This window comes from Sciurus carolinensis, chromosome X, assembly GCF_902686445.1.
Source record: "Sciurus carolinensis chromosome X, mSciCar1.2, whole genome shotgun sequence".
In the NCBI taxonomy this organism is placed as follows: domain Eukaryota; kingdom Metazoa; phylum Chordata; class Mammalia; order Rodentia; family Sciuridae; genus Sciurus; species Sciurus carolinensis.
Window position 1 is genome coordinate 118,140,985 of NC_062232.1, and position 72,089 is coordinate 118,213,073.

A 72,089-nucleotide genomic window follows, 5' to 3' on the forward strand; every position below is an offset into this window, starting at 1 on the left:
TTTCACTATTCAGGTCTCTCTTTGAAAAGGTCTTTGACTACCCTAACCTAGCTGGTCCTACCACATTTCATCACTGTCCCTGCACTTACTTCACTTCACTTTCTTTCATAACACAACTCCTTAACCTCTTATGTATCTATTTTTTGGTCACTTGTTCATAGTCTGAGTACCCAATACAAGTTCCATGAAGTCAAGAGCTTTTTCATGTATGAAGTTTTCCAGCACCCATAACTGTGCCTAGCACATAGAAGGCATTCAGTATATTTAGTAAGTATTTTCTAAATTTTTAATTACTTTTACTATTACTTTTAATTTTGCTATCAATTAGGCTGAAAGGAAGATAACAAGGTATTGGAAGTCACAATGAAGTTCTCCCTATCACTTTTGACTGCCATCCCATCGCTGAGGACAATGAAGGGGAAAAAAGCAAAAACAAAAATTTGAGCCCCATATGGTAGCTTTAGACTGTCACATGCAGGCCAAAGTAGAATTTTTAGTGTTGTGGGACTCCGTCATTCACCATGGGACCCACTAAATTACTGTCTCCTCAAATTGTGAACAAGTTAATTCTACCATGCTTCAGTCACCCCTTCAAACCATTTCCTGTTTAAACAATTCACCTATAGAATGAACCATTTCATAAAATGATCTTTTCAAGACTTAGCCCTTAAGTAAAACCTGTTTCATCACTGAAGAGACCATCGCCCCAGATGCTTCTTGAACTGGCTGCAGCTCATGTTCCCATGCTTCATGGTACAGCGGAACCAGTTTCTTCCTCACTCTCCAAAGCTACTTTCAGCTTCTCCATCCTCTTGTTAAAAAACAAAGCCCAAACAAACCAGGTGTGCTGGAACACTCCTGTAATCCCAGTGACTTAGGAAGCTGAGGCAGGAGGAGCGACAGTTTGAGGACTGCTTGGGTAATTTAGCAAGATGGTCTCAAATAAATTTTCTTTTCAGAACTAGGGATCAAACCCAGGACCTTGGGCATACCAGGCAAGCACTTTACCACTGAACTACATGCCCAGCCCTTCCAAATGAAATTTTAAAATGGGCTTGGGGTGTAGCTTAGTGGTAGAGTGCTTGCCTAGCACATACAGGCCCTGAGTTTGATTCCCAATACCACAAACAAAACAAAAAATCTTGCTCTTTAGCAAGTTCAACTGCTCTTTAACCTTCCCTGTCACTGTCATCTTTTGACCTCTTGGATTTACCTCTGTATTGACCAAAGACTTTGACAGTAGGCCCGTTCTTTCCCCCACCTCACGTCTTACCATACATTCTGGACAAAGCCAACAGCTATGTGAAAAACCCATTCAGCACCTTGATCTTGAAACTCCTTGACCTCACCTCAACGAACCACATCTCCCATCTCACTCTGGAACTTTTCATGACCCAAAACTTGTTACACCTTTAAGATCACAACTCCAGACATTCTCTCTGGTCACAACTTCTAGCCTTTTATTTGACTCAGACAGTATGCCCCACTGCCTCATACCTCCACTTTCTCCTATTTTTTACTTTTCTCTCCTTCCATATTACATAACATGGCTCCTTACTAGAATTGCTGTCTTGTCAATAGTCTTCATGACCAGAGAGCTTCCCTGTAACCTCCTCTTCCCTCTGCACGAAATATAAGGGAGCACTGACTCTCCGGTTCCAAACCCACTGGTATGACCCTGAGAGTGAAGATACAATAACCATCTTAAATCCTTTCCATTTTCCTGAATCCTCTGACTCTACTATACCCCACCTCCATCCCCACTTCCCTAGATGACTCAGATCTCTTCTCATGGAAAATAGAAGCCATCAAACACAACTGTCTTCAAATATCCTGCACCACACTTATAATCTTACCTGCATCCTTTTCTTGTGTTAGGATAAGGTGTCATCTTCCTGTATGATCTGTCTTCCCCTCTTGCCCATTTTGGCATCTTGCCTGATTGATTGCTTTACTTTCTTGCTCTATCTAATATCTCTTTCCCTCTCTCAACTTCTTCCCATCAGTATTTAAAATGTGCACTCATCTTTAAAATATATCTTTGGTCTCTTGTCTCCCTGCCAGACTACTGCCCTATCTCTTGACCTTCACAGCCAAACATCTTTTAAAACATTTCCCACATTTTCTCATTCACACTCATCCATCTCCATCTGCCAGAAACTTGTTTCTGCCTCCTCATCCCTGGCACATGAAACTGCTGTGGCCAATGATCTGTTTGTAGCTAAAGCTAATTACCTAACTTTTTTGCAGTATTCAACATACTGACCGCATCCTCCTCAGAATTTTCTTATCTTCTAGAGCAACACATAATCCTGGAATTTCTCATTTTTATCAGAATGTTTCTTATTTTGTCTTTTTATTAGCTTTTTCTCCTTCTGCCCCAAATATTTTCTCTGATCCAGTCCTCTAATGGATATTTCATCTTGGATGTCTTATACGTATCTCCAACTCAGTATGTTCAAAAGTGAACTCATCACACACACACACACACACACACACACACACACACACACCTCAGCTGCTCTGCAGTGTTCTCTACTTAAGTTAATATCACCAAGTAGCCGATCTAGAAGCCTCAGATAGCTTTTCAACCTTGACTCTACTTTTTATAACTGTTCAATCTGTTGTCATATTGCTATGGCCAAAACCAATATTACCAATCTGTTTTTTTCCCAACAGCACACCCATCAGAAACTAGTCATTTCTAATCAGCTGCATGGATCCCTGAAAAGGTTGCTTCTGGAAAGAGGTGACCAGTCCAAGTATTCTGAATATGCCCAGTCACCCCAGGACCAATGATACCAATAACTCCACCATACACATAACTGATACATAAGGTAAGAAAGCTACTCAGTATGTGGTCCATGGACTAACAACAACTACAGCACTCAGGAACTTGTTAGAAATGCAGAATCTCAGTCCATTGCCACTTCCCACCACCAACCATATCAGAATCTGCACTTTAGCAAGATTTTAAAGTTATTTTTATCACATTATGGTCTTAGAAGTACTGGTTTAGACTAATGGTTCTCAACTTTGCTTAAAAAAATTCCAGTACCCAGTCCAATAAAATAGGAACTTTAAGGAGTGGGGTGATCTGGGGATCTGTAGGCTTTAAAGCTCCCCAAGTGATTCAGTGTGCAGCCGAACGTAAGAGTGGCTAGTTCTGCTTCTAAACATTTCTCAAGTCTACACATTTCTCTATTACTATTAGCATCTCTCACCTGGACAGCTGCCACAGCCTCCCAACTTTCTTCTCACACCAATCCATTCTGTACCAAGTAGCATCCAGTTTCACATTGTAGGGTGATCCATAAGAGAGGCTGGATTGTGGTTAAGCACACGAACACTGGTTTGCTTACAAGCTCAGGATTTGGTTACAAGCTCTGTTGTGTGACTTTGTGCAAGTTACTTAACTCCCCCGTGTGTCTCATTTTCCTCATTTGCAAGAAAGGGAAAATAGTAGTATCTACTACATAGGGTTATGGTGAGATTAAGTGAGTTTATATTGCATGTAAAGTGTTGCCTGGCAGATCATAAAGACTCAGTGAATGTCAGCTTTTACTAAAATGCAAAGCTGATCATGCCACTCTCCTTTTGAACATCTTTAGGGTACCTTCCAAAACTTTCACATTTCCTTCCAAGCCCTCGCCAGCCTCTACAGCCTCAACTCTCTATGCAGGACTTCCCCTCTGGTGCCATGTTTTCCTTTGACATGGCTTGTTCAATGTCAGTCTTCTCTCTTAGACTTGGAGCTCCATGAATAGGAAGGACATGGGGGACTGTATCCCAATGTACTTGTACAGGTCCTACTATGTGGGAGACACTTCGGGTTTGTGTGATAAATGAAGGAATAAGCGAATTGGTAGAAAAAAGAACAAGGCTTGGAAGACTAGGGGATTGAATGAAAGCAATATCCTAACACTTGAAAATGGGACTCACCTATAGAACTTGTGAAATACACCTTCCCATCTGTACCTACCTACCTTCACAGGTCAGCAGCAGAGCCTGGGAGTGTTTGGGAAATGCTAGGGAAAAGCATTCAATTTTGATATAGTTATCCATCTGCAAAATTTGCATTTTAAAAGATGACAATGGAAGGATCCTAGTAGTTAACCTTTAATTACATAAAGTTCGTTCCTGTGGCTGCAGTTAGAGAATCTAGTCTAGGCAGGAGATGCCTTTACTGTACAAGGAGCCAAATACTCAGGTAGACATTGAAGTATTTACTATTATAAGTTAAGGTGAAATAAAATTGATGTTTCAATGCAGTTTTTAAAATAATTGAGCCAATTTCCCTTTAGGTGGCTGTAACCCTGCATGGTGCTTAATAATTTGCAGTGTGTCAAACTTAGTGGTTCCACAAAAGGTCCTTAAGATGTGTACTTAAAGTTTAATTAGCTGCTTTCACAAGGAAGAAACTGAATCTTTGAGAGTTCTTTGAAATGTATTTTACTAATTATTGCCTGGTCTCTCAGAACCTGAGACTGGGATCTAATGATCCATTCTTTCCAACCAACATCCATCACAAGATTGTTGTCACTGGGGATGTTATCATATTTACTGTTAGCTCTAGGGTTGTGTTGCAAATGGGTGTTACTTCATTAAAATGCTCCAGAAAAGTTGTGGTTCCACTCAGTCAAATAGGGGTAATAATAGGCTTAGACTCTCCTCTTAGACACCAGAAGGATGTAAAGCTTGTCAACATCAACCTTGCATTCTCTGTGGGGTGATACAATCCCCAAAGAGGAGAGAACATTAGTTCTTGGATGACAAAAATTTTTTACTCTACATAAGGCAAGATATACATGTAGTACATGAACAGGCATATAGTATATCCGTGCTACTAGCAAAATTTCATGAGGGGGCAATTAGGGAAAAAATGTCTAAAAAGATCTATAAGGGTGAGAGGACAATGATGAAAATAAAGGTCAAGAGACTGACATAGAGAACTGGAGAAGTTCTGCTCTTCAGAAAGGCTTTAGAAAGACTCAATATAATTCAGAACTTCCAGTAACTTAGTTGATCCTAGCACCCCTTTGAAGCATCACTCCTATGAAGAATATGAGCAAGGAAATGGCACCATGGTCTTCCATAAAGAATCAGATCTGTATTCCATATCTGCTGTCCCACACTGGGCCAATCATCCCAGGCCTTGTTTGAAAACCAAGGTTAACCAGCTCAGGTGTGAGGCAGGTTGCTTGTGTCTGAATCCCAGCTCTATTGCATACCAGCTGGGATACCTTAGGCACAGGAAAGACATTGGGCCTGGTAGGTTTCTTGTGAAAATCCAGGGTGTTAATGATTGTCAACATTAAGGTAGCATCTAGTATTTGGTAACTGCTACCTAAGTTATTAGTGCCTGATGCATAGTTGCTGTTGTGCAAGTGTTTGTTAAATTAAACAGCCCCAGAGAAGCCCATTCCCTTACCAAGCAAACATTTCATGCTTTCTATGTTTGAGGCACTATGACATGTACAAGGCACATGATGACATGTCAGAAGTATACCCTGACCTCAGATATTCTAGTGTTCTTTGGTTAGGCAATATGGGTATGAAAATAATTAGAACCTGGCTGGGGATGTGACTCAGTGGTACAGCACTTGCCCAGTGTATGTGCAAGCCCTTGGGTTCAATTCCCAGCACTGAAAAGAAAGAAAGAAAATAATAATTAGAACTTCTAAAGCAGGACATAAATTGTCATTATCAGGAGTCATGTCCAGGGCTCTACAGATATAGATGGGGAAGGCATTATGGATAGCAGGGGTGGTGGAGAAATCCTCCACTTAAAGAGGTGGAATTTCATTTGGATCTTGAGGAATGCATAGACATTGTGGTACACTGTGATTACTAGAAATTCAGTAGCAAATTACTGGCAGAGTGAAGAGCACCAGGATGAGGGACAGCCCAGTGCATGCTTAGGGATAGGTGCAGGTTCAGTAAACTCTAAAGTTTGAGTGTGGAAGTTGGAGAAACCTCTAGGGGTGAAGAGTGGAGCCAAAGATGTTTCATGTTAACTACTCACAGATAGAGTGCAAGCATAGTCTGTCTGTCTTGATTGGTGATGTATCCACACTGCATAACAGCACTCAGCAAAGAGCAAGGACGAACATGTTGAATAAATGAATGATTGAATGGAACAAAGAAGTTTCAAGAAAAAAATTCAAAGCGTTTGACCTGTATGTTTAGCAGTATCCATTGGACATATATTGGAATATTTTACCACATTTTCCTTATAAGAATTAGTGGAGGGAGTTGGGTTATGGCTCAGTGGTAGAGCACTTGCCTAGCACATGTGAGGCACTGGGTTTGATCCTCAGCACCACATAAAAATAAATAAATACAATAAAGGTATTATGTCCTTTACAACTAAAAAAAATTCTAAAACAACAACAACAAAAAGGAATTAATGGAGGACAGTTAAAGATGGCAGATGAAAGGAAGACTGCACTTGCAGTTACTCCAAGGCTTGGAATTCATACAGCAGGAGTAATGCTTCTCAGTGAGGTGGGTGACAAGTAATTCACTGAAGTTCAGTATTAGACAGAGAATTGTAGAGATCCCCAAATTTGAGTGCTTTGAACAAGGATAAGAAAGAGTACATTGGATTAAAGCTGCTAGCAGCAGCAGTACCATTTCATCACAGAGAGCAGAGGTAACACAAATAGGGAGATAGGAAACACAGTGGACACATTTGGCACAGGAAACCTGTAGAACAGAAAATCAGTCTTGAACCTCACTGAATCAGGATGCATTGCAAGCCAGTGTTTGGAAAAAGTTCCATTTTCTCAACTGGCAAGTAGAGAGCTGAGCGAGCCATCTTGAAGAGGCCACATTGCAGCTTGCTTCTGTGGAAGCCCAGGAGATCATAGTAAATATTGTCATACTGTCCTGACATGCTCCTATCTTGTGATTTAGAGAGTGCCTAGCAGAGAGTGATTGAAACAAGCACAGAGAGGATTGTACCCAGGGAGATTCAGGTTAGGGATACAGAGGGGGAGTGCAACTCACTTTCCCTTTCACTGTGGCAGCTCACAGGACCAGCTGAAGAGGGTCCAGAAACTGAACAGGTGGTCACAATTGCACTCAGTAACTGATCCCGGCAAGGCCACATTCATGGGTGGTGGAGTGTGCTAAGCCTGTGGAGGGTTGGTTACCTCACCCTATCAATAGAATTGTTGGGAGGCCTCCAAGATCCAGACACCCTGCCAAGATTGGCATCTTCTTGGCCCTACAGATATGGTGATCTAATCTCTCTAGAGCAGAAACCGCCTGACACTCTTCCAAAGTTCCAATTAGAGCTAAACCCTATGCACCAGAACTTCCCATGTCTAGAACTCTGCATCAGTCCTACGCTGGGAGTGCCATCAATCTAGTCCATCTGGACAAAACTCCAATTGACAGGACTTCTCATTCTGTTCTTGTACTGGCAAAAAGAGAAGCTGAGAGCTATTGCAGCCAGCTTTGGTTTTAGGTCACTCCAGCTGGTGGCGTGGTGAACAACACACAAAAAAGGAAGGGTTTAACAACCCCCAGCCCTTTCTCTCTCCAAGGGGTACATAGCCCAAGAAGAAATGGAAAGAAGGGCAGTATGGCCAGGCAGTGAATATCCATCCTTTGTCAACAGTCTCAACAACCTCAATGGAAACAAGCCTTTCATTTCTCATGAAGAATCTTTTCTTCTGTTTTGGTATTCTTGTGCTGATTGGTTCATGATATACATATATACATGTTTTATCTTTTGAGGGTTAGGGATTTTTGTTTGTATTGGTTTGATGTTCTTGCATTTGTGTTTGTTTTTATTTCTCTTTTTATTCTTTGTCTCCTTTCTCCTCTCTCCAATTGCCAAATTTTTTTGTTCTCTCTTTTTATTTTGTTCCTTTTATGTATTTTTCCTCTTTTATAGCCATCACTTGCTACTTCTCTTCTGCTTTCTCTCTGTCCACATTTTGAATATTCTGAACTTTCTTTTGCTTTCCTATTTTTTTCTTTTTTTTTTTCATTTTCTCCTCTCTTAGTGAACCATCATTTTATAATCTTTTAGAACTATTTAAGTTTATGTAGATAATTTCTGTCCCCTACTATTCATGTTATTGTAGTTATTAGTACTGTGGATGGCATAGTTGATACCTGCTGTTTACTTTAAAACTAGGTCTAGTTCATGGTTATTTATTGTTGTTGCTGTTACTAAATTCTCACCTTACTGTTGTACTTTTTTGGTAATTAGTGTTGTAGATATCATAGTAGGCACTGGATATTTATTTTAATGCTGTATATTGTTCATGTTGTTATTGCTTGTTTCCTCCTTTTCTGAGAGCTGCTGGAAATTTACTGGAACACTACCAGTTTATAGGGTAGAAACTCTGCTGCTGAGCTACACCCACAACTCAGCCAAGAGACAGCATTCCTTGCCCCCACACAAACTAACCCCACTCAAACTTCAATAGTACTTTAACACATAGCATAGGGGAGACAAAACTCCAAATTGACAGCCAGGCCTCAAGTAGGAATAACGAAGGGGGCTATTAGGTCCCACTCATGGACATCTGCTCTGTTTTAGTCAACTTTTTTGCTGCTGTGACTAATTTACCCAACCAGAATAACTGTAGAGGAGGAATAGTTTATTTGAGGGCTCACGGTTTCAGAGGTCTCAGTCCATAGACAACAAGTTTCATTCTTCAGGGCTCAAGGTGAGGCAGAACATCATGGCAGAGGGAAGTGGTGGAGGGAAGCAGCTCACATCATGATCAGAAAGCAGAGAGAGAGTCTTCACTTGCCAGATACAAATATATATGCCCCCAAGTCACACCCCCACCTTCTCCAGCCACAGCCTATCACTTCAGTTACCACTCAGTTAATCCCATCAGGGATTAATTCGCTGATTGGGTTAAGACTCTTACACCCCAATCATTTCTCCTCTGAACCTTCTTGCACTGTCTCACACATGAGCTTTTGGGGGATATCTCACATCCAAACCATAACATGCTCCCACAGCAAAAACAGAGAGAGGTTTCAAGATAGAGGTTCAGAGGAATCTCCAAGAATGAGTAAAATCATCAGTTCTGCAGTGGCAAACTAAGAGGCATTGAAATTAACACTTGGATCATGCCAAGCCTATGTGTTGAAACTAAGATATACAGACGGCATAGGACTTATTACAAAAGAGACATCTACACACCAATCAACCCCTTCATAATGGGAAAGGAATCCATCTCAATACATACACAGGTCTAAGACCTCTGAAAACATGAAGAAATGGGCAAAAAAAAATCTCCCTCCACAATTTAAAAACCTCCTGACAAAGGAACCTACAAATATTAAAGGGGATGAAATTCCAGAGAAGGATTACAAAAAATGATTTTTTAAAATGGTTAATGAGTTGAAACAAGATCTAAGTAACAAATTAGGAGAGCAAATACAGGAGGTGAAAGACCATTTCAGTAAAGAGAGATTTTTTAAAAGAAACCAATCAGAACTCCTGGAAATGAAAGGCACAATAAATCAAATTAAAAATTCACTTGCAAGTATTACCAACACTTTAGATTATATAGAAAACAGAACTTCAGGCTTCAAAGACAGGGTATATGACCATGAACACTCAATATGCAGTAAAGAAAAAAAAAGAATATACAATAACTCTGGGACTACATTAAGAGACAAAACCTAAGAGTCATTGGGAGTGAAGAGAGTATGGAGATAAAGACTAATGGCATTAAGAACCTTTTAAGTGAAATAATAGCAGAAAATTTCTAAACCATAGGAATGAGATAGATAACCACATCTCAAATTGTACTACAGAGTCATAAAAACAAAACATGTCATTGGCATAAAAACAGACATAGAGACCAATGGAATAGAATAGAAGGCACAGAAACAAACTCACATAGATAGTTGTTTGATCCTTGATAAAGTTGCCAAAAATATACACTGGAGAAAAGATAACCTTTCTCACAAATGGTGCTTGGAAAACTGTACATCCATATGTAGAAGAATGAAAGTAGATTTCTATCTCTCACCCTGTACAAAAATCAACTCAAAGTGAATCAAGGATGTAGGAATCAGACAAGAAACACTGCAACTTCTAGAAGAAAACCCAAGGTCAACACTCCAACATATTGGTACACATATGAACTTCATAAGATTCCTAAAGCTCAAGAAATGAAACCAAGAATTAATAAGTGGGATGACATTAAATTAAAGAGATTCCGCACAGCAAAGGAAACAAGAACATGAAGAGAGAGCCTACAGAATGGGAGAAAATCTTTACCAGCTACTCTTCCCACAGGAGATTAATATCTAGAATATGTAAGGAACTGAAAACAATTAATAACACCAAAAAATAAACAACAAATAATCAATAAATGGGCAAAAGAACTAAACATACTTTTCTCAAAAGAAGAAATACAAATATATAAATGGTCAACAAATATATATATATATATATATGTATATATATTTAACATCTATATATGGTTTAACATCCTTAGCAAGCAGGGAAATACAAATCAAAACTACACTGAAATTTCATCACATTCCAGTTATAATGGCGATCAAGAATACAAATAACAATAAATGTTGGTGAGAATGTGAGAAAAAAGTACACTTTACACATTGTTGGTGGAACTGCAAATTAGCACAATCACTTTGGAAAGGAATTTGGAAATTCATCAAAAGACTAGGAATTGACCTGGGCATGGTGGCACATACCTGTAATCCCAGCGATTAGGGAGCCTAAGGCAGGAGGATCACAAGTTCAAGGTCAGCCTCAGCAATTTAGCAAGGTCCTGAGCAACTTACTTAGACTTTGTCTCAAAATAAAAAATAAAAAAATAAAAAATAAAAGGGCCAGGGATGTGGTTCAATGGTAAAGTGCCTCTGGGTTCAGTCCTTAGTACCAGGAAAAAAAAAAAAAAGACTTGGCATGGAACTACCATATGACCCAGTTATCCCATTCCTTGGCATTTAGCCAAAAGAACTAAAATCAGCATACTATAGCAATACATGCATACCAATGTTTATAGCAGTGAAATTCACAAATACCCAAGTTATGAAACTGGGCTACGTGCCCGTTATCAGATGAATGGACAAAGAAAATGTGTTATATATACACAATGGAGTTTTACTCAGTCATAAAGAAGAGTGAAATTATATCATTTACTGGTAAATGGGTGGAACTGGAGAACATTATGCTGAAAAAAGGCAGACCCAGAAAGTTAAGGATGGAATGTTTTCTGTGTGTGTGTGTATACACACACACACACACACACACACACACACACACACACACATATATATATATATAGAGAGAGAGAGAGAAATAAAAAAATGGTATTTCACAAAAATAGAAGGGTGACCAATAGAGCAGAGGAAAGGGATTGAGAGAGAGGGAAGAGAGGAAGGAAAGGATAAGTGTTGGGGAATGAAATATGCCAAATTGTACTATTTCTGTGTATGAATATACCACAATGAATCCCACTTATATATAATGATAATGCACTGATTAAAATAATTAATAATAATAATAGTAACAGAAGGGAGATCAGCAGAGCAAGTGGATCAGGGGAGGTAGGAGGACAGAGAAGGGGAAGGTACTGGGGAAGGAGATTGAGCAAATTATATTATATGCATATAAATATAAATTGCCTAACAAATCCCACTATTATGTATAATTATAACACACCAATGAAAAATAAATTTAAAAAGAATTAATGGAACTGGGCACAGTGGTGCATGCCTATAATCCCAGCTACTTTGGAGACTGAGGTAGGAAGATCACAAGTTCCAGGCCAGTCTGGGCAACTTAATAAGACTCCGTCTCAAAGTAAGAAATAAAAAGGGCTGGGAATGTAGTTCAGCGATAGAGCACCACTGTATCCAATCCCCAGTACCTAAAAGAACAATAATAACAACAACGTAAGAAATAGAAAAGAAGTGAACGTGCAATTACTGGAAAACCTAGCAATTGCACTATTGAGTATCCGTTCCAGAAAATGGAGGCTTGTATTCATGCAAAAGCTTCTATATGAAGATTCATAGAACCTTTATTTGTAGTAGCAAAAAAACAAAACAAAACAAAATCCTTGGAAACAGACCAGATGTCCTGTAATAATTGAATGGGTAAATAAACTGGTACATCCATCGCGGAATATGACTTGGCAATGAAAATGAATGAACTATTGATAGTAATGTGGATGACTGTCCAGGGAATTTTGTTGAGTGAAAAGAGCCAATGTCAAAAGGTTATGTACTCTGTGATTCCATTTATATAGCAGTTTTGAAATGACAAAATGATAGACAGGGCAGATTAGTGGTGGTCATGTTCAGGATGGGTGGGGGTCTGGGAGGGAGGTCCATGTGATGATAAAATGGTAAAGCATTTTTACTATTGTGGTGACGGGACTGTTTGGTATCTTGACTTGGGTGGCGGACACATGAACCAACACACGTGATCAAATTACATGGAGCTAAAGACACACATGCAAATGTGTACCAGTGAACAGTGGAAATGTGAATGAGATCTGTGGATTTTACCATGTCCATACCTTGGCTGTAATCTTGGAGTAGTTTTCCAAGATATTACCTGTTGACAAGACTGGTTCTATGGGATTGCTATATAATCTCTTAGATCTGCATGTGCATCTACAATGTTAATAGAGACTTCAAGAAAAGTCTAAACAATGACAGACAAACTGTCACTAGTTGCAACACTACATCAGAAATAGAATTTAAAAGAAATGAAAGAGAAGCTGTGATTTGCCACCCGTTGTGTGCAGAGTGCATGTCTAACACTGGGAGCATGCCATTGTGACATCTGGGTGGCAGGTGGAATTTTGAGGTAGCAAGGCCTGTTTAGTGCTGCACAAATCCCACTCTTGTAGGACACTCCCTTCTAGTGCAGTTGGGATTCACTAGCAGGTTCCTTGAGGGGCCAAGACCATGGCTAATCCTAACAGTAGCTGACATGCTTCAAATGCACACTAGGGGCCAGGCCCTGAGCTAAGCACTTTCCATGAATTGATCGACTTCCTCTTTGCTGCAGCCCCTTTGCTTCCTTTGCAGACCAAGCTTTGTAGCTCTCAGGTGCCTCAACCCTGGCCTGTTGTGTGTTCTGTACGCACACTGAATGCTTGACAAACGTTCTCTTCCTAGAGCTGAGAGGAGCTTGAGAGTGGGCTCTGGTCAGCCCCTTCCCTCACCTCCTTGTGCCTATGCACCAGGACTGCTGGCCAATTAGGAGTGTCAGGTGTGATGGAGCAGGGCTCCTGGGCTCCCTTCACCTGCACATCCCGTGGTCAGACAACAGGGCTCTGGGGCAGTGCTCTTGGGGAACCATAGCTGACACCTCTGAAGCATTTTTGGGTGCCAGATACTGAATGTCACCCTCATCCTCTCATTTCATCCTCCACAGAATCCTATGAGGCTGGTAGGATTTCCATCTCCCTATTCTTGGTAAGGAGATGGAGCCTGACAGAGGTGAGGTTGCCTGAGGGCACCAAGCTGGTCAGTGGAGAGCAGTGTTTTGCACCTGGGCCTGGCTGACCCCCGAGCCCAAGATCAATTTCTGACCTCTAGATAGGGCTTCAATAAATGTATGTTGGATGATGGAATAGCTACTTGCTAAAGCCTATTCTGGGGTAGTGCTAGTAGGTATTGAATACATGTCTTGATATGAGGTAGTGAAGCTATAATGGTTGTGGCCTCAGCTTCTTGTTAAAGGCCCCTGTTCATCTAGACAGTATCAAGGAAAGAAATGTTCATGTTTGTTGAGTACCTATTGTACACCCAGCATTGGGCTTCCCATCAAGAAGGAATAAGAAGGGCTGGGTTGTGGCTCAGTGGTAGAGCACTTGCCTAGCATGTATGGGACACTGTGTTCCATTCTTAGCACTGCATATAAATAGATAAAATGAAGATCCATCAACAACTAAAAATACATTTAAAAAAAGAAGAAATAAGAATCTGGCACAGTGGCACACACTTGTAATCCCAGTGACTTAGGAGGTTGAGGCAGAAATTGACCCCAGAGTCCATGATAAAGTTCAAGGACTTGCCTGAGCTCTAGATAAGGGCTCAATAAATGTGTGTTGGATTGACGAAACAGCTAGTTGATAAAGCCCATCCTTGGGTAGTGCTTGTAGGTCTTACAATAAGTGTCCTGAAATGAGATTGCAAAGCTGCCAACGTTATGGTAATCAACTTTTCATCATTGTGGCAAAAATGCTTGTCATGAACAACTTAGAGGAGGAAAGATTTATTTTGGCTACGGTTTCAGAGGTTTCAGTCTGTAGTTGGCTGGAACCATTGCTTTGATGGAAGAGTATGGTGGAAGAAAGCCTCCCAGCTCATAGCAACCTGGAAATGGGACGGAGGGGGGATTCCAAGGATAGGGCTCCAGCATGATATTCTCCAATTTCATCCATTTGCCAGCAAATGCCATAATTTTATTATTCTTTATGGCTGAGTATTCCCAAAGGGCTTAAAATCAGCATACTACAGTGATGCAGCCACTTCAATGTTCATAGCTGCTCAATTCACAATAGCCAGATTGTGGAACCAACCTAGATGCGCTTCAATTGATGAATGGATAAAGAAACTATGGTATATATACACAATGGAATATTACTGAGGCTTGCTTTGAACTTGCCATTCTCTTCCTCAGTTTCCCCTGGGCTGGGATTACAGGCACATCCACCATGCCTGGTGCCTCCTTGTTTTTAATGATCACTTGGACATGTCTGGATGTCTGGTTGGCATTTCCATTATGGGTTTCAGTATGGGTTCCAGACTGCTTGGTAATTAGGTTCATTGGCCTGCTTCAGATAATGGCTTAACCCTTGTTCTGGGATGTATGAGGGGTTGTGTGGGAAGTGAGAAGGTACTTTGTACTGAGAAGATAAGCCCTCTTGCTTCTTTAAGAACCTTTTCTACATACCCTAAATGGTAGTTTGTTAGGCAGGTGATTCTCAAAGTGTGAGCTCAAGACCAGCACTACTATGTGGTTGTTGTTAGAATGAAAATTCTAAGGCCCCACCCCAGAACTGAATCAGTCTCGTGGGGTGAGGCCCAGCTATTTTTGTTTTAATAAGTCCTCCAGATGATTCTAATGCAAATTCGAGTTTGAGAACCATTGCTTATATAACAGGTCTGGCATGTGCCCAGTGATTCAAAAATGGTCATTGTTTGTATTATGGTTTGGATATGAGGCATCCCCTAAAAAGATCATGTTAAGCAATGTAGTAATGTTCAGAGGTAAAATGATTATGAGAACTGTAACCCGTCAGTGGATTAATGCACATGATGGATTAATAATTTGAATGAACTACTGGGTGGTAACTATGGGCAACTGGGGCATGGCTATAGGAAGTAGATCACTGGGGACATGCCCTTGAGCTATATCTTGTCCCTGATCCTTTCCCTGACCCTTCTCCCCCCACCTCTCTCTCTCTCTCTCTCTCTCTCTCTCTCTCTCTCTCTCTCCACTTCCTGGCTGCCATAAGCTGAGATGCTTTCCTCCACCATCCCCTTCTGCTTATGATGTTCTGCCTCACCTCAGGCCCAAAGCAATGGTGTCAGCTGACTGAGACCTCTCAAATCATGAACCCCAAATACACTTCCTCCTCTAAGTTGTTCTTGTCAGGTATTTTGGTCACAATGATGAAAAACTGAGTAACAGTTACTTAAAATGATTTTGATACATTCTAGAAATGAGTGATCAAGAGCTTGTGGTTCCTGAAGGAGGCGACATAGATCAAGTACCTGTCCTGGTTTGCCCTGGATCTTCTTGAATTTAGCACTGAAAGTTCCACATCCTGGCAACTCAATCTGAGAGATCTGGTCACTTTATTGGTAAAAGACAGTGTAGTACAGGGCCATGTTTTTCCCATTGTTACCAGGGTGCCATTATTTGCCTTGAATTTATAGATGGGGAAACTTTTATAGAGGGTGGTCATGTAGTCAGAAAGGAGTTGGTGATGCCAAAATTCAAATTTGGGTCTGTCTCACTCCAGAGCCAATGCCCTTAATAAATTCCTAGAAACAGAACTGCAATGTCAAAGAGTATATACATGAAAAATTTCTAACACTATCACTGAATTCTTGTCCAAGAGGCACAACATACTACCTCTTATTCAAGAGGCACAACTCATTTTTATGAGTTATTGTATATAAATTAACACATCACACACACACACACACATATAAAATAAAACTGTATACAAATATGTTTTCTCCATATATCCACCTTGTGAGCCTATTTAGTTTTTGCCAGCCTGATATGCAGGCCTCATTTTATTTTCTGGTACACATCTTTTGACCTTGTCTAGTATGCTGAGTTGGACGGCAGAGCTGAGTGTAATTTGAGACAGGAAATTGAATAGGGCATGACTCTCTAGGCTTAGTATGAAATTCAGTGAAGTAAAATCCTGATGCTTTACAGAGGCTTCTGGGGCACCATCAAAGATAAATATGTAAATATCTTGTGAGGATGAGCATGGACACTTTGTGTAGAAACTTGCTGGATTTTTTGGGGGGAGGGGTACTAGGGATTGAACCCAGGAGCACTCAAACACTGGACCACAACCCCAGCCCTTTTTAATTTTTTTTTTTAGAGACAGAGTCTCACTAAGTTGCCTTCAGTCTCACTAAGTTGCTGAGGCTGGCTTTGAACTCTAGATCTTCCTGCCTCATCCTCCCGAGCTGCTGGAATTACAGGTGTGCACCGTGGCACCTGGCTTTGCTGGATCTTTTTAAGCTCCCAATTACCTCTTCCTCCTCCTAGTTGGAGTTGCACTCTTGGGGCTGGGCTGTTAAGCCCTTTAAGTTACCTGAGGGAACAACATGCATGGAGTTTAGGACACATTCTCTATCCCTCCAGGGAATTTGTCTCTATCCTTTCACCTCCTTCAAGAGGTGGTACAGTGGCGGGACGTTTGAACAGTCAAAGGAATAGAAGAGGACATAAGAATTCAAAAGTAAGAGGTTGGAAGGGATACATAAATTTACAAACGTAGAAGACAATGTCAACAAGTAAGAATGGGAGCTGTCTTCCTGCATGGGTCCCACAAAAAGTTTGTGACTGAGGTGTCAAGAATACAGAAGTGGAAGGAAAAAGTGGAAAAGGAAATTAAAAGTTTTAAAAAAAATATGTATGTATATATATATATATATATATGTATATATATAGCTTAGACTCTGAAGGGAGAAAAGAGGCTTTTAAAAAGGTCTAGAAACTGAAGGAAGCACCATCACAGATGGCTGAATTGTAGAAGAAAGAAAACTTCCACGTGCCATCCTCCAGGGAGGTAGTCTGCATGGGTTGTAGGTTCCCTGTGCTTCTAATGTCTGATGTGATTGTCCACTTGGAAGATTTTTCCCGAGTGACTTTTAAGTTCATAACAGGTAAGCACTCTGGACAACTAGCATGAAATTGCCACCTTGGCAAAGTGCAAACCCCTATAATCTTTTCTTTTTAGAAAATGTCCAGCTTTATCAAGCTGCAATTTACATAAGATTCACCAATTTTAAATGCATAGCTGGGTGAATTTCAGTAATTTTGTACAGTTGTGCAACCACTACCACAGTTTTGCTACTGTCCCATAGCTCTAAAAAGTCTCCTTGTGCTCATTCATGCTCTTCCAAGAATCTGGCTTCAAGCATCCACTGGTTTGTCACCATACAGTAGCAGAATAGGAATAAAGAGTTATACATAATTTAGATGCCAGTTTCTTTGGGGGAACAGATAAAAGATACTTATTGCTGTGTTAACTTTCCTAAGATAACAGAAGACAGATTTAGAAAAGTTATTATAGAGTTAACTTTTCTAAAATGATGGTCCAGTTGGTACATTTTCAAATATTGCCAGTGTAAATGGATAGAAGAATCCAGTGACTATTAGTCTGGTTTCTAATTTCTTCAATGACCATGAACTTTAAATATACTTCTGTGCAGATACACATGCACGCACGTGCACACACACACACACACACACACACGCACACACACACACACACACACACACACACATCTAATTGGTTCTCTTCTTGGAGAACCTTCCCCCACACACCTCCAACATATGCACATGAGCTAGCTCACTCAGACCCGCAAACTCATTTCATTCCTACTGTATTTTTTGCAAGTAAACAACTGACTGCCCAATCATAGGGAACTGCTTCAATAAGTTCCTGTATATTAAGTAGTCATGTATTATTATACAGACATCAAGTAGATTGTACTGACACAGCAATTTTTCTTACTATAATAAGAAATAATATTATAATAAGTATTCTAATATTTGTATACCTGATACAGAAAGATAGATATACACATATGTATATATTAAATTCTTATATGTATCCCTGACTCTGTTCTACCAAATTAAAAGCAGGTATGTACAGCTTTCTATACAAAGATGGTCACCATGATATTATTTGTAATGATAAACATAGAAATATAAGAAAACCATCTGCAAATGGGAGATTGGTTAAATAACCATGGTACATCCATAAAAGAGGATATCACACTGTTATTAAAAAGAATGAAGTCTATATGTTTGTGAAGATTTAGAAAAATCTGCAAAACATACTCTTATGTGAACAAAAGAAGTAAGTAACAAAGTAATGTGAAGGGTATGTTCCTGTGTGTGTGTGTGTGTGTGTGTGTGTGTGTGTGTGTGTACATTATTTGGAGGGATATATATTTAAATGTTAATGATTGACTTTGGCAAGGAAGACAAGGAGTCTAGAGCTCAGGGAGATTTACTTTCCACTCTACACTATTTTGTATTATTTGAATTTTGTGACCCTGTGCACCTACTATATTTTCAGAGGAAAAATGCCTTCTTTTGAGCATCTATTACCTAGAATAGAGTCCTATATTTTACTTTGTCTAGAGTTTGCTTTTGAAGATGGAGATTAATCAGTTTCCTATCTTAGACATCAATAATGCTGTTCTTCTTCACCAGTCTTCTGATTCTGAATTTGAGGGAGGATAGTTTAGGCAACAGAAGGGAGCAGGAGGGCAAGAAAGAGTATGGAGTTAGCAATAGCATCCTGAGGGGTCTTAGAGGTTAAGGATACTGCAAGTGGAACCAACGAGATTAGTGACTTTGGACCAATACACAACATGCTAAACTATTCATCGTTACCTATCCGTGACTATCTCCAAGAATTTTGGGTATGATTTAGCTCAGTGTATATCAAACACATTCTCATCAGAATCACACAATGCTTTCAAATGTCTTCAATTTTTATATAATGATAATAACTCCACAGAGCTTTTAAGAAATTGAACAGTACGGAAGAAAGACAAAAGATTTCCCATTTATTTGCCAGTTTCCAGTCCAGTGGCAACTGTTCTCAACTATTTTTAGTTGAGTTTTTCTGGTAATATCATTATTCTAATATGCTCATTCTTCTATGTCTTGCTTTAGCAATGTTAGACAGTAATTATTGATTCTTTATTAAGAAAGATGAAGGTTTTAACATAATTTTGCTACTTCTTTTACTGACTTCTGATTTTCCTGAGATTTTGTAATATTATTAAAATTTTCAGAACATTTTAATGGTTGCCTTTATAACTTTAAATAAAATACTTATTTCTGGATTATTTAATTGCAGACAATATTTATTGGTGCTCATTTCAGATATATTTACCTCCACTTTCCCTCCCTTCATTGTTTTTAAATTCTGTCAGCTATAACATTATTTGTACATTGTTAATTTTATAACAACTAGTACCTGAGTTCAAATCCCAGCTCTACCACTTGTTACCTGTATAATCTTAGTTAAATTGCTGAATATCTCTATGCCTTCAGTTTCCTCAATTGTCAAATGTAGATAATAACACCAGTATTTACTTCATAAAGTTGCCATAAAATGAAATATCACCTATGTTGAAATAAACATTTCAAAGCACTTAAAATACTATTTGGCATTTTGTAAACATATTTGTTTGTTTGCTTATGGTATTTGGCCTTGAGTACAGTAAGGAGGTTCTCTACCACAAAACTACATCGCTAGAACTTTCAATTTCATTTGGAGACAGGGTCTTGCCAAGTTGCCAAGTCTGACTTGAACTTGCAATCCTCCTGCCTCAGCCGGTCAAGTAGTTGGTATTACTGACCTGTGTCACTGTACCCAGCTATAAGCACTCTTAAGTGTTAAATAGAAAATAAAGTAATGTTACAATGAAAATAAAATCAATAGTCTTACAGTTTTAATGAAATCTTCACTATACTATATCTATAACTTGATTCCCAAAATCAAATCAAAGGACAAAAGACATGAAGAGACATTTCACTAAAAAGGATACGCAAATGGCAAATAGACACATGAAAAAATGTTCAAAATCATTAAATATTAGGGAAACACACATGAAAACCTCCATGAGATATCACTATGCATCTAACAGAAGGGCTAAAATTGATGACAATACAAATGTTGATGGAGATGTGGTAAAACTGGATCACTTACTTTCTGTGAAGTAAAAAATGATACTCTGGGAAAATGTTTGGTAGTTTCTTTAAGAAAAATAACTAAACATGTAAATACTATTCATTTCAGCAATTGCACTCCTGAGTACTTATCCCAGAAAGATGAAGACTTAAGTCCACACAAAAACCTGTACACTAATATTCACAGCAGCTTTATTTATAATAGCTTTATTCATAAACTGGGAACAACCAAGATTTCCTTCAATAGGTGAATGGCTAAAAAAACTGTAGTAATAGCCATATCATGGAATATTACTCAGCAAAAAAAAAAAAACAAAACAAAACAAACTATTGATATCAGCCACAACCTGGATCAATCTCCAGAGAATATGCTGAATGGAAAAAGTCAATCTGAAAAGGTTACAGACTGTTTGATTGTGTTTATATTATCTACATGCATTCTTCAAATTATGAAATTATGAAAAGGAGAATAGTTTAATAGTTGTCATGAGTTAGGGAGGGGATGGAATGGGAGGGATGTGGGTGTGGCTATAAAAAGGAACCACCGAGTTCCTTGTGATGGAATTGTTTTGTATCTTGACTGCACCAAAGTCAATATCCTGGCTGTAAAGTTGTGTTATAGTTTTGTAATTTGTTTTCATTGGAAGAAACTGGGTAAAGGTACACCAGATCTCTTGAATCTCTCTGTATTATTTCTTATAACTGCATGTGAATCTACAATTACCTCAGAATTAAAAACTCAATTTAAAAAAATTGAACCAATAAACAACATTTCCAACAGTAAGTTTCATGTAAATATTATTCACAGCAGGACCAAGTAGTGTGATTGGACACACGGAGAAAAAAAAATGTGATCATATAGCACTAAAGAAGTGCTGCTGGAAGGATAATCTTTCTAGTGTTAAATTCAAATGTTATTCTCTTTTTCACAATCCTCTGATGGCTCAGAACGATGCCAGACTTTAGTATGCTTCTTGTAGGAACCAGGATCATTATATACCTTTTTGTTGTCCTTAGACTTTCTAATTGTTCTAATTGCTTTTCATTTTTATTGTCAACCAAGAGCACATGTAAATAGCCTCTAGTTTCTTTTTCTTTGTTCTGTGTGGAATTGGAGGTTGAACTCAGAGCCTCATGTATGCTAGGTAAGCACTTTACCACTGAGCTACGTCCAAGTCTAGCTTCTAGTTTCTTAGTTATAGGGACTGATTATGGAAATTTTGTCTATCTTAAGAATATTCTTGCTGGGTGTGGTGGTGCATGCCTGTAATCCCAGCAAACCTGGAGGCTGAGGCAGGAGGATCTCAAGTTCAAAATCAGTCACAGCAATTTAGTGAGGCCCTCAGCAACTTAGCAAGACCCTGTCTCAAAATAAAAAATAAAAAGGACTTGGGATGTGGCTCATTGGTTAAGCAATCCTGGGTTCAATCCTGGGGCCAAAAAATAAAAAAGAAAGAAAGAAAGAAATATTCTTTACTGAAGTCCTCTGACTTCTTGTTCTAATTATGATCCATTGTTTTCTTGGTTAGTTTAGTACTTGTCATCTTGGGATTTCCTTTAAGCATACCCCTCTGATGCTTTAAAGTACAGATTCTCACACCTCACTATGAAACTATTCAATTGGAATTTCTTTGGGAAGATATGTCTAGGGCATGAGTACCTTTGAAAAGTGCCCCTACAGGTTATTTTACTGATCAGTAGTTTTGAGAAACCCATTGCTGTAGTTTGGATATGGGGTGTTCCCCCAAAAGGCTCATGCCAGACAACGCAGGAATGTTCAGTGATGAAATAGATTATGAGAGCTGCAACCTCAGCAGTAAATTAATCCATTTCATGGATTAATCATTTAAATGGACTAACTGGTTGGTAACTGTAGGCAGGTGGGACATGCCTTTGGGGATTATATTTTATCCCTGGCTCCTTGTGTTCTCTCTCTCTCTCTGCTTCCTGGCTGCCACAAACTGAGCATCTTTCCTTCACCATGCCCTTCTGCCATAATGTTCTACCGTCACCTTTAGGCCAAGAACTATTAAGTGAACCAACTGTTGACTGAATCTTTGAAACTGTGAGTGCAAAATAAAGTTTTCCTCTTCTAAGTTGTTCTTCTCATATCTTATGGTCACAGAAATGAAAAGCTGACTAACACACCCATCTACCTAACCCATAGAGCTCTTTAACTAATCATATGGAACTAAAGAAGTGCTGCTGGAAGGATGTTTCTAGTGTCAACTCTAATACATAGAGTTTGGTATTACTATTAGTGATAGTAATAATATGTATATTATGTTTACTGAGGATTTACTATATTCCAATCATTATTTTAAGTGTGAATGCAGTCTCATTTACTCTTTATAAAAATCCTATGAGGTATGTACTATTAATGGATTAATGCATTTTTCATTAATATAATGAAATACCTGAGGCAGGCAACTTTGTAAAGAAGAGAAGTTTATTTAGATCACAGTTTTGGAAGGTGAAAGACCAGATAGTCTGGTTCAGGATCTGATGAAGGGACCCCCTTGGCCACATTACTTCAGGGTGAAATGCAATGGCAAGAGCATGTGGGGGAGGATAAAAACACATAAGAGGAAACCAGAGAGAGACAATCCCCTCTGAGTGCATGCCCTCAATTAACCTAAGAACCTCCCACTAGACCCCCTAAAGGGCAATACCACCTTAACCTTGCCACATTAAGGACCAAGTCTCCAACATACGGATCCCTGAGGGATAATCTACATCCAAACTATAGCAATTATCATTCACATTTTAGAGAAAACTGAATATTAGAGAAGATCAATCACACCACTTTCAAGCTCTAGAGCCAGGATTAGAATCTAGGTTTGTCTGACAATAAAACCTTGAACTTTGACCAACAAATTTTGTTAATTTAAAAATGAATAGACACAGTTTGCTCCATATAAAACATCCAGAAGTCAAGCATTTGCTGTTGGAACACAAGCAAAAGGATTGTATACTTTCAATTAATTTTACAGTTAGAACCTGACATCTTTTAATCAGTTAAATAAATTAGTCAAGGTCACTTTTGTGAGATGCCAGAAATACGAATAGACCATAGATCTATTGGAAAACCTTAAGGACTTATTTTGAACTCTGGATATTTGGGCTTCCATAGAAACAATTTGCAAAATCTACAAATAAATACCTTAAAAGTATTCCCATGTAGGCATCTCATGCTAATCAGCTTTTCATCACTGTGATGAAAATTCCAGACAAGAGCAACTTAGAGGAGGAAAAATTTATTGTGGGCTCACGGTTTCAGAGGTTCAGTCTGTTCTCTGCTGACTCTATTGCTCTAGGCCTGAGGTGAGGCAGAATATTATGGCAGAAGGGTATGACAGAGGAAAGCTACTCAGTTCAAGGTAGAAAAACATAGAAAGTGTTAGGAACCAGGGACAAGATATAAACCCAAAAGGCATGCCCCCAGTGACCTACTTCCTCCAGCCATACCCTACCTACCTACAGTTACCACCCAGTTCAGTAGTCCTTTCAAATTATCAGTCCATCTAATGGATTGATCCACTGATGAAGTCACGAGCCTCATAATCTAATCATTTTGCCACTGACAATTTCTGCATTGTCTCACACATGAGTTTTAGGGAACACCTCATATCCAAACCAAGACATTCTGCCCCTGGTTTCCAAAAGCTTATATCCATATCACAATAAAAAATGCATTTAGTCCATCTCCAAGAGTTCCCATGGTCTTAACAGTTATAACATTGTCCAAAAGTCTGAGTCCAAAGTCTAATCTGAGACTTAAGACAAACTCTTGGCTGTGAGTCCCTGTAAAGATCAGAAGCAAGTTACTTATATCCAATATACAATGGCACAGTGTGAATGTTCCCATTTCACAAAAGGAGGAATAGAGGTATAGAAAGAAGGGATGTGACCAAAGCAAGATTGAAACCCAGATGGGCAAAGAAGTCCTGTACCTGTGGGGCACATGGTAGGGAGATGTGATTACTAAAAGGCTTAGGCAGCTGTGCCCTTATGGCCTTGTTGGTTGCAGCCTAATTGGTGTCTCTCTTGGCCTGGCTGTCTGCAGCCTGCAGCTTTCCTCCATAGATTTTCCACATAACTAGCATCTCTTAATTCTTGGGATCTCCATTATAGTTTTGACTTCATTCACACAGCTTCACACATCACCCTCTCAGATGCTGCCCGCAGGGATTCCAACCCCGCTACACCTTGTCTGGCCTCCTAGACCTTCCTTTGAAATCTTGTGGAAGCATCCCTGACTCCTAACTTTAGTATCTGCATTCCTGCAAAACCAGCATCATGTGGGTGATGCCAAGGTCTACTGCCAGCTGTAACAGTAGCTGGGCCCCCTTGTTCAATGACTACAGTGGCCTCTGAGTGCCTGGGTGACTCCTAGGAAACCCTGTGTGAGCAATGTGCCTCTACAGTCTCTTAAATGAGTTTTCACTTTTACACCCTTGAGCCTGCCATGGGTGTGGTCTTGCTGATTCCTGAGATGTCTTCAAGGCATATTTTCTGTTGTCTCTATGCAAAATACTTACCTCCTCTTTAGTGGCAGTATTCTCTTCAACAACCACACCTTCCTTGACCCCAATTTTACATGCAATTTTCTGGCCAAACTGCAAGTTTTTAAAATTCTTTTGATCTGTATTCTGCTACTGGTTATCACAGTAAACTCAACTAAAAACCTTCTTCAATACCATGCCATTGCCTGAATGCTGTCTTGAAATTTCCTCCACCACATTAATTAATCTATTGCCTTTAAATTCAATGACACACAAAGTCTTCTCAGGTCATAGACAAAATGTAGAGAAGTTCTTTGCTGGGATGTAACATGAATGGCCTCTAGTCCAACTTCCAACAGAGTCCCCATTGCCCTCTGAAACCTCATAAGCACAGTCCTTTTTATTTTTTTTACCTTGAGACAGGGTTTCACTAAGTTGCTCAGGGCCTCACTAAGTTGCAGAGGCTGGCCTCAAACTTGAGATCCTCCTGCTTCAGCCTCAAGAGTTGCTGGAATTACAGGCATGTGCCAACATTCCCAGCTGAGCACAGTCTTTACTGTCCACATTCCTATCAGCATTCTAGTCTTTCTAAGCTCTTAGTCAGCTTTTTGTCACTAGAATTCCTGACCAGAACAACATAGAAAAGGTAAAGTTTATTTTGGGCTCATGGTTTCAGAGGTTCTGTCCATGGTTGGCCAAATCCATTGCTTGGGGCTTGAGGTGAGACAGAACATCATGGCAGAAGGGCACGAAGGAGGAAAGCTGCTCAGATCATGGCAGCCAGGAGACAGAGAAAGAGAGCAAGTTGCCAGGTACAAATATATACTGCAAAGGCATGCCCCCAGTGACCTACTTCCTCCAGTCATACACTACATGCCTATAGTTACCACTCAGTACAGTAGTTATTTCAATTACTAATCCATCAAATGGATTAATCTACTGATGAGGTAACAGTCCTCAAAATATAATGATTTTACCTCTAAACATTCCTGCAGTGTTTTGCACTTGAGTTTTCCAGGGACACCTTGGATCTAAACCATAATACATCTCCATCAAAGGTATATATATATGTATATATATATATATATATATGTTTGTATATATGTGTGTGTGTGTGTGTGTATACATATATATACATGTGTTATATATGTATACATATATGTTATATATACATACATATATATATATATATATATATATATACATATATACATATGTTATCAGTGACTTTCTCCTCTACATTCTCTCTGGTTCTCATTTAAATGTATATTTGAAATTAACTGTACTAATTTCTGGGTATTTAAAATGAAATGCCTAATGCAATCATTCTTATTAAAAATCAGAATAGTCTCTGAATGACTTGATCACTTTGGTTCTTAAGTATTGGAATGATATGTATTTCCCACTGTTGAACTGGAGTCTTAATTTTTACAAATACCAATTCAGAGCTATTCACATTTAAATTAATATTCTGATATGGAGTAATCTCCAAGATCTATCAGATAAAAAATAGTGGGTGCCACCATTTAGAGGAAAAAGAGGGAAGCATACATATTTGTATTTGGTAATAAATACATAAAATCTCTGAAAGGATACATATGAGGGAAAGAATCATGCCCTAATGATGGGTGCAAAAATAATGTTTGAAATCTAACTTTAAATTGTGAATGATGTGTGCAAAATAACTACAGTCGCACACAATGAAATAATGAATTTTGTGCTACATTAGACCACTGTATGCTTTCATACTGTATTGATTGTTTTTTTTGTGTGTGTAATTTAAAAACCCAAACCAACTCTGCTAATTAAGCTCTCCTTGGCCAGGAGCTCCCTTGGATCTCTGACAGTTCCTAGTTAAAGCCTAGTTTGTGGTTTTTGACAGCAAACTAAGACCCTCTTGTTTGCTTCAGGAAAACTGGCTGGTTTTAGTCCCTGGCATTATTCTGTGGCATCTTAACAAGTCACCAATTGTCTTCACCATGACTTTCAGTTGTGCCAGATTTTTCTTGGCCACTGTTTTTTTTTTTTTTTTTTTTGTGACAGGTAGTAATGCTAGTGATAAAATTATTATTAATTTGGCTTTAATTTATGAGAAATTATCTTGAAAACAGGAATAGGTGGTATATTGAGATAACCAGGTAAGATCAAAAGCAACTAAATGAAATTGTTTGAACTAACACATACATGTATTTTGGTATAGATTTAAACTCCTCCAATTATTGCTTCTTAGTCCAGAACTCAGAAAATAAAAATACTGTAGAAAGTGACATTTAAAAAAATGGAATGCTTAAACTGTACTTTTCCTGATAATGGTATTTAATGTGAATAGTATTTAGAATTTTTTTTAATTTTGTTTATTTTTTGACACTTTTTGCAATAGGAAAAGAGGCTGTCAGAGACCTTCAGTACTTTTATTATCGAATCTACCTCATTTCCCCTTTTGTATCTCCTTACCAGTAAAGAAATGGCCTAAGTTTTTTCCATCTGCTTGAGATGGTATTTATAGGAAGTCTCATAATACTTTGATTTCGCTAATATATTATCCAAAGTAACTAGTTTTTATAACCCTTACCACCTTACAGAGTCCCAAATTAAGCTTTCAAGGAAGTCACACACCTTATTTTTAAAATTAGAAATATTCTTTTCTTTCCCTTTATGGTCTACTGGTGTCGATTAACTAAAACTCCTCAGTCTGTGACCTTGAGCAACGTAGAGGCTAAATAGGAGCAGCAGAGTATTGAAGGTCATCCCCCACACCATTACCCAAAAAGGGGAGCGAACACTCATCCTAACAGGTAAGTGTTTTTTATCATTATGGCAGATGGTGATTGAAGCAAGGCAATTCAAAACTGCAGAGCAGGAGGACACGCGAAGGCAATAATTTTGAATGTTTGACATTTGTTTTGAAACTACCTTACTACCCTATACCCTTTACCATCTGTCTGTTATCCCTCCCAACACCCACCTCTGTCTTCCCACAGGGTTCCATTGTCTGCAGTTCCTGTTTCTCAGGGGCGGAGCTGTGGGAGGCAGCCATGGGTGCCATAATAGGCACCTGCGGCCAGCACAATGGGCTGTGGGTGCTTGTGGGAGAGACAGATTGATGTATTGTGCATGGGGGAGGAGGGCTGTCACTTGAATCCATGTGAACCCAGGCTTTAGGGGCAAGGGAGATTGACAGCTTTTGTAGGTTGCATTTCTTTTTCAAAGCTTGGCTTTAATAGACAGTAAGTTTGGGGCCCCAGGCTTTCACTCCCATAATTCTAACAGGGCAATCACGAGCATTCAGCATTTCTTTTTACCCCCCTTGTTACGCATTAAATGATTTCAGTAAAGGAATGTGCAGCATTAATTAGAATTTGCTAGCAGATACCAAGGGGAAAAGTTTCTTCACAACAACTGTAGGAGGTGTCATTTGTACAAAGACTTTTTTGTTTTCTTTCCCCATTACATTATCACTGCAATATGTAAGGTAGTGATTCTTTTCATTTAAATTAAGTGGAAAGCTACTAAATCTTGTTTTATTCTCCAAAAAGAATAAGGTCCTTAACACTTATCTTTTAACTTCTTTCATTTCCTAAGGTTGATGTTTACTTTTGCTTTCAGTCTGACCCATTTACTGGTCTGTGTGGTTGTGTATCCAGTTTTGTGTACCACTTAGCTCTTACAATTACAGGCAACCCACTATACTGCTATATAAGGATTGTTACCAGGTGAAAATAGCTACCAATAATATTGGAAATCATTGAAACACTGTTCCTTTTCAGTAATTGTACACTGAAATGCTAAAAATTTGAGTCTTCTAGGTTTGTGTCCTAACTTATTTTCTAAAACTATTTTTTCCTAGTTGATATTTAACCTTAGCCATGACATCAAATTTATGGACAAATGGGGCAGCAGCCAAGGAATATTTTTTTCCCATAGAAAACTCATTCCCAAGCCATGTCAGTTTTTTAAAAAATATCAAATGCTACCCTACACATATAGATAGCATCATTTCCTTATATCTAGTAAAAAATAACATACATATATACATCTTTTTATTTTGTATCTAGTTTTTATTCTCGACACTTTATACTTACATAGGAACAAAACTAACCTCAGATTGGATATATCTTATAAATATACTCTTTGCTGTCTGGGGACCTGATAAAACATTATTTAAAATCTGCAGTGTGATTGTTCTAATATCTCAGATTCTAATATCATTTTCTCCGTGGAAGGGGTTGAAAGCTAATTGATTTAGAATTTTTCCCATTTAATTGTTTTATTTAAGTATGTTAAGGGCAACAGTGAAAAATATTGATTAAGTCTACCATTATTTCTCAGAAAGAACATATTCCCACAGAGTAGCCTGGCTCTGTCTATAATAATAATTTGGTGCAATGGCTTTAAAAGTAGTGGGGTGATAATAATTAGGGTGTGCGACAGAAATTTCAATGCTGAATTCAACATTTCACCATGCAGGGCATGAAAATTGCCAACCGGGGGCTAGTCAGCTCTAAGTACTAATTAACTAATTAATCAGGTGCTGAAACCAACTGAATGGAGGATACCAGCCAGACAACTCAAGCCCAAGCAGAGGGCTGTGCTCTTTAAAGACAGTGCAGTCTTTCTTCTTGGGTTTTAACCCAATCAGACGTGAGGAGGGAAAGTAGGATATGGTGTACTACTGTCAGTCATTTCTGTGCAAGCTTTTTACTTAGAGAAAATAAAATAAAAACATGTGGCTCTGATAATAACAGTGAGGCACCATGTGTAGGGCGACCTTCAAAGCCACTGACCCCTTGGCCTTGAAGTAGTTCACGCCTGGTGTGGGCAGGGGGTAAGGAAGGGGTCTGGCTTCCTGGAGTTTACTTCTACAATGTATTTTTTTAACATAGGAGAATGAGAAACATATCTCTCTTTTTGGGCTGATCTTGAGTCTTTTGCCTCATCCTTCGTTTATGTAAATGAGAAGAGTCCAATTACACATATGGAAAAAGGGTTTAATGAATCGTGAAAAAGCCCAGTTTGCAGAGAAAGGGCACAATCCTCTCTTCTTCTTTTTCTCTTTTAAATTTAACTTAGAAACATGTATTTCTTTTAAGGAAGATGATAAAGCCTAATGATTAGATCATTTTATTTTATGTACTAATTTTCATGCGTGGGAATTAAGTGTATTTTGCTGGAAGATTTAGCTTCCTTTATCTTTGTAAGGTTTTCTGGATACTTTGCAAACATTCTACAAGAGAAACTGTAAAATTCTGACTTTTTCCCCTTGAATTAAAAATGATTCCATTAATTCCTCCCTTTTTGATGTTATTCTTAGCTCAGTGATAATTTTTCTTAACAGTTTGTTCTGGAATTGTCTGCAATGACAAAGGATTGCACGATTATAAGGGATTTGTTATTGAACCCAAGGAAAAGACGTTATTTCCCATACCAATTTAAGCTTAATTTCGGTATGATGATGTTTTAACAAGCTAGAATTTTAGGATGTTGGAAATTTTTTCTTCCAAAAAGGGTCTGAATTTTACACTACAGCAGAAAATCCTGCTTGGGTCCCCCTATTTTCTCCCTCTAATCTTGGGATTTTTCAATAGTTGAGTGTAGACCACACAGAACCCTTCCCCCATCACCCTTATTATCATTTTTTTTAATGACAAAAATCTTTACAGGCATCCTGGGGGGAAAACCAATACCATATCTGACCCTTTCTCTTGGAATCTGGTAAGTTTGCAGAGTGCCTTTCAGGGGCGGGAAGAAGGTTCTCAATTGCGACTTTCAAGTGCTTTCCAGAAACCTTGTCCAACGACCTCTTTCGGCTCATGGGGAAACTGAGGCCCGAGAAGTTGGGGTGGTGGGGGCTGGGCGCTTTTCCAGCTGTGACTCTCCCACTTTCTACAAAATATTGCTTTGGTCCACGGAAAACCCTTTTCTCGGGTACCTAAGGTGTGGGAAACACTGCTGGGATCCAGACTGCCTGCCTATTCACCAGGGCCGCGGTCTTTCCAGTCTACCCCCGGCCTTCCCGGATCAGCGCCCTGGATGTGATCGACACCATGAAGTTGCCCCATAATCCTCTCTGGCAACATAGGATGTAAAATTTGATCAGCTCATTGGATGAAGCTGACAAGTCCCAAAAATGTGTGAAAAGGGGGCCAAGCGGTAGGCAAGCGCCGCTTTGAGGCAGCGCTCCAGCCGGCCCCCCTCCGAGTTCTCAGTGCGGCAGCCGCGGCGCGAGCCGGGGCTGGGGTCGTGCGGCCAGCCGCGGCGGCAGCAGCGACTAAGGCGGCGGCGGCGGCGAGGCCGCGGCGCCATGGGGGGGCAGTAGGAACGAACCTCGGGGCCGGAAGGGGGCAGCGCGGCGGCGCCGGCGGCTGCGGGGTTATCTCCGCGGCCGTAGAGACAGCGACCGCGGATTTGCCGGGGGCCGAGCCGGCGGGGCGGGGCGGGGCGTGCACCAGGGCCGCGGGCGGCGCGCGCCGTAGCAGTTGGCCTCAGGGCCCCGCCGCCCGCGCGCCCGCCCGGCGGCGCACGCGGAGGAGGCGGCGGCGGCGGCGGCGGTGGCGGCGGTGGCGGCGGTGGTGGCAGTGGCGGCGGCGGCGGCGGCGGCGGCGGCGGCGGCGGCCGCGGAAGGAGGAGGGGAGCTCGGAGCAGGAGGTGAGGTAGAGGTGGAGAAGCGACAGTAGGCGGCGGAGGAGGCGGTGGTGGAGGAGGCGCGCGGCCTGGAGGAGGAGGATGGAGGAGCAACCGAAGGAGGGCGAGGCCGAGGTCGCCGAGCACTGGTTCTCGAAGTGGGAGCGCCAGTGCCTGGCCGAGGCCGAGCAGGACGAGCAGCTGCCCCCCGAGCTGCAGGAGGAGGCGGCCGCCGAGGCGGCGGGGCTCAAGAGCGAGCAGCAGAGGCTGTGGCACCTCTTCCAGATCTCGGCCACCGCCGTGGCCCAGCTCTACAAGGATTCCGGGTGCCAACAGCCAGGACTGTCTATGTGGGACCCCTTCCAGAATGCGGCCATGGCCGTGACCAGCCTCTACAAAGAGAGTGGGGATGCCCACCAACGAAGTTTTGACCTGGGTGTCCAGGTTGGCTACCAGCGTCGCATCAAAGATGTGCTGGAGTGGGTGAAGAAGGGCCGGAGCACCATTCGCCGCGAAGACCTGATTACCTTCCTATGTGGCAAAGTGCCCCCTGCCCCTCCCCCGCCGCGCACCCCCAGGATGCCCCCGAAGCCACCCTCCGGGCCCGCCAGCCAAGCTGTGGCCACTGAGTCCAGCTCGTCCGTGGACGTCGACCTGCAGCCTTTCCACGAGGCCATTGCCCTGCACGGCCTCAATGGCGCCATGGCGAGCATCAGCGTGCGATCTGGCGCCCCCGGCTCCCCGCCTCAAGACAGCGGTGTGGCCAGCAGTGGGCGCCGAAAAAGTAGTTTCCTCGACGAGGACCTGAACCCCTTTGGCTCCGAAGAACTGGCCCTCCGCCTGGACAGTGGGGGGATCCGCAAGCGCACTTCGGCCCAGTTTGGTGATGGCATCACAGACTCCCCATCCCACAAGCGCAACCGAATGGTCTAAACTGCCTCGATGGTCGCCATCCGCCATATTGCTTGAGAGCCAACTCGACCTTCAACTTGCTCGTGGGAGGATCCTGGAGGCCAAACTTCTTCTCTAAGTTAAACAAAGATTTCTATTAAGTTTACCATAAAGAAACTTTAAAAGTATTCCAGAAGAGGCCTCGTGTGACTCTGACTTTCCAAAAAATATAATTCTATTAGAGAACAACAAAAAGTACTCAGTAGTTAGCAAGATCATTTAAAGCAAAAGTATCCAGTCAGGGCGGGAGCCTGGTTTATCTTGTTCACAGTTATATTCCTTAGCATCTAGCCCAGTTGCTGGTGCTCAATAAATGTTTGTTGAATGAATAAATGAGACCTTAATTTAAAATCTTAATCGGAAAGGACATAGCAGGTGTTTACTTGGTTATAGGACAATTTTATCCTTTCTTGTTTTGGTTTTTGGCTTTAATGGTCTTTGCCAATTTAGTTACCTTATGCCAAAATGTAAGACTTGACATCTTTGTGAAATCTGGAGTCTTCCACGTTTACTGCACTGTACCATGCACCTAATTTCTAGAAAGAAACTGGAAGTAATACATTTTGGGCTGTGATTTGTTTTGAAAAGTAGTTGATGGTTTTGGTTCTTACGATGGTGTAAAGAGGTGCCATGGTGGTTGGGCAGGTAATATGTGATATTGGATGGATTCAGTGCTCTCTTTAGGAAAACAGAACCAACAATTGAGATCCTGATAAAATAAGTTTGTGTCTCTGGTGGCCTAGTGGTGCTCCTTTTTCACAGGAATGTCAAAAGTTCCTTTCTTGGAGGTTATGTCTCTTTGGTGATCTTTGTTTTGAAGTGGAAGACCAGTTAGCCAGAATGAACTTCTGGGTTTAATGTAAGGGTACAGCATGGTATAACTAAAAGACTATGAGCTTTGTATTAAAAGGACCAGAAATGGAATTTTTGCTTCACAAATTATGATTTGGGGCAAGTCACGTAATTTCCATTGACCTTAGTTTTTCATCTGTTAAATGGGACTGTGTGTCTGCTAACATCATTGTATCAAATGAAGTCCATTCAAGTGTCTAACACAGTGCTTGGCACCTAGGGGTATTCACTGAATGTTCTCCCCTCTCTATAAATAAAAATCAGTAAAGCAATAAAGCCCATAATATTTTAGCAAAAGCAGCAAAATAGATCAATTTAGAAATCAGCAAATAGAATCTCTGTGTTTGACCTAGAAATTACTGTTACCTAGTTGAAATTTGCCTAAATATCACAGACTTTGTATTAATTATGAGTGTGTTGAACTTGTGACTGAGGATCACCACTTTGGATTTGAGGGCAGCCACAGGTCCTGAAACTGCCTGAGGAATACACTTTGCAACCAGGAGTAATGAAGACTTTACCTCTTCTGACCTGAAAGGATATGGGGAGGGAGATAAGGGTGGAAGTTTTGGAAGTGAAGGTCCTAGGGCACCTAAAAGGCTAAAGTGGTTTTCAATAAGGGTTGGATCCAGTGCAGGTGATAAAGGAAGTGGAGCAGGTAGGAGTGAGATTATGGGAGGAGTGGTGAGAAACTTAACCCAAATCTTCAAGGTCTCCCCAAAATCTGATGCACAAAACATTATAGATTGTTAGTAAAACTTTGCCTTTATGTTTAAATCAGAGTTGTTCCTGCTTCATTAACATGACCTTTGGAGTAAATTTATAACTGACCAATGCATTAAAATAATGTAACAACATAAAGTGAATTCCCTGATAGAATAAAAACTTGGTATCACACTCCACAAATACTGAAGGACTGTGTTAGGTCTTGAGAAGGGATTTTAAAAAAACAAAAAAAGCAGCATGAAAACAATCCTTATCCTCAAAAAGCACACCCTGCCTCAAAAGATAAATTATGTAGCCAAGAAAGCACCCAAGGACTGTGCAGAATTCAGAGGATGGAGGTTTTCCTTGCTGAGAGGGTCATAGCTTCTGGATGAGGTGATATTTAAACTGGGCCCAGAAAAATAGGTAGGATGGGAGTTTGCAGGGAAGGCCAACAAGGGAATGATATCCAACATTGTTTGAGGAGGAAACAGTAAAGTAGGTAGGAGAGGTAGGACCAGAGCATAGAGGGTCTCCAATGCCTGGCCCAGTGCTTTAGATTCTTTCTTGGGACAGAGAATAATAGCACCTGTCCTGCTTTAGGATTGGTTTGTCAGAATACCTGCTCATCAGAAGGTGAGACACTGGAGCGGGAGCAGCATGGCATATCATAGGATGCTCTTCACTGGGGATGTTGTCATTTGGCTAATCCAGGTTGGGGAGATGTATACCTTTAATAGGGCTTTCTCTAGGAAGCCTGTAGTTCCCACTTTCCTACATCACAAACCTTCAGTGAGTTCTGCAGTGCTTGAAGGTTTGAACCTTTGTTTCCAGCTGCAGTATCTCCCACAGGGTTTGCCTATTTTCAGTCTTCCTGCTTGTGCCGGAGGGTTCTCATGCATTGGAGTCATTGGAGCATGCTGGGTTTGACTGAGGAACTACAGCAGTTTTAACAGGTATGTAGGGACAGTTGTAAGATGCTATGTTAATATGAGCTCAGGGACTTCATTTATCTTGCTTGCTTTGGTGATCCCTAGTGCCTGGTCCATATGGGTGCATGATAAATATTAAATGAATGGATGAGTAGGTGGCCATCCAGACCCACTTACAGCTATGCCCCTTCCGCTTTTCTCTGTTTACTTACTTCCTGGAAAGCCTTTGTCCTAATTCCTAGATGATTGCCCCTTGCATGCCTGTACCTTATTCCTGACTATTAGATTCAGTTTTTTGTCCCATGACCACCTTCCATGAGAATCTTCCAAGAAGCATGCAAGACACAACTTTGAACTGCCCTCCTGCTGAATTCAAATCTCAGTGGGAGGGTTCTGAAAGCTACCTCCTGCTTTCAGGAGAAGGTCTTGGAAATTATGATGCATGGTAAAGTCTGAAAACCAGCCCTGACCCTGATTGTGAGTTTTGTGATTGATTCGGAAGCTTTTTTTTTTTTTAAATTAGACCATTGTAGTTACACTTTGCAGTTGGGTTCATTTTGACAAAATCATACATGCGTGGTATTTGATTTCAGTCCCTGTGCCCCTCACTTTCCCTCCCCTCTTCTCTCTCCTTATTCTTTCTCTACTGATCTTCAAGGAGCTAATTTTAAATTGATCATTGTTGGTGAACTTTCTGTGCAGGCCTAAAGTGAATCTTCCTGTTTGTAAATATCTTTATCATCATTTTGCATATTTCATACATTTTCTTTCTATGAATGTAAATAGAAGCTTCCTCTTTGTTTTGTTTTGTTTTCCTTTTATAGGGGCCTGAAGGAAGGTTGTGATTTCCTAACTTCTAGCTGAATATTTTATCCATTTGACCAGTACTTCCTAATAAAAATTACTTATCAATGTTAGAAAACATTGCAGTTAGATCACATTGCCTTTTATGAAATGATGATGGAATAGGGGTCAGGGAGGATTGGTTGCTGACCAGCCTGTGCCTTTGTGGAGGTCTACAGACCTCTACATTTGATCATCCACTAACTTATATCTGGTGGGATCCTTACAAACAAAGAGCCGAAAGGAACCGCAAAGATCACCCAGGGCAGGGTCAACTATTCATTTTGCAAATGGGGCAGCTGATCTCACTAGGGAGGCCCACAGTGACTAACTGGCAAGTTCCAGTCCATTGCTCCCTTCACTTTACCTCCCTTAGTTAGAGTGTGTATGAACTTTTAATTAATAAGTTGGTGGTTGGGTGGTGCAGGCGAACTTATATTATGAAGCTGCTCTGGCATGGCAAGCATATGCTTTCTACAGTGTTGTGTTTGCTTAGGGCACGCCGTTGGAATTGTTCATCCATAGAGCACAAGTCACCCCTTGCCACCACCACAGAGCTCTAACCACCAGCAAAACTGGACCACTTGAAATTTCCTGAACTTTCTATCAATTCTGCCTCTGGACCCTTTTGCCTGGTAGCTCTCTTGGTCAGAAATGTCCCCTCTGCCTGCCTAATTCCTACTCAGCTTAAAGCCTCAGCTCAACTCAGCCTTTACCTTTCTAATATTGGGGGATACTTCCCTTGCCCTTTCAAGTTAGGGTTCAAGTCCCCCTCCCACTAAAGCCCCACCCTGGAATCATCATTGTCATTGTTAGTTTGATGTTTTGTCTGCCCCACTAAACTGTAAACCATTCATTCTAATCCCAAGGGGCTCACTTCTCCAGGGATTATGTAAAAATCTTCCACAATTACATGTGTAGGTTGAAAAAGTATATTTGGTATTATAGAATACTTACATGTTTTTAATTAAAAGATTTTGAATTATATTAAGAGAAGGAAAGCTCAAACCAAAACTTCAAAGGAACAGCTTTTTTCTATGGGACACTAAACGTGCTTCCCCAAAGAAGTATAGCAAATAAGTCATCAATTATCTTTCGTAGACAAGATTGCTGTGTCTCAGGCATTGGTGGCAAGCACATGGGATCTAGGTTTAAGCCTTTACTTTCACAATCACTGGCCTTGAACAAGTGTTTCTTTTCTGGGCCCTTTTGTGCTTGGTCTATGAAATAAAGGAGTTAATTGTCTTAGACAATCTTTAAAGTTCCCACGAGCTCTGCGTTCTAATCTGTGATGTCAGCAACAGTAGTTATAACCTTCTTTCTGTGATATTCTCATTTTAGAAATTTAGCATCTGACCAGTTGAACTCTGTGAACTCCTTGAAATAAGAACCGCTATAAGGTGAAGCAATTCTAAGCTAGGGGACTCTCTAGATGATATGGCATAGCGACTTGTAGGATGGGAACACATGTGCACAGTGCAGTTCTTCTTCTGGTTCCATTTTTCCTCAGCAGGTTAAGAATGAAAAAATTCTGAATGCTTAAGAAGCATATTACAACAAATGCCCTCTTGTTTCAGCCATTTTTCTTCTTCAAAAATACTAAATTGACTAGGATGATGTTACGTAGATGAGTTTCTAGACTCACTGGACTAAAGGGAAACTTGGTGAGCCAGTGACTCTGCAGGCCCCAACTTTAGGGAGAACTGGAATGGAAACCATCCTGATCCATGAGCTGCTCTCCTCATGTTAAAGAGCTTTGAGAAGAGTCCAAAACCTTCTTTAGGAGCTGCCAGGCAGGTCTTTCTGAAAACACCCCAGATTTCAGAATGCAGCCCAGTGTGCTATTCGACTTCTATTGTGGCCTAACTGTAGCCGAGTTGGCTGTCCAGCTCAGTGAAATAATCCTGCCTTTTTGAAAGCTTTCATCTCCTAACCTTGGCTTCAAACATTAAAAAAAATATAATTCTTCTTCTTTCCTGCTCCCTGCACCCTGGTATAGGGGGTAGGACTCAGGGCCTCATGCATGCTGGGCAAGTACTGTACCACTGAGCTATAACCCCAGTCCCTCTTTTTAAAAAAATGCCCCCAGACTCTTGATTAGATGTAATACTTTTGTTTCTTATGTTTCCTAATGCCCTGCCTCCAAACCCTACATATGGCATGTATTATATAGTTTGTCTTACATTTACCCTCCTCCACCAGCTGCAATTTTGTCATTCTTTACTTCTTGAAATCCCAGGCCTTTTTTTTTTCAACACCAGAACCCAATTTTGTGTTTAAGTGTGAATGTCTTAAATTGGAAGCTTATGGGAAAGTTGGGGGAAATGTTAGATCATTAAGAAAATCATGTGCCAAACCACGTGGGAGCCTCTTAAATACAACTTTGGTGGTCATGACCCTGGCCAGAGGGGGGGAAGTCTGTGATGTCACCTCTTCCCTGAGTCCCAGTTTCACGGATAGTATCTCTGAATGGAATTGTCTGAGGGAGATTGTTCCTTGTGAAAAGTTCACATGATGGAGTCTGAAGAGCTTGTTTTCCTCAGAGCCCAGCAGGAAAGAGTGGTTTGGAATGCAGCATTCAGTGTGTTCTGTTTGGCTGAAAGCTGTCACAGGGAACAAGTACTTAGCAAACAGCATGAACAAGGATTTGAACTAGAAAACGAGAAGGGCCTTGACAACATTGTAATAGTGGCTTGTGTCCTCAAAAACTGCTCAATGGTACACAAGGAGGTGATAAAGAAGACTGGGAAAATACATAAATAGATTTGGGTCTTATTCAAAACTATCCAATGGAAGAGCATCCTAATATGGATAAAGTTTGAACAGAGGTTGCTGGGTCACTGTGACCATCCCCACTTGACTATATCTGATGGGATTTTTGCCTTTTTTTAAGGCAATAGCCCATAGACTAAGTCTGTGCCTACAGGATGTCCACACAACTTGTTGAAAATAGATCGATCAATCAACTGCTTAGTCTGTTTTCACAACGCTAAATGCCTGGGTTGAATGTTTTTCTTTTTATATTTCACTGAATTAACTGAATAGACCTCTTGATACCACTTTTGGCTTTTCAGGTTTTAAGTGGAATTATGTACTATTAACAAAGCTATTCTTTCAGTATTTACATTCCATTTGCTTAAAAATAAGTTCTTCCTATTTCTTAAAGCTTCATTTTAACACTCCAATTTCAGGTGATATCTGTGCCTTCTGCATGGAACCCAGATTTTCATGAATGATAACACTTCACTGCGGGTGGGTGCAACAGCCTGAAGCTCTGTAATGTTGCTGTCCCTGGGCCCTGCCACAGCAGCCCTCCTGCTTTAGGTGAAATAGCTATAAGAAGGTATTTATTATGTAACAGAGATCCAGATGATATGTCATTCTGACTGTAGGAGCCAGTGCTCTAGCGAAGGTTCAGTAGTTGCTGCATAAAGGGCAAAGACAGCATGGTATCCAGCCATGATGTGTGTTAATCGACCCAGTGGAGAGTTTTAAGGTTGTGTACAGACACACACTGGTTACATTGACTTCAGTTTAAAGAGAAATCAAAATCAATTAGGCAGCCTCCTCCAAATTCAATTCAATTCAACAAACACTGTTAGAAAGCGAGGCGCTGTGCCTTCTCATGCAAAGCACATAGAGTTTGTTTTACCTTTTTGGTTTGTTGTGGCATCATGTCAGCACAGGTCAAACTGGAAAATACCGAGATTTCATTGTTCACAATTTCAAGAATGCCTTTGCTTATTGACTTGTAGCTCTTCTTGAAATTTTGATGATTATCTTCTTTGCTTGGAAGGACTTCATCAAGAGCTTTGATTCCTAGCTCAGAAATTTTGAAGGCAAAATAATAGTCTTTTATCAGTGCTCTGTGTCATGGTCTTTTGGTCTTGGGGACCCTGTTGACCTCAGGAGGCAAGGGTAGATATTCTAATTATGAGCACTTAGGTTGTTTTAAATGTAGAGTCTTGGGAAGGGGATTCCATTTTAGCTCCTTTGTGGATCATTCTGACTTTGATCACTTAGAGCAGTGCTGGCCAATGGAAATAAAACGCAAGCCACACATGTAATTCTAAACATTCTGTTAGCCACATTAAAAAAATAAAGATAGCTGAGGGTATAGCTCTACCAGTGTTAGCGTGCATGAGACCCTGGGTTCTATCCCTAGAATCAAACAATAAATAAACAAAAAGAAACAGGTGAATTGATTTTAATAATATGTTTCATTTAACCCAACATATCCAAAAACACTATCATTTCAATGTACAGTCAATATAAGAGTTATTAATGAAATACTTAATATTCTTTTTAAAGATTTCATCCGAAGTCTTTGCAATCCTGAGTGTGTTTTACATCTGTAGGATATCTCGATTCACTCTTGGCACATTTCACATGCTTAGTAGGCACATGTAGCTACTGGCTTCTGTATTAGCATCACCCCAAATGGACCTTGCCTCCAACTGGCATGGGGGGATTGTGATAACTCAAGTGCACTGACCTCCCTTGGAGGATTTAATAATCCTGCTCTTCTCAACTCTGTCCAAAAGGGAAACCCTGTCGTCAAATTCAAGCTTGTCGACCACTTTGCTTCAAGAACAGCAATTATGTTTTTACACTAAGTACCAATTTTTCCATTTTTTCAAAAATGTGTTAGCTGTTATTCCATGGACTTGTTCCCTAAATTACAGGACTCAATCAAGAGGGAGCTCCATATGCTTGAAGTAGGTAGTTTTAGGGCACAGAGAAAAGGAAATATTGTATCCCCATAAGAGTAAATGTGTGGTTCTCATTCCCTTTACCAGTCAGTAGTGTTTATTGGTCAAGTCATAAGTGTAAGGCGATGTGATAAATGTTGTGAGGGATTTATAATGATGTCCAAGACCTGGTTCCTGCCTTCAAGAAGCCATATTCAAAAAGCTCACATTATTCATGTGAGCAAGTCAGTACATGCACTTGTAAGTACATATGCACACACACAAACTCTAAGATAAACTAAATGTGAATGAGGCCTCTATACTAGAGACCTACCATGTGCATTTGGGTCACAGACTATGGAGGGATTAATTTCAACTGATGGTACTCAGGGACTGGTCTTGGAAGGTAACTGAACTGAGCCTTAAAGGATCAGTATTTTCAAATTAGTTAATCAAAAAGTTTATCCCAAATATATAAAAGTGTTCAAATTTCAAATAGATCCTGAAACAGTTTAAGTTCACTGGTCACCTGAGGATTTTCTGCATACTTTTTCCACACTGAGTTAATCTGGATGAAATTATTTTCTGTAGCCCCAGCATGCCCCTTGATGCCATTGTCAGAGAAGCCACCTAATTTGATTTTTTGATATTGCTTGACTATGTTCTTTTCCAATTCAAGCTGAAGCTTCAACAGTAGGCTATAGATGAAAATTATGTTCTTCAATGTGGGACTTTCCTGTTAGGCAGATGTTGATTATCATCTCCTTTGCTGGCTTTGCAATGGGAGAGTGGGAACATATATTAATTATCAACTTTGGCATTTACAGTTTACCAGCTGCTTTTGCACAAATGATTATATTTGATTCTCATACTTTCTTGATCTGACAAAATTACAGGTAAAGAAATTTAGTCCCACCAGGCAGGGTGGTACCTGTAATCCCAGAAACTCCAAAGTCTGAAGCAGGAGGATTGATTGCAAGTTCAAGGCCAGCCTTGGCAATTTAGCCAAGCTCTAGGCAACTTAGTGAGACCCTGTCTCAAAATAAAAAAAATAAATAACTAAAAAGGGCCGGAGATGTAGCTCAGTGGTAAAGTGCTCCTGGCTTCAATCCCCAGTATCAAAAAGAAAAAAGAAAAAGAAATTTAGGCTCAGAAAGATATATAGAAGTCCTGCCTTATTTATGGGGGATACTCATTCCAAGATCCCCAGTGGATGCCTGAAACTGCAGATAATACCAAACACTACAGATACTGGGTTTTTTCTTACACATATATACCTATGATAAAACTTAATTTTTACTTCAACACAAGCAGTCTGATACTGGGAAAGTTGATCTGATAACCAAGATGGCTATTAAGTGACTAGGCAGATAGCACATACAGGATCGATACACTGGACAAAGGGATGATTCACATCAGAATGGTGCACAATTTAAAGATTATGAATTGTTTATTTCTGGAATTTTCCACTTAGTATTTTCAGACTGTGGTTGACTATGGGGAACTGAAAGCATGGAAAACAAAGGGATAGGGGATAGGGGCAGAGGACACAGTACTGACTTGCCCATAGCACTTCAACCAGTAAGTGGTAGAACCGGGTTAACCCAGGTCTTTTCACTTCCTGGCCAGTGTCCTTATCTTGCCTCTGTCCTGATTTTCTGCTTCCTCCAACTGTTATCCTTCAAGTGCTGAGAAGCAAGGATACTTAGGCTAACTCTATGTTAAGAAATTTAATAAACAAAAATCAAACCACTAATAATAGGGATTATTCATATTGCAAAATAATTCTCCTATTGGTTCAAAAAGCAAGCTCCCCTGGAGAGATTAGCATATAATTTCATTTACAAAAAATAATCTTGCACCCAACAGCTAGAGAGAACATTTATTAGGAGAAATAAAGTATACATAGCTCCATAGGGCAGGTCATTACTTGAAGTTGGCAAGAGTAATTTCTTCATATTAGTCAGTTTTCTATTTTCAGAAATGTGTTCTAACCTGAAACCTCTGAAATCAGTGCAGAATTACAAACTGAGTAGTTTCGTCTTTTTTTTTTTTTTTCTTTTTTCCTGGTAAAGCACTTTTTTCATACTCAACGAGTTTCACAGGACAGAATGCATTTTATTTTCTGAACCATAAAAGTGAAAACCATCCGTCTGCCCTTAGGAAATTTTGCTTCTTGTTCCTTTCTTTTGGTAAAACCCCTTCCAGTTGTTTTCTTGTCAGTGGTGTTCTGAAGAGTCATCAGCCTTAACAATGGTATAGAAGAATCAGGTCTGACATACAGTGCAACCAATTAAGGAGGGGGGTGAACAAAACCAAAAAAAAAAAAAAAAGTAGAAACAGCAAAACCTACTGGCAAGGGTCACAATCTTATATATTCTGTATCTTATTACCATTTGATATACATCCAGATGAGGCAAATACCCAATTTTAATGGGAGAGAAATGAAACTTGGGCTGAATTAACTATTGACCTATAACATAGCAAGAAGTGTTATTCATTTTCTTCCAGATTGCAGTGTTAATGTGTGGTTTTCATTGGCAAGTAAATACTAGTAAATAACTAAGAAAATTTGGGGAAGAAATGTACTATAAAAATGCTATATGATTGGATTTCTCTAAATGCAATATAGTTATCTAAAGAGAGCCCTACTCTTAATTGACTATAATCAAGCATTATCAAATGATAACAGGTAGAGTGCTGAGTAAATATTTCTAGGGAGTTCTGTTCTAGTACATAGAGGTTTAAGTACCATTTCCACCTATTATTAGCCTTCCCAGGCAACATCCATTTTCCATACTCAGAGTTCCTGGAACAGTTTTGACTGAAAGTATAGCATTTTTCTGTCTGTGAAAAGAAAGCAAAATGTTGGACACAGAGGAGCTGTGAATTTATCTTTGACTAAGTCCCAATAATGTACCCTGGGTAGTATGATTCACCTCACTATAAGCCATTTATTTATTGCCAAAGGAATTTCACATAAGCTGAAATTTATGCACAAACTTGTACAGGGGTAGGAACCCTGGACCAGGAATCAGGAGACCTGAGTTCTCAGCCTTGTTCTGGCCCTAATCAGTTCTGTGACTTTAGTCTCTTGATATGTAAAATGGGGGCAGGGCTGGGCAGCAATCACTTTCTTTTGATCTTTAAAAATTGTACCTCTTCTTGTCCTTCCATTCTACTACTATGCTGTGATCCGTGCCTCTTTATTTGTTGGTCACGTGATTCACAGTCCTTCAGGTTCACAGTTGGGGTAAAAATGCTACTCTAGGGAAACTTGCCATAGTAACTAAATTGCCATTGAGAAAACAGAACTGTGAAAGGGCAACATTTCCTATGTAGTTTTATCCCCCAGATGCCCCTGAACTATACGGGCACTTGCATATATTAGTGATGCAAATCTTGCAGAAGAACAAGACTAAGATGTTATGACCAAGACACTCAATTTGCATTGGAATGCCCCATGCAAACAGCAGATCAGAACTCATGAAGTGGCATTTGGCTTGAACTCTTGGAAGGCATGCCAGTCTGCAAAGAAGCCAAACGGCAAATGTTGGGATGAGAACACTCCATTGTTCTTTTCTAAATGCAACTTGATACTGAATCTAAAGGGATTGGAAAAAAATATGAATTCAATCATTTAACTAAAGCACTTCCCCTCTGTGGGCACCAGTGACCTCATCTGTAATAAGAGGGCATAAAATTCAGAGAAAGAACTTCCAATCCTAACTTTCTGTGTTTCCTTTTTTTCTTTTATGAAGGAGTGAGTAACATTTTGCGATGATGGGAAAGGAGAGAGCAACTTCTGAGATGAAGGGGAACTCTGAAAGAATGAAGGTTCAAAGACAGGCTTCATTGTTTCTAATTTTGTTCAGGTCTAGACCTACTCCTTGCCCCTTTCCTCTCAGGTTAAAAGGCTCATACAGGTGATGAATATCCAAATGTTGCCATATGTCAGTGGGATACTAAACCAGGAAAGTAAGATACAATACTAGCTTTTATATTCCTGACTTCCTCACTGTTTCCCCTCTGGCCTCAGATCATCACTGCCATCTTGCAAAGCTGATACAAAGTTCAAATACATGATGACCTTCAGAGGGCAGATGGTAGAAATGTAAGAGCACAGTGAATGCGGCTAGTACATTACAGCTTTTGCTTAAGGAGAAAATTTATACAAAACTCACTTGTCAGGCACTCTACTAGAAGTTTTACAAGTATTAACTCATTTGGTTTTCATAACATGGATGACAAATTAAGACCTATTATTATTTCTATTTTACAAAGGAGGATATTGAGGTATAGAGAGGTTAAGTGCATCGCCTGAAGCTAAACAGCTAGTAACACCAGAAGTTAAAATCCAAGCGGTTTGGCGCCACAGTCCATTCTTTTAACCTTTATGCCTATGAGATTCTGAGTTGCCTGGTGTAATTCTCCATGTGCCTCACTCCAAAAGTGCAGCAAGTTTTGTGAATAACTTGTGGACCTCAACCATTGGAAAGACCCTCAGGGATTCCCCAGTCCTATCAGCCTGACTTAGAACTAAATCCCAGGAATGGTGCATTCCTGCAACCCTGGGTTTACTGTGGTCAAATCTCATTCCACCCTTCCTAAACTGGAATTATGTATTTTCTGATCCACGTCCTGTGGGGTTTCACAGGTTCTAAGATTCTATCTGTAGACTAGCAAACATGTTCTTTTGGTTTATTCAACCAGCTAGTAAATTGAATGAGGAAAGACAGTCATGCTAATAATGGCTATTTTTTATTAAGCACTTACTGTGTGCCAAGCACTGAGAAAAATACTCTGCATGATTTTCTTCTAATCCTCTCATTAACTCATGAGATGAGTTGTTATTATCTTCATTTTAAATATGAAAAAAGCAGGCTCACACAAGCTGAGTAGCCAACCCAAAGTCACACTTTTAAGTAGTTAGTAGAGCCAGGCTTTCGACTTAGGGTCATACCTGATCCAGAACTCTAGGGTTTAGCCAATGCTTTATACTGCCTTTAGCATTTGTTGGGACACCTCCCAACACCACAGGTATAGACAATATATCCTATTTTGCAGCTGCTTATCCATGCCCAGTTTGCCTCAGTGGGTTATCATTTTAATACAAGTATACCATTTTCTTATAATAACACAAACTGTTTTGGGGCTGTGAGGGAGCATTTGCCTTGCCCATAACTGGCCACCTTGTGCAATGGATCCTCATAACTGCCAACCTGTCTTAGAGAGAAGTTATGGAAAGAGACTGTGAGACGATTTAAGTAGGCCAAGGGGATTAGGGCATGCCATATATCATATTCCGGTGGGCTTTTTGAATGGGAAATTTGGGTCCTCTATCGGAATGAACCTGGATAGAAAGAAAATAAGAATGTTGTGAATAAGAGAATCCATTAGGATAGCAGATGGAAACACATTTAGGGCTTGTGATTATATGATATTCCCAGATGCACTTTCTTTTAGAGCTAAATGATTGATGTTCTCAAATGAATGCAGTTTGGTTTGAAAGCAACTGAGATGATATTAGAGCTATGGATGATGCTAGAATATCCATATAAGAAGCCTAAATTAACCAAGCCAGACCTTAAAACTCATTTAACTTTATTAATCTTTGTAAACTTAAGTGACACCCCCAATCAAAAAGAATCTTTTATGCCTCCAGGTCCGACACTAATTGCCAGTTAATAAAAATGCCAGGGTATCCTTAATCAGCCAATTAACTGACCTAATAATTATAATAGGGAAGGAAGGTAGGAGGGGTCGAAACTGGGAATAGCAGATCGTCAAGGTAGAGTAGAAATTCTTCAGAGGTTAATGGTGGACACCCTTTAAAGTAAAAAAGATTTTGTTCTACCTTGACTGGCTTCCCATTTCTCTTTCCTTTTTCCCTTCCCTGACACTTGGAATTGTTGAAACCCCTAATTGGCTGATTAACTAATAGAGAGAGAGAGAGAGAGAGAGAGAGAGAGAGAGAGAGAGAGAGAGAGAGAGAGAGAAAGGGGAGCATATAAAGAGAAAGGAGGAGGAGAAAGAGAAGAGAGATGGAGAGAGAGAGGGGCTTAAAAGGTATAGATTTAAAAAACATGGTTCTTTACTCTCTGAAACAATATTTATGTAAAGATAGTTCTCTATAAGTTAATGATTTATTTGCAATTTACAGTATTTTTTTAAAACTGGAATAGTTAAGTTACCTCTTAATTTCTGAAAACCACAACCTTAACATGCAAAGTCTGATATTAAGGAAACCAGTTATTTTTACTTGACTCTATCTTCATAAATATTTAAATAATAATCAAAACAGAAGCTGTCCTTACTGAAAGAGCATATTATTGGGGCAGAGTTATATTTTTATTTGATGAAAATTATAATAGATTAAGAGTACTGAAAAAAGTGTACATGTCAGTAAAATTCTCTTGGTTTTTATCATTTTATAAATATTCTCAGAGGTTTATGATTAAAAATAAATTTGGAATGAAAAGAACTTCTTTGCTCCCAAGGAACTCTCAGTTGCTGGGGTTTTCCTTTGCAGATGCAAGCACATGGGTTTTTTAAATATAGTTGGAAACAGTAAATTATAGAAAGCTGCCAGAATAAATTCAAGGTTGATTTGTTATACCAACCCAAGTCACAGTCTCAGAGTTGTGAGCTTTAAAATTTATGAATTAACCAGGCATGGTTGTGCCATCCTGAAATCCCAGTTATTCCAGAGGCTGAGGCAAGAGGATCACAAGGTAGAGGCCAACCTGGGCCACTTAGTGAGACCCTGTCTCAAAATAAAAAATGAAAAAGTGCTAGGGATGTAGCTCAGTGGGAGAGCACTTGCCTAGTAGGTAGGATAGGAGCCCCTGGGTTCAATCCCCAGAACAGTAATCAGTTAATCAATCATTGAATTATATGTAATACTTTAGTATCTTTATTACTTAGCTTATCTAGAATTTTTTCACTAGGCTATGGAATTACAGCATTTTAGAGTTGGATAGAACTTTAGAGATCACCTACTTCCATTTTCTCACTGATCTGAAGAGGAATCAGAGGCCCAGTTGAGGGAACGGATTTATCTAAGGCCACATAGGAACTTTTCTGGCTGAGCCTGAAACAGGTCTCCTGAATTCCCATTTCTGTATTCTTCCTTCCAATCTTCCCCTTATATAAATGATACCAAAGGCCAGAGGGCAAATGCTAATCACCATATTCTGTTAGAGACTGCTTTAATGCAAAATCTACTGCACTCCAAGTCTGGTTGCATTCATTTTTAAATCATTCTTCAATGGCCAACTCAGAAAGCATATGTCTTAGTTTTATTCTTATGAGTCCCATCTTTCTTTCACTAATGTATTATTAACATGTCTTCTTTCTGTTCTGAAAAGTTCTCAGGGGAATAACTGTGTCCTGAATTTGGAAATGGAAATGACTGTAGGACCTATTCCTTTTAATCTGATGGCTAGGAAATGTTGCCCTTTCAGTTCTCCAAAATTCTGCTTAAAAGGATTGTTCAAAATAGCTCTAGCACTGTTATAAACTCCACTTAGCCATGTCATGTACATGTACATACCTTGATTTTTATTCATCTTTTTGTCTTTGAAGGGTGGGATGTTTGTTTTCTTGTTTTCTCCATTTTGTTTTGTTTCCAGTCTGCAAGCTTTAAAATTTATGTGTGTAGAAAATTCCCTTGTTTTTCTTACTGGGGGCTAGTTTCCCTTGAGCCTGAAGGGTTCATCACAAATTGCTTGTAAATCAAGATCTGATTAGGAAGTAATATATTCATCTGTAACTCCTGCATAAAAGTTATTCAAGTATTGTGACAAAATAAGTGTTGTTTACTTTATACATTTTCTGCAAATTCTAAAGATTTCATCTAACTTAAAGGCTCTCATGGAATCTTGGGGATTGTGGCTTGCCCACTGAGAGTATAAAGGCTTGCTAAATTAAGTTGATTTGCCTGTGAAAGAAATGCTTCCATTATTCATGTCAGAAGCCTGTCACATCAAATTGAGGGAGTGGAGAAAACCCTTTTTTATCAACATTTAGAACCAAGAAAAATCAACCATTGAGGGCCTGAATTTCAATTGGGGAAAAAGTCAAGCTGAAAGCAGGGTTCAAAAAAGGAGGGGGGGGGGGAGCTGGGTATTTGTCTAATGTTGAAAATCAGTAGAGGAGATTGATTTAACTTTGACTGAAACTTTTATATAGACAGACAGAATGAAACTTCTTAAAGCAGCAAGTAGTACATACAGTCTTGGTGTCTTTCATGTGTAAACTTGTCAAAAGTAGTTAAGCTAATTCAAATTTAAATCTCCTTGAATTCCTATTCTTGGACTCTTAATTTGTTTATTTTAAAGGATTTAGGAATGCATTTCTTAGAGGTTACTTTTCAAACATTGATGAATGTATTTTGTTTTTCAAAGTTCAAGATTATGGGCTCTGGTGTGTGATTAGTCCTTGTATTAATAAGAGAAGCAAGACAGGCCAGTCAAGCACCAGCCCCCGTGTTTGTGTCAGGTATGTGGGCATTTGTCGTGGGTATTGTGTATATGTATGCATGTGTGTGCACATACACACACACACACACACCCTGAACTTTAAATAAAAACCAGGTCATTAAGCGAATAACACAACCTAGAACAATAAAGAGAGACTCATTCCCAAGACAAAATAGCCTCATGTAGCGTTAGTTTATCTTAGGGAGAGTCTCTTACTTTTGACAGGATCCTCGATTTTGTTAAATTTTAATTATTTGAAAGACAATTATAATAGAGGAGAAATTATTTTATTATTGATGGAAGAATGTTAATGTTCATCTTTTTTGCAGTCTTTGATTTCTATTAACATGTATTTCAAATGACTGTGTGCTCAACTGAAGTCAATCACAAAAACAAAGTTTCTTTTTTGCAGATTTAACAACTCTTATTTGCCTTGAATATGTTTCTGCCATTATTATCCAAGTATCTTTAATATGATTTAAAAAAATTTTGGGGGGGGCAGCTGGAAAATGTGGAATATTGTTTTTTACATTTCTTAGATGTAATTTTTCCCTATTTAGTACCAAAAAATGCTCCAGAAATCTTAAAAAGGACAATTTAAATGGAAGGGTTTCCTGTTTTTTTTTTCTCCTTTTTAAAAAATAAGATCTGAAATCCTATTAAAGAGTTGCAATGAATATCTGCCCCCCTTCTCGGTTAGAGGTTCTGTGGCACTTTACCCCTATGTTGAATATTATGCTTACTTGAGACTTGTGTCTAGTGGAAATAAGAGCTGGTCTGCGGTGTTCTTAGTAGAAAAATAATTACTTCTCCATTTGACTGCAAATATGTGCAGGTTGTAGATGGGGGAGCAATGAATGAAATAGAGAGGCGATTGTACTATGGAGGGCTAGAGAAGACAAGGATTAATGGTGAGCAGAATTGTGTTTTGGTGTTCTTTCAGCAATGTTACGATCTCAGTGAAAGTGAATGCTGTTAACAAGGAACCTATGGGGCAGGGGGTTGGAATAGGGGTGGGAGGAGGGAGTGTGGGGGTTGTGAACTGCTAAAACTAGAGCCCTATGTCAAAGCAGGAATTGAATAGCTAATTTATGTGTATTTACAAAGTACAAACAAATAAAAAAATCCAAAAACAACTTTTCCAATTTGACCTGTGCTATTTTTAGATCACGACCCCACCAGAGGTCATTCCTTTTGTGCATTACTCCAATCTCTTTATTTGCTTGCTGTTTCTGGTGAAGGAATCCAAATGAGCATAGAGCAGGAAGTAAGGATGGCAGTAGTGAATTCTTCAAGATTTTCTCCCCCCACCCCATGGGATGTTATCATTTTTAGACATTCTGCGAGTGCTGGTAATGTTATTTTCTAAGAAATGAAATTTGAATTATGTGGAATCATAAAATGATAGATTTTTAGAGCTGGGAGAAAGTTTAGAAATTGAATGAAGTTATCCAAACTTACACGTAAGAAAACTGGCAGTTGCAGAGACAGAAAAGGACAGAGTGAGCATTGGAACCTAGATTTTTGGATTTCCAGGCCACTGAACTTCCGAATGAGGTACACTTCACTAACAGGTGTAGTTTTGCTCCCCTTTAGGTTAAACAATACTGTAGTGGCTCATATTAAATAAAAGGGAAGGCCCTACAACCCTGAAGTGCAGAGATGACCACAGCACCTACATACAAATATAAACACTAGTATTTTCACCTTATTCACATTTTCTTGCAACGTATATATGTTTTACATACATCGGCATATGGAATATATAATCTGCATGTAATCTCCTCCAAAAATAAAATATAGGACAACTTAAACTGTCTGAAAGGAATGCACACTACTTTTAATCAATATTTTAATAAAATTAATACATATAAATTTGAAAAAAATACATGCACATCAGAGGAAAACCAAATACAAAAATCACATGCAATAGTAAGAAAAACTCTCTCCTTCTCCATGTTTTATACCTGCTTTTCAAAAATCTCCACTATTAGCAATTTAGGTGTATTTCAAACTTTTTTCTAGGTGCAGCCTACACACAATTAAAATTTATGGTAGGTTGGGATTCTACTTAAGATAGCGCTCTGCATTCAGTAATACTGAGTAAATATATTTGTGAATATACCTTAAGGTGTTCATAAATTGAATTGCATTTATTTTGATAAAACAATATCTTTTTGTTTCTTAATATTTAGTAGATTTCTTCTGTGAACTCATTATGATGTTTTGTTGTTTGTTTTCCAGTTATTTTAAAATTGACATATAGAAGCTTCCTGTATTGTATGGTTAGTAACTATTTCTCATAAATATTACAAATATTTCTGCAATTATTTTTTTTTCACTTTTGTCTCTGGTGTCTTTCTATTCTTAAAACTTTTTACTTTTATGGTTTTAATTTTTCACACACTTTAATCATAAAAGCACTTTGGATTAATAGAATGAGTGCTGAAGTAGGAAGAGTGATAACTTGAGTTAATGCTCTACTGATTAATGAGTGTATGACCTTGGGCATGTCACTTTTCCTCTGTTTTGATTTCACCATCTATAAAATGGGGATGTTGCACAAACAAAAAAGTTCCAAGACTGGTTTATTAGGCAAAAAATAGACTCATTTTTATGAGCACTTTCCCAGTATGCAGGAGGCCCTGAATTCGATCCCAGCACCCCCCCCAACACACACACACTCAAAAAAGTTCTAGCATTCTGACCGAAGCTTGTTCAAAATGCCATGGTGTGGGGGGGGGGCGGGGCGGGGGGAGATGGGATAAAAGAAAAAAAGAAAAACTACAAAACTGTCAACACAAAATGCCCACCCATACTGTCAATATGGTTAAGTGTATTCAGAATAGAAAACTAGCATGTGGCATTACCTGATTGGTGCAGTTGGACGTTTGCCTTATGTGGACATAATTTGGCCGCCTTCAGCCTCGGATTGGCTGAGGGTTTGCTTGCTACCATTGGCTAAGGCTCAGTTGCTTGGCAACCAGGGCATACTTAGGTTATAACTTACCACACATCAAACTAAATGGCAGTTGACTACATACAGAGGCCTCTGGCCCAAATTTCACCACCCAAGTACAGAAACCAGATTAGGCCAAATTTGCCAGAGGTAATAGAGTCATTTCAAGGCCTAAATGACCAACATGTTAGTACCTTTGCAGTCTTAGTACTCAGGAGGCTGAGGCAGGAGGCTGCTTGAGCCCAAAGGCCCTTGACCTCAGGAGTGCAAAGCCAACTTGAGAAACAGTGAGATCCTGTACCAGAAAAGCAAGTCAAAGTTTACAATTGTAAAAACCTAGCTGAAGCTCAGCACATAGTCCATAGTAAGTTATAACTGTTATTTAAATCTCTGATAAATCCATAATTTATTTTGCCTATAATACAGAAAACATTAGAATTTCAAGTGTCATTAAACTTACAAATGATTTCTGGAGAACTAACATATTTGGCAAATGAAATCTCCTGTGTAAAACTTAGGGCTTCTTTCACTGGAATTTAATCAATGGACTTTTTATCATTTTCTTGGTAAAGGAAAACTTACCTTGTTTTCTCTTTATTCCTAGATATTTCATGATTTGTATTGTTATTGAGATCGAGAGTAATTTTCATTGTTATTGACACGTTTTTTCCTTTACATTTGCCAGCAGGTTTTTGCTGGTATGGAGAAAAGTGCCTGATTTTTTTCCTCCTCCTTAAAATCGATCCATGCTAATTACACAGAATGGTGGTTTTCATTGTAGTATATTGATATATGGATATAACATTATTTGATTAATTCCACTCTCAGTAACTCCCCTTACCCTTTCTCCCCATCTCCTGCCTCTCTCCTAACACTCTTTCTTCTAGGAAAGAACCTGTTTTTGTGCATGTATAATTGGCCACCTCATTGAATCCTTTATTAGTTCTGATAATATATTTTCTTAAAGATTCTTGTATCATCATTTCCCCTGCTAAAGTGTATTATTCATTTTTATTATCTTATTGCATCAGATACAATATTAAGAATAATGTGGAGATGTGTCTTGATTCTCATTTTAATGTTTCAGAGCATTGCCATTATCTTTATAGACAATACATTGGTTTCTGATACTGCTTTTGTCTTGATAAAACTGTTTCTATTCTTTGGTTTTTCAAATTTTACAATCAGGAATGACTGTTAGAATTTACCAAATCTCCCCTCTTCTTTTTGGCATCTAGTGGATGACATTTTAATTGTTTTTTAAAATCCCATCTAACAGTTGGCACAATGAACTTAATTGTGTTGAACCATTTTTACATTCCTAAATTAAAACCTATTGGTTATAGTATATTGTCTTAATGGACTATTGGTTTTGGCTTGCTAATAATTAGGATATCTGTATCTAAATTCATAAGTGAGAATGCATTAGTATTATCTTCATCAGGTTTTGGTACAAGTGTTACAAAAACCTTCCAAAATTTAGCTGAGAAAAATGTATTTTTCTGTAATTTGGAATAATTTAAATAATGTGCCAATTGCCCATTTCCTGAAAGTTTGAGAAAATGCAAGCTTTTAAAAAAGTTTTTGAGACAGATATTTGATAAACTTTTTGAATTTGTCTGTGACTGTTCTAGTTTTACTGTTTGTTGTTTTTTGAGTCAGTTTTGAAAATTTGTAGCTATTTAGAAAATGGCCCATTTTATCTGATTTTCAGTGGTATAATGCTATATTTACTGTTTTCTTATAACTTGAACAGTCTCTTCATCTATTTTATCATTATTTACATTATATTGTTTTCTTTTTTTGTCTTGGTCAGTTTTTATATAGTCACTTGGATTTTTGTCAAGGAATTCATTGTTTTTACTAATGTGAGAAACAGAAAATTTGCTGGTCCATTTTCAGAGTATAGTATTTAGCCTTAATTGGGATGTAAGATATAATTGTAGTCATTTTAACTATAACCCTTCCCTTTGCCCTCTCCAATTTTCAAATTAGCCAATCGTATGAATTGTAACCCCCAGCCCTTCCTATCAGGGCAAGGGGGAGTGGTGCGGCAGGGATAGAAGCGGTAGACTGCCTGCTCAGGTGTGCTTGCTAGTCAGGTTTGGTAGCACGTATTCTGGAAGGAGTAAAGTTTGCCTTGCAGATCCACTTCTGAGCATGTATTTGATTTCTTGCAGCACCTTGGTATTTCTAATGCTAACATAACTGATTTTATGTTTTTAAAATTGATCTATTAATTTCTGCTTCATTTTAAATTGATTTCTTTATCATACTTTCTTTTGGCTTCCCACTATGTTTTTTGAATTCAGCATTTTTAATTATTGTGTTGTCTATTTTCAGGCTTTCTACTTAATAATAATTTAAAGCAGGGGGTTTTCTTTTGAGTATATTTTCATTGTATATTTATTTGTTTTTTATTTCCTTTTGGATGCTTAAAAATTCACACTTACTTTTTTTTTTGTACCAGGATTGAACACAGGTGTGCTTAATCACTGAGCCTCACTCCCAGCCCTTTTCTTTATTTTTGTAAATTTTGAGACAGGGTCTTACTGAGTTGCTCAGGGCCTCACTAAGTTTTTGAGGCTGGCTTTAAACTTGAGAAACTCCTGGCTCAGCCTCCCGAGTTGCTGGGATTAAAGGAGTGTGCCACTGTACCTGGCCTGCTTAACTATTTCTGAAATATTTTAAAATAAATAATAGCCAGGCACAGTGGCGCATACCTCTACTCCCAGTGACTCAGGAGGTTGAAACAGGCCTGCACAATTTATTAAGACCCTGTCTCAAAATAAAAATATAAAAGACTGAGGGTATACCTCAGGGTACAGCATCCTGGGGTTCAATCCCCAGTACCAGGCACACACAAAAAAATTAAATTATAGATATAATAATATTAACTTGAACATAATTTTTCTATATATCAGTAAAAGGGGAATTTTTCCCTACATAACCACAATACCATTTAATTTTTAGTTATTCAAATAATACTGTTATGAACATTTGTATACAAGTATTTGTGTGAACATATGCTTTCAGTTCTCTTGGGTAAATATCTAGGAATGGAATTGCTGGATCATCTGGTATATCTTAGGTTTAACTCTTTGAAAGACTGCCAGACTGTTTTCCAAAGTGGCTGCACCATTTTCCGTTCCCAGCAGCAGTGCATGAGTGTTCCAATTTCTCCACATCCCGTACAACACTTGTAATTGTTGTCCTTTTGATTAGAATCATTCAAGTGGGTGTGAAGTGGTATCTCATTGTGGTTTGGATTTGCATTTTGCTGGTGGCTAATGGTGTTGGGCATTTTTCAATGTGTCTTTTGTTCATTTGTATATCTTTTCTGGAGAAATGTTTATGTAGATTTCTTGTCAATTTAAAAAATGAGTTGTCTATAATTGAGTTGTAATAATTTTTATAGGTCACTTGTCAGGTATATAATATGCTTCCCCCCCACATTCTGTGGGTTTTCCTTTCACTTTTTTGATTGTGGGCTTTGAAGCACAGGTAATTTTTATTTTGATGAAGTCCAATTTATTTTTCTCTGTTAGTTATTATGTTGTTGTTCAGTCTGAGAAGGGGTCGCTTAATCCAGGATCCTAAAGACCTATGTCTATTTTTTTCTAAGAGTTTTACAGTTTTAGTTCTTACATTTAGATCTTTGATCCTTTTGAGTTAATGTTTGTATGTGGTATTGGTAGGGACCTAACTCTTTTGCATGCAGATGTCCAGTTATCACAGCAGCAATTATTGAAAAGACTTCATTTTCCATTGGACTGTCTTGTCATCCTTGTCAAAAATCAATTGACCGGGGCATGGAGTGTAGCGCAGTGGTAGAGCTCTTGTCTAGAATGCATGAGGCTTTGGATTTAGTTTGCAGCACCACAAAATCCCTCATTTGACCATACATGTCAGGGTTTGTTTTGGAACTTAATTCTATTGCATTTATCTATATGCTTATGTATGCCAGCATTGCACAGTAATGACTATGCTAGGTTTCTGAAATTGGGAAGTTTGAATCTTCAACTTAGTTTCTTTTCAATTTTTTTAGGGTATTCCAGTCCCTTGAACTTCAGTATTAATTTTAGGATCAACTTTATAATTTTTATAAAAATGACAGCTGGGATTTGATGAGGATGATGTGAAATCTGTATATCAATATAAGGGAATATTGATACTTTACAAGAATAAATCTTTCAATTTTCAAACATAGGGTGTCTTTTTATTTATTTAAAATTCTTGATTTTATTCAATGATTTTTTTTTGAATACTGATGATTAAACCCAGGGGCACTCAGAGGTAGTGGGAAAGTGGAATTTGGACCCCTATCTCTGTAAGCCTTAAGTATGAGCTGAATGAATCAGTGAGTATTTGGCCTGAGGTGAGTTACCTCTGTTCTAAATTAGAGTTTAATTCTTATTTGTGTGCTCACAGTAAGGAGTATGAAATTTGAGATGCAAGCTTCTATTTTCTCCTGTGTATTGTGGTAACCATGAAAGTTACCTCTCAGATTTCTGACTTCCCTAGCCTAATTGAAAGGCCTCAGTTCTGAGTCCTTCAGTCCTCTGCTGCATTTGTGTGAAGCCATTTCCTTTATATTTTAGTCAGGTTTTTTTTTTTTTTTTTTTTTTTGTGTGTGTGTGTGTGTGTGTGTGACCAGAAGACCTGACAAGAACAAGATAGAGAAGGAAAAGTTTATTTGGGGCTCATAGTTTCAGAGGTCTCAGTCCATAGATGCCGATTGCATTGTTCTGAGGCCAAGGTGAGGCAGAATATCATGGCAGAAAGGCATGGTAGATTAAAGCAGCTCAGGACATGGCACCTGGAAGCAGAGAAAGCGCCACTCATCAGGGGTAAAACATAAACCCTACAGACACACCCTCAGTGACCGGACTCCTCCAGCCATACCCTACTTGCCTACCGTTACCATCCAGTTAATCCATTTAAGTGGAAAAATGCAGTGATTAGGTTAAGGTTCTCATAACCCAATGATTTAATCTCTAAACTTTCTTGTTTTCTCTCATGTGTGAGCTTTTGGGGGACACCTAATATCTAAACCGTAATACCATGGGTTGCTTTCAACCATTGACTTAGTATATCAAAGATACTAAAGCTCATTCACTGCCCAGGTACAAAATTTCTGGAAATAAGATGAAAAGACCAATCAAATAAATAGGTAATACAAGGAGAATGGCTGCCAGAATGGAATTGTCAAAGAAAGATGAATGGCAAGTTTAGTATATATTCCAAGTAGCAATTTTTCAGGAGATAGTATAATAATAATTTTATAGGTGCTAAATTAATATGCATATTAGCAATTACCAACAAATACTTTGATTAAAACACTTATTTGAAAATTGGAAGAATCACAGTGCTTCTTGGTCGGCACAAACCGGAAAAAATATGACTACCAGTTGGTTGGCACAAATTCTGGAAATGTTCAAATGAATGAAGGTTGTAACTTTCTGTCATTTATCATGGTCAAAAGAGTTCCCTGATACAAGGTTTTATTTTCTCTATTCTGGACTAAAGAAGGCACATGTGTTTTAGAGTTTAAGACTGGATTCTATGTATTATTATACCTCTAAGCAACTGAATGGTGGTGGTTTGGAAAGAAGAAGAAGGGTAGGAGAAGGAAGATGTAATATAAATTTCTGATGTGGAATTTGGATAGGAACCAAATACCATATACTCTCCTTAGTTGAATTGGTAGCATGCAGATTTTGAAAGCTTATTATAAGATCAGCTTAAACTTCTCAGTAGCCATGAATAACAAAGTTACAGTTGCTTTCATATATTTAACTTTCTAAAACTGCAAGGGAACTGAAACATAGTATTCATCTAGTGCCCTACTTTGTGCATGACATTTTGTAAGGAAGCAGAGATGTTGCAGAGAGCGAGAGACACAGAAAAAAGTTTATGTGATTGACTTTACTTGTCTGTGGCTTTGCTGTGCTATTTCTGTTCTTAAGAAAAATGAAAGTACACAGTAGAAATGTTCAATTAACTGTTAAACATCCTCGTCAATTAAGAGATCATTTCCAAATCTGATGGATGAGTTCAAAATATCCAATTCATTCTAATCATCAGGCGGAAGAACAGTCCAACTTCCAAGGAGAAGAGAGCAGATAAACATGTAAATGAACTCACAAATCTTTTAGAAGTACTCTGTCTGTAATGACTGAATATCAATGCACAAAGTTTTCCATGTGTTAAATGAAGAGCAGAATTACAGTGAGCAATGTAACAATGGTAATCTAATTAGATTTTATTTTGTAGCATTTTTAATAAGTGCTAGATTATAAGAGTCAGGCATTGGGGACATGGTTAGGACAAGAAAAATTCACTTGAAAGTTCCAAAGACTTAAGCCCCATGTGAGGTGTTGTATAAGGCGTTGTTTGTGCTGCACCTTGAGGACTTAAAACAGCTACTGTGCTCTGAAATTCATCTCCGTTGACTTCCGGGCCACATATCTCTCTGGGTGCTCCCAGTCAACGATCGAAGACAGCAGTGTTGCTAGGGCAGACTTGTTCCTGGGAGACATGTCTCTTCTTTGTTGGTGACTAGCTTGAGAAGTCCCCAACAATGGCTTTGTCAAACCTCTCTTACGCTGCATGGCAGTCTAGGGTGTTACCCAACCTTTTCTCCTTCTCTCCTTCATTCATGTCAGACTTGCCTCATGGTCTAATGACTCTCCCAGCCTTTTTTTGGCTCCCTTCCTGTTTCCTCTCATAAAGGCATTTCCTCTAATAAAATCCATGCTTCTTTAATCCTGTCTTGGCATCGCCCTTTCAGAAAGCCTGAACTAAGATAACCCTCCCTTCTCTGAGTTACGTCTACAATTGCTCTCTGTAATTGCCCTTAGTTCACAGTCTTGGGTGACTTTTCTTTTTCATATTCACATGCATCTTCCATACTAGACCCTGAACTCCTGGAAGACAAGTTTTGTTGTGTCTTATTCATGATTCTTCCTTTGGTACTTAGCATGTATTAAGTGCATAATCGAAGTTTATTGAGTGAATGATGAATGTATGAAGACAGAGTAGTTAGGAGCTACTGAATCAGAAAGATGACATTTCAAATCCCAACCATGGCACTTTAGCAGCCCTGTGACCTTGAGCAGGTAAGTTATTTTATCTCACTATGCCATTTTTTCCTTACCTGTGAATTTGGTATAATAATATTAAGTTCAACTAGGTGAAATTGATCATAACCAATCTTTTTTGAGCTACAAAATTAGTGATTTCATGTGGTTAGGTTTAATGCTTATTATATACATTTGGGGATTAAAGTGAATAGATATATAAATTAAAAATTCTAGAGTCTAAACTTCTGGGTGTGATGGCACACACCTATAATTCCAGTGGCTTGGGAGGATGAAGCAGGAGAATTGTAAGTTAAAAGCCAACCTCAGCAACTTAGCAAGGCCCTGAGCAACTTAGCAAGACCCTGTCTCTAGATAAAAAATAAAAAGTGCTGAGTATGTAGCTCAGTGGTTAAGGCCCCTGGCTTCAATTCCTAGTTTAAAAAAATCTAGAAACTGGAAACTGGCCCACTCTCAGAACTTATTGAAGGTTAGATATTGCCATTGTTTTGGGGTTACCATTGTTATTATTAGCTCCAGTGCAGTTCTGTAAATGTATTTCTTCTATGAATTGTTATCCAGTTGCACAGGGTGAAGTATGAGTGGGAACCACAGGCTTATCCTCTATTGTTAGTAGACAGAGAGAAAGAGAGGGAGAGAGAGAGAGAGAGAGAGAGAGAGAAAGAGCACTAATGTTCATTCTTAGAGGGACAGTATTGTTCCTAATAATGTGAATGTTGTAGTTTTTTTAATTATTCTAAGATGAAATTTAGAAAACTTAGAATTTACCATTTTAACCATTTAAAATATATAATTAGGTAGTTTTTAGTATATTCATAGTATTATACAAATATCACCTGTATCTAGTCTAAGAATATTTTCATCAACACCAAAACAAACCCCATACCCATTGATGTACATTCCCCTTTTCCCTTCCTCTAGTCCCTGCAATCACTAGTCTACTTTCTGTCCCTCTGAACTTCTGGGCACTTCATATACATGAATGCATACAATATGTGGCCTTATGTATTTGACTTCTTTCATTTATCATTATATTTTCAAGGTTCATATGTCTTGTCACATGTGTTAGAACTTCATTCTTTTTATGGCTGAACAGAATTTCATTAACATGAAACAGAAAGTGGATAAATCACATTTTGTTTATCCACTCATCAGTTCATGGATATTTAGATTGCTTTGCTTCCACTTCAGACTATTATGAATATTGTGGCTGTGATATTTTGCATAGTTTTTCTGTGAACATACATTTTCAATTTTCCTAGGCATATACCTCGGAGTGGAATTGCTCAGTCATATGGTAGTTTTTCTAAACCAACCATACTGTAGTACTTTCTACTATTAATATATAAGGGCACCAGTTTCTCCATATCTTTGCCAACACTTCATATTTTTGGATTTATTTTTTAAATTTATTTTTAATTTTTAAAGTTTGATGCTGTGTTGCCCAGACTGGCCTTGAATTCTTGGATTCAAGCAATCCTCTGACTTCAGGCCCCGAGTAGCTGGACCTGTAGTTGTGCACCATTGCCCTGGACTTTTTTTCTTTAATTATAAGCATTCAAGTAGATATAAAATTGTATTTCATTGTGATTTTGATTGACATTTCCCTAAGACTATTGATATTTAGCATATTTTCATGTATTTGTCTGCTTTTTATCTTTTTTGGAGAAATATCCATTCAAATCTTTTGCCCATTTTTTTCTTTTTATTGTTTGGATGTATTGTTTATATAGTCCATATACATGTTTTTAAAATCAAATATGTGATATGCAAATATTTTCTCCCATTCTGTGGGTTGTTTTGTTGCTGTCTTGATAGTATCTTTAATACACAAAGGTTTTAATTTCAATGAAGTCCACTTCTAGTTTTTCTTTTGTTGCATATTTTGAGTACCATATTTTTAAAAATCATGTAATCCAAAGTCATGAAGATTTTTGCCTATGTTTTCTTCTAAAAGTTTTATAGATTTGTCCCTTAACTTTTAGGTATTTGATCCATTTGGGCTTAATTTTATGTATAGTGTGAATTAGGGGTTCACATTCATTCTTTTACATGTAGATATTGTTGTACATGTACCTTTTGTTGAAAAGACTGTTTTTTGCTCCATTGAATGGGTTTCATACCCTTGTTAAACAATCAATTAACCATAGATGTATTAGTTTACTTTTGGACTCTCAGTTCTATTTCATTAATCTACATGTCTATCCTTATGCTAGGACCACAAAATATTCATTATCATAGCCTTGTGATACATTTTGAAATCAGGAAGTGTGAATCCTCCAACTTTGTTCTTGTCTTTGAAGATTGTTTTGGCTTTTTGGGGTCCCTTGCGTTTCCATTAAGAATATTATGATAAACTTGTCCATTTCTTCAAAGGAAGCACCCAGGGTTTTTGACAGGGATTTCATTGCCTCTGCAGATTATTTTGGAGAATATTATAATATCATTATAATATAATAATAAAATAATTAAAATATTATATAATAAATATTATAATTTAATAATAATAAAGGCTTTTAATCTGTGGGTATGGGCTATGCTTCCATTTGTTTAGGTCTCCTGTAGTTTCTTTCAACAAGGTTTTTTGGTTTACATGTGCAGGTCTTGCACTTGTTTTATTAAATTTATTCCTAAGTGTTTTTTTACCATGCTATTATAAATGGAATTATTTTCTTAAATTAATTACTGGAATGTTCATTCATAGTATATAGAAATACAGCTGAGGGTGTGGGTATAACTGAGTGGCAGAGTGCATGCCTATCATGCACAAGACCTTGGATTTGATCCCTAGTGCTCCCCCCGCAAAAAAGAAATGAAACTGATTTTTGTATGTTGATCTTGTAACTTTTCTGAATTCATTTATTAACTCTAATAGTTTTATTCTGTTTTTGTAGTGTTGGGGATTGAGCCAGAGCCTTCTACGTGCTTGGTAAGTGCACTGCCACTGAGCTACCACTGATCTATACCCCAGCCCTTTTTTCTTTTTTTGATGTGGAATCTTGAGGATTTTCTATACTTAAGATCTTATCATCCATGAATGAAGATAGTTTCACTTTTCGCCTTCAATCTGAGTATCTTTCTTTTTCTTGTCTAACTTCCCTGGAAAGAACTTTCAGTACAATGTAGAAGTGGCAACGTCAGATATCTTTGTCTTGTTCCTGATCTTAGAAGAAAAAAAGCATTCAGTCTTTCACTCTTAAGTGTGTCTTAGCTGTTAGTGTTAAATATTGGTAGTGCTGCCATGAACATAGAAGTACAAATATCTCTTTTGAGACCCTGCTTTCAATTATTTGAGTGTGTACCCTGAAGCCAGAGTGCTGGCTTATGTGGTATTTTATTTTAATTTTTGGACAGCCAGATTATGTTTTGATATATAGTTCACATAATATAATCTTCACCATTTTAAAGTGTACAACTCCATGGGCTTTTTAAAAAAAGTATTTTTGGTTGTAGATGGACACAATACCTTTATTTTACTTATTTATTTTTATGTGGTGCTGAGGATGGAACCCAGTGCCTCACATGTGCTAGGCAAGTGCTCTACCACCAAGTCACAACCCCTGCTCCTCCATGGGCTTTTAAAAGTGTGTTCATAATGCTGTGCCTCCATTACTAATGTCCTATTTCAGAAGAGGTCCATCACCCAGAAAAGAAACCCATGCTTGTTAGTTGTCATACTCTTCTTCCCCCATACTCCTCCCCACAATAAAGCAACAACTGATCTACTTTCTATTGTATAGATAGATTTTCCTATTATAGTTATTTCATATAAAAGGAATAAGGCATAGGTGAATGATTTCTTTCACTTAGCATGATTTCCCCAAGGTTTATGCACATCATAGCACATATTAGTACTTTATTATTTCTATTACTAAATAATATTTTTTGGATATTTTGTATGGATAGACCACATTTTGTATTTTCATTCATCAGTTGATGAATATTTGGATTATTTCTACCTCTTCACTGTCATGAGTAATGCTCTTATTAACATTTTTGTACAAGCTTTTATGTGACCATATGTTTTCAATTCTCTTGGGTTATATACTTAGAAATAGAATTGCTGGATTATTTCATAACTCTGTTTAACTTTTCAAGGAACTGCCAAATTGTTTTCTAAAGTGGCAGCACCATTTCACAGTTTTACCAGCAATGTGTAAAAGATTCATCTGTACTTTATTTTTTTTTTACCAAAACCACTATTGTCCACCTTTTTATTATAGCCATTCTAGTGTGTGTGAAGTGCATCTCATGACTTTGATTTGTATTTCCATGATGACTAAAGATGTTGAACATCTTTTCCATGTGCTATTTTCCCATTTCCAAATCTTCATAGGGAATGTGTCTAATCAGATCTTATGCTAAAATAAAAAGTTTTTTAAAACCCTTAAGTATTCCAAGGAGACAGAAAGCCCATTACATGTTTAGCGGGATAGGTGACTAATCTAGACTCAGTAAAGTATAAGGTTTGAATGTGGAAGTAGGAAAAATCTCTGCGGCATAGACAAGAACAAATAATATTTCACGTTAACTACTCCCAGGTAGATTAAAGTGTTAGGACATCAGGGTCTGTCTGTCTTGTTCTGCACTGTATCCACACTGCACTCAGGCAAGAGCAAGGCAAGATCATCCACAAAGAATATGTTGAATAAATGAATGATCAAATGTAACAAACAAGTTTCAAGAAAAAAATTTCAAATAAGATTTAGAATCATAGTGTCATTAGAGGGAAGCATTTGAAAGAGACAAGGATATAAAATTAAATGTCATGGAGATTGGCCAGGTCTTTGGAAAGTACTCAAAATATATGTAACAAAGAACAAAGAAACGCAAAAGATTCATTTCCAGGGCCTACATCCAAAATGAGCTTCTAAATCCACAAGTCAGAAGTAAAGGAAAGTTGGAGAAAAGAAATGTGAGCAGGCAGCCTCTTCTCCAATCAGTCGAACTGGGTTGGGCCTCTTTTTGCAGCATATAGAAAAAGGGATGATAGGAGGACCATACAGCCCTTAGAGCCCTTGGTGGGCATGAAATTCCCCTTTCTACATGGAGGCAGTAGATTTTGAACTAAGGAATACAGAAAATCTCAATAAAAGTTGAGGGCAGGCCAAAGGGTCTTGATAGAAATTGACATGCATGGGCCAGCAGTGGCCCCAAGTAACGACCACATGGAAAGGTGCTTGGAAACAAAACAAGACCAAAATTTTGTCCCAGTTCTTCTATTTTCTAAGTGTGGGACCTTGGGCAAATGCGTAAGTCACTCTGTGCCTTAGCTTCTGCATCTGTATAATGTGAATAGAAATGGATTTTATGTTCACAGAGGACATAAAATTAAAGATTAAATGGAGTGATCTTTGAGGCATGTATGGAACAAAGTGATTCAGTGATTAACCTAACCCACAAAACCTCTAGGATAATTGACCTACAGGACAAAGAGAACAGGTCTACTATGTTAAACTGAAATAAATATGGCCTAAACATTCCTGTATATTTGGGTGATGAAGTTTGGCTCCAAGTAGCCTCCATATAGAATGAATGCAACCTAGCTTGATGTAAAGGAAACTGTAACCTAATTTGAGAGTATATCCTGATAACCAAGCAACTGAACCTTAGGCAAATCATAGCAGCCAAACCCTCAGCCAATCCCAGTTTGAAGGCTGAGAGAAATTGTGCCTAATTAAGGCAAATACCTACTTGGACTAATCAGGTCATCTCTGTAAGGTCATCTCCTGTTTTTATGTTTTAAATATAGTTCACTACATTGGAGATGGGGGGGCATTCTGAGCCATTTTCAATCTGTAGTGCTGCCTGATTCTAGAACCTATTTCCTGCTTAAATACACATTATTAAACTTTATTCATCTCAGTTGTTTTAAAAATTTTGCTTTATATGAAATCCTAGGGACACAAGGACTATCCATAAAAGGAAAACTTGATAAATTGGACCTAACCAAAATCAGAACTTTGGATCTGCAAAACTCTATGCAAAGAGGTGGTCTGCAGACTGGGAGAGAATGTTTGAAAACTATGTATCTGACAAAGGAGTAAGATCTAGAATCTATGAAGGAGTCATAAAATTCAACAGTAGAAACCATTTAATCAGAAATTTGACAAAAGATATCAATAATCATTTCACTGAAGAGGATATACATATGCCATCATAAAATGATGATCTAACATTATTTCCTTAAAATAAGGAAAATGTAAATTACTACCACTCTGAGATATCATTATGTACCTATCAGTCAGAATGACTGAAAAAAAAAGTAGTGACTACACCAAATGCTGTTGAGGATATGGAAAAACTGTCACTCCTACATTGTTATGGGAATGAGAAATGGCACCACCACTCTGGAAAAATAGTTGGAAGTTTCTTTAAAAAGTAGACATGCAGGAGAGGTGGCAAGTTGGGGAATAGAAGGGTCACTTCCCTAGTGGCTCTGTGGTGTGAACCAAAAAGATCAGACAGGCAGCTTCAATAAGGTGGGTGAATGATCAAGAATTAGGGGGGACTTTACTGAAATTTAATATTGGATACTCAAAAAGATCGGGGACTCAGGAGGTCTTGTATAATAAAATAAGGGGGAAAGATCCCCAGCGCCACAGCTGTGCTGTGGCAATGCCTGGAGGTACTAGCCAGAATAGTCCCTACATGAACACAGTAAAGCAATAAAGAAATTCAAGGAACCCCCATATTTGGAATGAATGAGGTGAGTCGGGTACAGAGAGCTTAGAGTTCAGAGATACTGCTTGAAAAAACAGTGAGCTGTGCTGCACAGTATTCATGCACAAGAGAGAAGCCACCATCTCCCCAGGCAGCATGCATGAAGAACTGCAGAAGAAACCATTTTACACTTGTGGTATGGGGATCAGCACCTGGAGGAGCTGATTACTGGCAGATCTGAGTATAGTCTGAAAAAGTAGCCAGGGAAACCCACATTGTGTGACAGAGAGCGTGCCTAGGTGACCAGGAGAAAATCAAGCATGGAGAGAGATTTACACAGCAGAATGCTGGTTGTGGTAACCCACCCAGCTTCCCCCTTGATTTACAATCCAGTTGCTTGCAGCACTGGCTAGGAGAGACACATCTGACCAGGAATTTGAAAGGGCAGGGGCAGGAGATAATGAGCTTAGAGTCTGAATCAGAGACCAGGAATTGTGGGGTCCACAGGAAAAGTAGTAGGCTAAGAACAGGCTCCTACACCACACAAGTGGAACCCCAAAGCAGATTCCTGGGGTACAGTCTTCCAACGTGAATCAGCAATTGCTGAGCCTTGGAGGTGCACTGACTTAAAATCTCCAGACCAACCAGCACCCAGCAAAGAGACCAGAGCATATCTAAGCCTACACCCTGCGTCCAGGAGATCTGTCTCCAGGAATAACCCTCTCATCCTAGCAACCTCAAACATCCTGAGGGTGGAGCTAACATTAAACTCCAGAAAACCCCACCTAACTGCTGAGAAGAGAAGCTGAGAAACTTTTGAACTCCAGTGGAAACAATTGTTCGATTTTTCACTGAGATCCTGGTTTTTTTTTCTTTTCTCTCTCTCATTTCTACCATTTTTGAAACCAAGTATTTTTCATGTGTCAGTTTAATGAGGACTGGGATCTCTGAATAGTATATTAATTTTGTTGTATATTCTTTTATTTTTTACTTCTTCTATTTTTTAAATTTTTACTTTATATATATATTTTCCTCTCACTTATCTGTTTCCCTGGATTCTTTCTCTCTTTTCCCCTGCTAACAGCCAACTTCTATTAATTCCTCTTTCACTCTTCCTATAATTTTTTACTTCTATCTTCTCTCCTCCTTCCTCATGAACATCACATCCTACACTACTTGTTTCTTTGTCCACCATTTGAAATTGTAAAACCTTTCATAAACTTACTGTTTATATTTTAGACAATAATTGAACACATCAGTTATGTTTATTGTGATAAAACTGTAGATGTCTTAATACGAGCTATTTGGTTTAAGGCTGTACATTGTTTGCATTGGGTGCTATTAATATTGGTCTCCCCCTTAAAGGCAAGGTACTGAAAACCTTCAGGGACACTATAAGTCTAAGGGCAGAAACTGTACTGCCTTATATCCACACTGATAGATGGGCAGACACACAAACAACATGAAAAACAAGGGAACAAATCATCTCAAACCAAGATGCTCCAGTAACAGAATCCATTGACACCACAGTGGAAGAAGTGTCAGAGAAGGAGTTCAGAACATATGTAGTTAAACTGATCCATGATGTAAAGTATTATGTAAGGAGTGAAATCAGTAATAAAATTCAGGAGATGAAAGATCACTTCAATAAAGAGATGGAGATTCTGTAAAGAAATCAAGCAGAAATCCTCAAAATGAAGGAAGCAATAAACCAAATTAAAAATTCAATGGAAAGCATCACCAGCAGACTGGACCACATAGAAGACAGAACCTTAGGCATGAAAACAAAATATGTAATCTTGAATTACATATTTTGAATAGAGTTGACCACAGAAAGATGTTAAGAAACCATAAACAGAACGTCCAAGAATTATAGGATAACATGAGAAGACCAAATCTAAGATTTATCAGGATAGATGAAGATGCAGATATACAAACCAATAGAATGCACAATCTTTTCAATGAAATAATATCAGAAAATTTTCCAAACCTAAAAAGTGAAATGGAAAATCAAATAGAAGAGGCCTACAGGGTCCCAAATGTACAAAATTACAATGGACCCCCACCATGGCACATTAAAATGAAAATGCCTAACATACAGAATAAGGATAAATTGTTAAATGTGGCCATAGCAAAATATCAGATTGCCTACAGGGGGAAACCAATTTGGATCTCACCTGATTTTTCAACCCAGACCCTCAAGGCTAGGAGGTCCTGGAATAATATATACCAAGCTTTAAAAGAAAATGGATGCCAACCAAGAATTCTATGTCCAGTAAAATTAAGCTTCAGATTTGAAGATGAAATAAAAACCTTCCATGACAAATTTAAAAGAATTCACAACTAGAAAACCTGTACTAGAAAACATTATCAAAAATATTCCATGAAGATGAAATGAAAAAAAAGTGAAAACCAGCAAAAGGAGGAACTACACTAAAGGGATAGTCAATCAAAGGAGAAACTAATTCAAATTAATAATCAGAAATAAACCAAAATGACCAGGAATAAAAATCATATCTCAATAATAACCTTGAGCCTTCATGGCCTAAACTCATCAATCAAATGGCATAGACTGGCAGATTGAATTAAAAAACAAGTCCCAACAATATGTTGTCTCCAAGGGACTCACTTCATAGGCAAGGACATCCATAGACTGAAGGTAAAAGGATGGGAAAAAAAACATACCACTCACATGGATTGTGTAAACAAGCAGGGGTTTCTATCCTCGTATCAGATAAAGTGGACTTCAAGCCAAAGTTAATCAGAAGGGACAAAGGACTGCTTAAAGGGATTATACGTCAACAAGACGTAACAATCATAAATATTTATCTCCCAAACAATGGAGCATCTACATACATCAAATGAACCCTTTTCAATTTCAAGAATCAAATAGACCACAACACAATAATACTAGGTGACTTTAACACACCTCTTTCACCACTGGATAGATCTTCCAAACAAAAACTAAAAAAGGAAACTATAGAACTAAATAATACAATCAATAATTTAGACTTAATGGACCTATATAGAATATCTCATCCATCAATGAGCAAATACACTTTTTTCCCAGCAGCACATGGATCCTTTCCTAAAGGATACGTCTTGTTGACGTATAATCCCTTTAAGCAGTCCTTTGTCCCTTCTGATTAACTTTGGCTTGAAGTCCACTTTATCTGATATGAGGATAGAAACCCCTGCTTGTTTACACAATCCATGTGAGTGGTATGTTTTTTTTCCCATCCTTTTACCTTCAGTCTATGGATGTCCTTGCCTATGAAGTGAGTCCCTTGGAGACAACATATTGTTGGGATTTGTTTTTTAATTCAATCTGCCAGTCTATGCCATTTGATTGATGAGTTTAGGCCATGAAGGCTCAAGGTTATTATTGAGATATGATTTTTATTCCTGGTCATTTTGGTTTATTTCTGATTATTAATTTGAATTAGTTTCTCCTTTGATTGACTATCCCTTTAGTGTAGTTCCTCCTTTTGCTGGTTTTCACTTTTTTTTCATTTCATCTTCATGGGATATTTTTGATAATGTTTTCTAGTACAGGTTTTCTAGTTGTGAATTCTTTTAAATTTGTCATGGAAGGTTTTTATTTCATCTTATGCCCCAAAGTAACTCATAGCAAATACAAAAAACAGAGAAAATACCCTGCATTCTATCAGATCATAATGAATAAAATTAGAAATCCACAATAAAATAAAAAATAGAAGCTACTCTAATGCCTGGAGACTAAATAATATGCTATTGAATGATGAATGGATAGCAGAAAAAAATCAGGGATGAAATAAAAAAAATAATTGAGAGTGGTAAATGAGAACACTGATAAAACATGTCAAAATCTCTGGGACACTATGACAGTAATGCTAAGAGGAAAGTTCATTGTATTGAGCTCAATCATTAAAAGAATAAAAAGTCAACAAATAAATGACCCAACATTACATCTCAAAGTTCTAGAAAAAGAACAGCAAATCAACACCAAAAGCAGCAGAAGAGAGGAAATAATTAAAATCAGAGATGAAATCAATGAAATTGAAACAAAAGAAACAATTCAAAAAACTGACAAAACAAAAAGTTGGTTCTTTGAAAAAATAAATAGAATTGATAAACCCTGAGCCACACTAATGAAGAGAAAGAGAAAGAAAACTCAAATTACTAAAATTCATGATAAAAAAGGAAATATCACAATGAACACTACTGAAATACTGAAGATAATCAGCAACTATTTTTAAAATTTGTACTCCAATAAAATAGAAAATCTTGAGGACACTGACAAATTTCTAGAAACATATGACCTAGCCAAACTGAATCAGGACGACATACACAATTTAAACAGATCAATTTCAAGCAATGAAACAGAAGATGCCATCAAAAGCCTTCCAACCAAGAAAAGCCCAAGACCAGATGGATTCTCAGCCAAGTTCAAAAAGACCTTCAAAGAAGAATTAACACCAATACTCCTCAAATTATTTCATGAAACAGGAAAGGAGGGAAGACTTCCAAAGTCATTCTATGAAGCTAGTATCACCCAGATACCAAAACCATACAAAGACACATCAAGGAAAGAAAACTTTAGACCAATATCCCTGATGAACATAGATGCAAAAATTCTCAATAAAATTCTGACAAATCACATACAAAAACAGGGCTGGGGAGATAGCTCAGTCGGTAGAGGGCTTGCCTTGCAAGCACAAGGCCCTGGGTTCAATCCCCAGCACCACCAAAAAAAAAAAAAAAAAAAAAAAAAAAAAAAAAAAAAAAAAAATCACATACAAAAACATATTAAAAAGACAGTGCGCCAAAATCAAGTGGGGTTCATCCCAGAGATGCAAGGTTGGTTCAACATACAGAAATCAATAAATGTAATTCATCACATCAATAGACTTAAAGACAAGAATCATATGATTATCTCAAGAGATGCAGAGAGAGCATTTGATAAAACACAGCACCCCTTCATGTTCAAAACACTAGAAAAACTGAGGATAGCAACATACCTCAACATTGTAAAAGCTATCTATGCTAAGCCCAAGGCCAACATCAGTCTAAATGGAGACAAATTGAACACATTCCCTCTAAAAACTGAAACAAAATAGGGATGCCCACTTTGACCACTTCTATTCAACATAGTTCTGGAAACCCAAGCCAGAGCAATTAGACAAAAGAAAGAAATTAAAGGGATACAAATAGGAAAAGAAGAACTCAAACTATCCCTATTTGCCTACGACATGATTCTATATTTAGAAGACCCAAAAACTCCACCAAAAAACTTCTCAAACTCATAAGTGCATGTAGCAAAGTAGCAGGATATAAAATTAACACCCCAAAATCAAATGTGTTCCTATATATCAGTGATGAATCCACTGAAAGAGAAATTAGGAAAACAACCCCATTTGCAATATCCTTAAAAAAATAAAATATCTGGGAATCAATCTAACAAAAGAGGCAAAAGACTTCTTCAATGAAAACTACTGAACACTAAAGAAAGAAACCAAAGATATCTTAGAAGGTAGAAAGATCTCCCATGCTCTTGGATAGGCAGAATTAACATTGTCAAAATGGCCATACTACCAAAACATTATACAGATTTAATTAAATTCCTATTAAAATCCCATTGACATTCTTCATAGAAATAGAAAAAGCAATTATGAAATTCATTTGGAAAAAAATAAGAGGCCCAGAATAGCCAAAGCAATCATTAGCAAGAAAAGTGAAGCAGAAGGCATCACAATACCAGACCTTAAACTATACTACAGAATTATAGTAACAAAAATGGCATCGTATTGGCATAAAAAAAGACATGTAGACCAATGGTACAGAATAGAAGACACAGAGACAAACCCACATAAATACAGTTATCTCATACTGGACAAAGACATCAAAAACATACATTGGAGAAAAGAGCCTGTGGAACAGATGGTGCTGGGAAAACTTGAAATCCATATGCAGCAAAATGAAATTAAACCCCTATCTCACCCTGCACAAAACTCAAAGTGGATGAAGGAGTTAGGCACTAGAACAGAGACCCTGTGACTAACAGAAGAAAAAGTAGGCCCAAATCACTACCATGTCAGTTTAGGAAATGACTTCCTTAACAAGATTCCTGAAGTGCAAGAAGTAAAATCAAGAATCAATAAATGGGATGGAATCAAACTAAAAATATTCTTCATAGCAAAGGAAACAATCAAGATTGTGAAGAGAGAGCCTATAGAATGGGAGAAAATCTTTACTACCTGCACCTTGGATAGAGCATTAATCTCCAGGATATATAAAGAACTCAAAAACTTAACACCAAAAAAAATGACGCTTATCAAGAATATAAGCAATGA

The 72,089-nt window shown here is 38.5% G+C and overlaps 1 protein-coding gene across 1 annotated transcript; it reads left to right on the top strand.

Annotated features, from left to right (window-relative positions):
• The first annotated feature begins 31,595 nt into the window (after positions 1 to 31,595).
• Hapstr2 (HUWE1 associated protein modifying stress responses 2) lies at positions 31,596 to 35,887 on the top strand. The gene is made up of 3 exons (XM_047536212.1): positions 31,596 to 35,039; positions 35,433 to 35,492; positions 35,840 to 35,887. The coding sequence occupies exon 1, from the start codon at positions 31,678 to 31,680 to the stop codon at positions 32,506 to 32,508; it is 831 nt and encodes a 276-aa protein (XP_047392168.1). The 5' UTR covers positions 31,596 to 31,677; the 3' UTR covers positions 32,509 to 35,039; positions 35,433 to 35,492; positions 35,840 to 35,887.
• The last annotated feature ends 36,202 nt before the right edge of the window (positions 35,888 to 72,089 follow it).

What these genes read in the sequence shown, in the direction of transcription:
- Hapstr2 (XM_047536212.1), top strand. Translation starts at nt 31,678, where the DNA reads ATGGAGGAGCAACCGAAGGAGGGCGAGGCCGAGGTCGCCGAGCACTGG.